Here is a 72,089-nt window from a genome sequence, read left to right as displayed (position 1 = left end):
GCGTCACAAGGGGGGGGGGGGACTGAGTTACTAGGGCTCAAGGTGGAGGGGCCCTTGTAACTTTAGCTATTGAAAAATAGCAGATATACAAGCTCACAGCGCGGCACCGAGTGCCGCGCTGCGAGCTTGTAGATCTGCTATTTTTGAAAATCGTGAAAATGTGTGCAAATCTTTGAATATATGTACTTTCAAAGCAAACATTTGTAACCTCCCTGGAACTAAATATTTTGAGATGGGGGTCCGTGGCCAAATACATATCATCTTGGGGGTCCTTCACATGAAACATTTTTTTCACGTTTTTTCAAAAATAGCAGATCTACGTGCTGTGAGCTTGTATATCTGCTATTTTTCAATAGTTAACATTCATGGGGGGGCCCGCAGTGAATCCTTGTACCCAGTGCCCAGAATTTGGTGTGACGCCTGTGTGTGTGTGTGTGTGTGTGTGTGTGTGTGTGTGTGTGTGTGTGTGTGTGTGTGTGTGTGTGTGTGTGTGTGTGTGTGTGTGTGTGTGTGTGTGTGTGTGTGTGTGTGTGTGTTCACCTCCACATGCGCCACGCAGCGCGAGCGGAAGGTGATATATTTGTAAAGTGCTCGAGGTTGGCCCTGTACCTTTATGTGCGGCGAATTGCAGGAATCTCGTAAAAAAAAGGTCGCACAAGCGTACGCACGTGGTATGTGTGCAGCCGTTCAATCAGAGACTTTGTTGTGTTATGGCTGCTTTTTATGAGTGCAAACGGTGCATGTGTGGGGTCTTGACTGAGGGGAGGGGCCGGGGTGTCAGCGTCTCGAGGCCAGACCCTCGTACGAATGAGGCGCCGTAAATAACCCCCCACCACCACCCACCACACCGATCGTGTCAAACAGATGCTGTCAAAAACGTAGATATGAAACACTAGATATGCCTCATCCGCCTCCGCAGTTCATCGGAGCTACGTGCAAACAACTGTAGTCCGGACTTCCTGGAAAAAAACAAGGGATCGCTGCCAGTCAAGTGACTACTAGGGATGGGACGATATGGAAATGTCATATCGCGATTATTGTGACCAAAGAAATCACGATTTACGATATTATCGCGATAATCAAAATATCCCCAACAATAACATGCATTATCCTGGGGGCGGAACATTTGCGAAAAAAATGGCAGATCTACAGGCTCGCTGTGAGCTTGTAGATCTGCTATTTTTTGCAAACAAACTGATGTCCATTTTAAGATCGTAAACATGCACATGCATGTGGCTTCCGGGGCTCTTCAAAATAAAGTGTAAGTGAACAGCGCATAGAATTTTCAAAACAATGGCAGCCCATGTGTTAATTGAACATAATCGCACATAATTGTGCCGAGGACCACGATGGAAACAAGTCCCCGGGACGTTTTTTGTTGCTATCCTTTTAGCCTAACTTTAATCCATGCTCTTTTTTGACTAATCAATCAATCAATCAATCAACCAATCAGGTCAATCAACAGAATCAAGCAGAAAACTCCCGGTATGTACAGAGTATACGAACCTTAAGAACTAGAACTGAACATTTGAATGTCAATTTCAAAATGGCCACAGGCTATTGAAAGTCACAGAAGTTAAATGATTGTAGAGTTTACCAGTGATTAAATAATTAAATAAATAAATAAGCATCCATAACAGACAATCAACTAACAACGTCTTTGGTCGCCTAAAGCAGTGGTTCTCAACCTGTGGTTGGGGACCCCCAGGGGGGGTCCCCAAATTATTTTGGGGGGTCCTCGGATGATTAACTTAATGTGCGACATTGTTTTCTCACTCAATAATAAACAAACAAACATAAAGTTTAAGTGTATAGTATAGAGGGTCACCATTTCTACAGTGACAATTTGAGGACTTTTTAATGCCACTAAAATGAAGAATTAAACATTGGCCAAATTGTCAAATATAGAGACTGAAATGAGCGTGTTATTTTCACAATCTGTTATTTTCACAATAGAATCGTGTTGTACAAAATGCAATACATCAACTCTTAGTGCTCGTCTGGGTGGGTGGGGGTGGGGGACCCCCCAGTTAAAATATGATTATTTTGGGGGTCGCGGCCTGAAAAGGTTGAGAACCACTGGCCTAAAGGACCAAACCAAGCGATGAATCCATGGACGGAGGCCGGTGCGGGGCAACTGGGAAAGCCCTAGATCAGCATGACATATAAGTGGCGAGCCAGGCTGAATGGGTTCCCGTAAGGTTAGAAGCACCCGCTTCGACTGGTATCTTCGCATTCAACCGGACTTTATCACCCTTTTTCAGACGTTTGAACGCAGATAGTATCCACAGTGTATCCACGGAGGAGTATCTACTTTGAAGTACGCATGCGCCGATATCTCTCGCCTTGAATATTAGTCCCCTCAGGGGAATCGAACCCAAACCGTGGGTTTGTTGCATCCGTGCTCTACTGACTGAGCTAATGAACGGATGAAATGACTCCTTTTTTGTGCATTTATCTATGACGTGGATAGTGGGGTAGATGTTGATAGTGAGGGACTGAATATTTACTATTCTGTCCATAACGGCACATAACTCGGTAACGCGGCTGAGTGGGATTGGGCGCCGTTCGCACCGTTCGTCGCGGCAACTCGGCTCGCTAGCGCTCGCCTCGGTGGCGACTCACGGGGCTCATCGGCGCCCAATACCGCGCCGCTCCGTCGGGGTCAGTGGCGTGGAGCGTTACACTGGGGAACAGAGCACACTTGGCATCTGGTTCGAGGCTGGGAGTCACCTCAGGTTTTATTTTTGCGCTCCTCTGAGGTTGACCACTAGATGTCGTCATTTTACTACTAATATCTCTGCCTTGGTGAGATACTTCTCTGCATTGGTGAGATACTAGTATGCTGTATCTATGGATACCTCTGCATTGAAGAGTCTGAAAGCACGTGAATATTTCGCATTAAGTGCGTTGATATCATTAGAAGCAGGTGTTAGAAGAGGCGAGGCTGCCGGCTGGAGTTTAAGGAAATAATGAAGTTGATAATTGTCCGGATTAATGACGATGTGCGCGGCCCGCCGCGGCCGTAACCTGTAACACGGCCTCCCGTGCCCCAATCATAATTCCGATTCATTCAGAAAGCCGCGTCTTGAAATCGGACGCTGCGACGGAGAGCCAACCGATATTGGAGCATGATTCTCCTCGCGGACGGAGTGTTAAGTGATAAGGGCACTTGGTGCACGTGTGTGTGTGTGTGTGTGTGTGTGTGTGTGTGTGTGTGTGTGTGTGTGTGTGTGTGTGCGTGTGCGTGGGTGCGCGTGCGTGTGTGTGTGTACAGTATGTGCATGCGTGTGTGTTGTGCGTACATCTCCACTATGGCGGCAGGTTTTACCAAGACAACTCACATGACCTCACACACACAAACCATGCGCACGCACGCGCGCCATGCACTCACGCACACACATTTTATTGCACGCATGCAGGCTCTCACTGAGACGAAATAAACCCAGCTATCATTACATGTCTCATCGGCGAGCGCAAAAAAAAAATCTGACAGTTAATCTAACCCGGAACATAGTGTCCATTTTTTTTTTCTCTGGGTAAGTATAACCGTTCAGGCTTTAAAGTGCGTGCTGTAGTCTCCGTGGTGGAGCAGTCCTGGACCAGTTTAAAAGCAGTGGAAAGACCCAATTCTTTCCTTTAGCCACTTGGCGGATAGCCAAAGGAGATAGCTCTTATTAAACATTAAAGAAGAGGGTGCACCTTAATCATTTCTTCACAGGCGCACTCAGCTGGGACGGCCACGCCGCCGCGCTCCACTGCCCCGGCTGCCGTGCACACGCACACACTCACATGCACGCACACAAGCACACACACACAAACGCGCGCGCACGCACACACACACACCACCATTCCCAGAGTTGGACGATGTACTCACTACTCTTTTTTTACATGTTATTTCAAGGACCCGCCATAGCAAAGTGTCACACACCCGTTCCCCTCAAGAAACCCTAAGGGTACATATCGTCGCTGTCGGGTGGAAACCTCCAAGTTTCAAATGTGTATGTTCTTTCGCAAAGTAAAGCCCTGCTTCGTCGTACAAGGCCGTCGCACAAAAGTAGTGAAAACAGCCGATCCACAAGCACACATGTGCTTGTGGATCTGCTGTTTTCACTAGTTTAGTTCATTTTTAAAACGATAAATACAAAACGAACGTCTTGGACATACAAGGTTTTCACCCGACAACGACGATATATCCCTCTTAGACCACACTATGAGAAACCACTGGCTTAGATCAGCATGGTGTTCAAACGCTTTCAAGTCAAGGACCCCCAAGCAGAAGAACAACTTACGAAGTGGATTTTTATATTGGAAATACCAATTCAACTCAGTATACTGACATTTAGAAAAATAATAGTGGTACGTTTTAGGCCGATACCGATGTTTAAAATAAGAATTTGGCGGATGGCCGGATGCCAATAGCAATTTCATGTTCATAATTACTCCCCCTTTTTGCGGCACGGGAAAGAAAATGCACCTTCTTCATAAATAATAACTGCTCCTCATCTGCAGCTTGCAGCTTGCCAGGCTGCCGACGTGATAACCAACATAGGCAGCACAAAACGCATGCATCACAGCAAACGATAAACGTCATTATGCTGATGGCAGTCAACGAGGCAAATATCGTCCGATATCTTTACTTTAGCCAGAGTGAGTACAGATTGCACACGTTGTTTGACACGTTTGTATGGGTCTTGTTTTTAAATTATTACTGTTTTTAAAAATCCCCATAAAAGCTACATGTTTCATGAATTAGAAAACAAATTCAATTATTCAAAAAAAAAATCCAGTAATTTCATGAAGAAATAATAGTAAAATAAAAAAATAAAAAAACACAATCAGAACACCAATGTTTAAAGGGGGACTCTGCCACTTTTAAACCTATCTTCATATAATAGGTCCTCACTAATGTTCATAATAAAATTGCAAAAACAAATCTACTCGGTCCAAGTCTCTTATAGGAGAGCTGCAAGGTAAATAGGAGGTAAAGACATCCACGCCCCTTTCGCTATCTCGCAATTCCAACCGGCAGATTCGTCGCACCATGGGTGCCAAACTGCAGCCGGAAGTTTTGTGGAAGACTGGAGCAGCCTCCCAGCAGTTCATGAATTTCATGAACAAACACTATTTATGAAAAAGTGAGACCTTTATAACATACTCAGCTCAGGAAAATAAATGTATATATAAATACATTTTATAGCAGTATCTAAAGTGCAAAAAGTATGTTTCTAAACGTGCCAATTATCACGAGACAATCCACCGTTTCCTGTCTGGGAACCAACGGGGGGACAGAAACGATTATTATTTACTGTTATTATTATTATTTCATTATGTGCACATCGAAAAGCAAGTGATTGGAAAAATACCTTTTATATGTCTTCTTTTATATTCCTGAACAGATTATATGACAAAGGTCTCAGTTGTTCATAAAATAGTTTTTGTTCCAGGTTTGTTCATGAGCTGATCAAGCCGTCTCCATTCACTGACGCGACCACGGTTTTCCCAACGACCCTGAGCACAACGGTGGGGGCGCAGGAGTGTGGGAAGCCTATTGCCCATCGGCCCCCACTGTTGCGCGCAGGGTCATTGGGAAAACTGCGGTCGCTTCACTGACATGTATTTTATCGCACTTCCGGCGCGTGTGTGCGTGCATGCGTGCGTGCGCACGTGCATGTGCGTGTTCTATGGCGTGTTTATGCGCAGTAATGAAGGCAGTGGCACCAGAGCAATGTGACTCCTCATCATCCTGAGCATTATCAGTGATCAGCAGCTAGATGGACTCACCACCTGTTCCACTCGCTCTCTTATCTGTTAGACCAGGGCGGTTCTCAGCCTGTGGGTCTGGACCCCCAGGGGGGGTCCCCAAATTATTTTGGGAGGGGTCCCCAAATGATCAACTTAATGTGCAACGTTGTTTTCTCTCTCAACAGTAAACAAGCCAACATTAGGTTTAAGTGTATAGATGGTATATGCACCTTTCTAAAGTGACAATTTAAGGACTTTTTAATACCTCTAAAATGACAAATTAAACATATCGTCGTTGTCGGGTGGAAACCTTGTATGTCCAAAACCGTTTGTTTTGTATTTATCATTTAAAAATGATTTAAACTAGTGAGAACAGCCGATCTACAAGCACACAACGCCTCGCACCACGAGGCGTTGTGTGCTTGTAGATCAACTGTTTTCACTACTTTTGTGCGACGGCCTTGCATGATGAAGCAGGGCTTTGCTTTGCGAAAAAAAATTACAAATCTGAAACTTGGAGATAAGAGGTTTCTGCCCGACAATGACGATATTAGAGGCCGAAATTGTAATGGCAGAAACAAAATGTAATGCCTCAACTCTTATAGTGCTCGTCACGGTGGGGGTGGGGGGGGGTCCCCAGTTCAAATATGATTATTTTGGGGGTCACGGCCTGAAGAGGTCGAGAACCACTGAACCACCCGGGGACCACTTAGTCGGCCGTGAGGATACTGCAAGTGGACCCCCAAGATAATTGGACGAAAACACGGAGAAAAATCACACGTCCAACATAACGTCAAAGTACTGCAGACTTCCACAGAAAGTAGCCATGTAATGATGTTGTTGTGATTGTGATGGCACCCAATTTATAGTTGTTTTAATGGTTCCTTTCAAGTGTGCTGCATTTCAAAGTCAAATTCCATCTTCTAGGGCCCTCAATGTTGGCGTGAGTTTGAGCCAAAGCTCACTCAGTTGTTGTTCGGCTCATTTTTGCAGCATTAGTGTCCTTTAACAACATGAACCCTAGCATCCCTATTCTGGGGGGGGGGGGGGGGGGGCAACATTAGCAGAAATAGCCTGCAAGCTCACAGTGCATCGTGAGCTTGTAGGTCAGCTATATGCTGGCAAAGAGATTTGGTGTAAATTTATGAAAGTGCTTGAAGGTGTTACGTTTAAGATGACATAATGTTATGTTAAAGCAACTCCGCACTAATTAACATCTATGCTCATTTTCCTACTTACTGTATATTGATCCCAAATTACTGTCCATGGGGTCTATTAGGCAGAAGTTGTCCAGTTTCCCCAGCAGAACCCAGCAGACCTCATAGCATAGAGTGGAGCCCAGAAGCCTATGGCTTTTACACTATTTGTTGCAGTGAACAGTTTCTTTTTTAATTTATTTTATTTGTATTTATTTTTTCATGAATGTGTTACTAGTTGTCATTACACACAGATCAATGCCTTGGTTGTCCCACACGAGCCACCACATTCTCATAAAGCATGTTTTGTTAGGCATTAGGCACAACTGCCAATCAAAGTGACTGTACTGGCCAATCACTATAAGCACAGTATGATGACGAGGTATAGACCCCCGTGATGTCACAGAACAAGGACATGGACATTCGCGCACAGTCACTATTGGAGCGGCTGGCACCACAAAAAAAAAGTGCATAATTTTGAATGTCTTAACCCATTCAGAACGGGTACATATATATTGTGTATCATTATTTTATGCTTTAACTATTGAAAAATAGCAGATATAAAAGCTCACAGCGCGGCACCAAGTGCCGCGCTGCGAGCTTGTAGATCTGCTATTTTTTTTAAATCGTGAAAATTTGAATTTTGACGAGATTCTATAAGTGTCTTTTGAATCCTTCTAAGATTTTTTGAAAAACCTATGTTTCTATGTCAGCAATCTGGCTATAGCCATCGTCAAAGAAAAGGTCCTTTTCACTTAAATGGAGCTCAGTTAGTCTGTTCTTGAGAGACTACTAATGACGTCCCTGCATAGTAGTCTACTATGTCAGTGCAGGGGTTGACAGTAAGGTCTCAGAGGCACTTGCCCGTCGGGCAAGTACAGGCCATATTCTACTTGCCCTCAGGTCTTGGCCACTTGCCCCCCCGCAGCGATGGAAAGTATATTTACTTACTGTAAGTACTGTACAATACGTTTACTTCTACTCCACATCTTGGATCCTAATATTGTACTTTTACTCCACTACAATTATTTGAAAACTTTAGTTACTAGTTACTTACTGCAGATATAAATTATAATATTATAAGACGTATGTAAACCACTTTAGCACTTTTGCTTTTACTTTAGTACTTTTACTTGTAAAAGAGTTTCTATATTGCAGTATTGATACTTTTACTTAAGTAAAACCTTTGAGTACTTTTTTCTACAACTACACCCCCCCCCCCAACACACACACACACACACACACACACACACACACACACACACACACACACACACACACACACACACACAAAAAGGAAGAAGAAAATAAAATAGTCTTGCTTGTTTCTCTCTCACAAACAAAACCTGGCAACGCTGGACAGCAGACCATCAGAGTCGAAGATGTGTTTATGTTAGTTGTTAGCACAGAACGCTAACAAGCAGGCTGCCCTGCAGTGCACATGCTGCTCATGATTAAATACATTATGTAGCGCAATACAGGGAGGGAAACATCGGGAAAGCACTGTTGATAGCATGGAAAATAGACGCTTCACTCGTAAAATAGACGCTTCGCGCCGTTCGCGGACATGTCAATGTTTTAGCGACTTTTGCGGTAATAGTTCTGTCTTCTTTCACTTTCTCCCCACCGTTTGGTGACCTGTGCTTCAGCACGTAAAGTGCGTGCATTAATCTGGCCATGCTGTAGCATAATGTGAGTGTGTATGCCTTGTAGATTCGCTGTTTTTGACGGAGCTCACATAGCCACTGGCTGGCGGCTGCCTGCACGCGCGTTCGTTCAGTGTGTGTGTGTGTGTGTGTGTGTGTGTGTGTGTGTGTGGAGGGACTTCGGAGGGAGAGAGAGACGGAAAACTAGCCCTGTAGCCCCTGTTCAAGTATAGGCACACATCTCATTCAGGCCCGGGGCTGGGACATCTGACGCTCTGGGCAATGTACCTATGATGCGCCCCCCCCCCCCCCCCCCACGGACCACACGCCTCCCCCCCCCCCCCCACGGACCACACGCCTCCCCAAGTGTTACCGACAAGGGTTTTCAGCTGGTTAATTATCAGTTGCCTTAATGGTCCACGTCACACAGTTAAAAACCAGCATGCGCACGCAGGTAGGCACCGAATGAACCCCACCGCTCATAGGATGCAATGGATGGCACTTGCGTTTAAAAATGCATTCCATCAAACTTTCAGATGCCGTTTTTCTCCCAGTGTGGAGGAAGAATGCTTAGGATTTTTACTGTAAATTCTCACACTTGAAATACATAATCCTTAGTTTCTGTTGATTGTAAACAATAATAGCGATTCAAAACAGTTGTCCTTCAAACCCCACCTCTATTCACCGTCATCAGAACAGAGGGAGCGCTCCTCTTGATCACCCACCCGATCCACTGGATCACCAGAGCGTCTACTGCTCGCCCAGCTGCAGTCCATGAAGCCTAATTATGCTCCGTCCTGCGACGGTGTCGCGCGCAGAGCCGCAGACCTCCAAGCTCAGAAGGGTTGCATTGGTGACGCGATGTGAGTTTGTATATCAGCTACTCTTGACGTGGAACACCGTTGCGCAATGAAGTATATATGTCTCGATAAGGGCGCTCCCATGGGAGCACCTCACTAGCACACAAGAGGAGGTTGAATAACCAGTGCTCCCCAAAACAACAGGTTTGGGGATCTGTTGGGAATTGATTACATGATACAGTCAGCTGTGCATTCAGTCTCAATGTTAGTAAACAAATAATTGGTCTATTATCTTGCATTGCGGCAAGGGGAAGAATGCATGCAGTGCTTCTCTCTCCTCTGGCGCCCCCTGGCGCCCCCTTGTGCCATTGCGCCCCTGGGCACTTGCCCACAATGCCCTGCGTAATCGCCGCTTCTGATCTCATTATTATGTTGCTCAAAATGTGCACTTGCCCGTTCGGGCAACCCAGTAGCACAATTCACCTGCCCGACCTTTTTTTTTACTTGCCCTGGGCAGTCGGGCAACCGTTAGTGTCAATCCCTGTCAGTGGTTCTCAAACCTTTTCATGTGAAGGACCCCCAAACTGAGATGTATTTGGCCAAGGACCCCCATCACAAAATATTTAGTTCCAGGGACCACCCAGAAGCAAAATTTGAGTTACAAACGTTCGCTTTGAAAATACATATAGCCTATATTCAAAGATTTGCACACATTTTTAAGACTTTTTCAAAAATAGCAGATCTACAAGCTTGCAGCGCGGCACTCGGTGCCGCGCTGTGAGCTTGTATATCTGCTATTTTTCACTGGTTAAAGCATTCAATAATTCTAGGCCTAAACAAATGTTCTCTTCTTGCCTGGCTCCAGCCCATAGACCCGCCCACTCTCTGAGCGGACAGCGCAGAGTCTGAAATCAGGCTAGTTCTCTTCTGGGGGTCCCTGGCGCCAGTAGTGCTTTGGGGGCCGGACGGGACCGGACGCCATGTGGCCGGAAATATTTCCCCACATGCACGCGCACGGACGGCACCGAACGGTGCTAAGGAAAGGAGCGCTCGTTTTCAGTTATTGTCCACGACATTGCAAGCGGCGCGAAGGCCAGCGGACCTTGGTCCTGCTCTTCGCCCCCGAGCGCCGCAGGCGCGAGTGGCCGCGAAGAGCGGGCTACAACGGAGCGCTCCCAACCTCCGGTTCAGCCAATCACAAGCTTCAAAAATGAGTGCGGGGCGTGGTTTCCCTTAGCAAGCCTAGAGTTTCTAAACTCGCCCCCGCGAGAGCCGCGACAACCCCCCACCCCGCGAATCCGCGATAACTTCAAGCAATACTTTAATCAGTGGCTACTACTATGCATAACAGGTTTCTATAGTGGTGATGTGTGAGCGTCCTCAAGCCTCTATTCATATGGATATACAGGTATATCCTACTTAGGTTTCCAGCTGTGACTGCCTGTGCATGTGTCGATGTGTGTGTGTCCTCATCCATTACTGTGGTATTTAGTGTTTGAGATTCGTTCAAGGCAAACTTTGTTTCTCTATCCTACTGCAGCGCTGTATTTTCTAAATGAATTTAAAGAAAGTAGAACATAAAATCTTAAGTAACAATGCAAATGTAATTAAGACTAGAAAACTATTGTTTTCCCACCATTAGATCTGCTGACATCCTTTCTATCTAAATAGCCTCTAGAGGCGCGTGCCCGCGCGTGCACGTGACGTCAATAAATGACCGTCCGCCCGGGGAAAAAAATCCCAAAGCACCACTGCCTGGCGCAATTTACATCAATCTGGGGGTCGTTGACTTGAAAATGTTTGAGAAGCGTCACCCTTTCAACTGTGGGTTGGGACCATTTTGTGGGTCGCGGATATATTTATTTGTGATCCCTTTATTTTTTGTTGCCTACATTTTGTTTTTAATTATCATTTCAAACATTTTCAAAACATTCCAAAAAATGTATTTGACAGGAAAAAAAAGAGAAATTTATAAAAGCAAATCCATGAAAAAGAAAACAGGGCTGGGACTTTAACCGATTAATGGCGATTAATTAATTACAGAAAATTTAAGCGATTAAAAAAATTAACGCATTTTAATCGCACTTAGTTTTTGCACCACAGAACCTTCAGTTTCGGGCATACTGATCATAGTGATGCGAAGAGACAAACAAACGCAAAGGGAGAAGTAGCCGATCAGTGCGCTTTGCTTGGCCCAGTGGATACGAAATTTTGATTTAAAAAACTCACTTGTTGATTCACTCGTACAACAAAATGTGTTTTACTTGAAAAAAAATGTGTCTCAGGTCAAATATCGATGTGCGATTAAAATGTGATTAATTACGATTATTTAATCACAGAGCCTGTAATTAATTAGATTCAAAATTGTAATCGCATCCCAGCCCTAAAGAAAACAAATGTTTAAGAAGTAGTGGAAAATAGCCAATCTACAAGCCTACAACGTGGCACGAAGCGACGCGTTGCGAACTTGTAGATCTGCTATTTTTCGCGGGCAAAGACTAATCTCTCTTTTGGGTCTCGAACTGAAAAGTTTGGGAACCACTGATCTATAGATACTTTGACTCAAGTATCTGTGGTCGTCGAGTACTTTGTCCAGCACTGGAGCCGGGTGGCACGGAGGTGGTGTTCAGTGTTAGCGGCACTTGGCATTCTCTTTCGCACGCGTTGCGCTGACAAGCCGCCCTCCAACCCCATTGACACGCTGTAGAGACTCTTGTGACATCCACTTTCCATGCTCCTTCCAGGCCCTTCCTCTGTCACCGGCCACCACCGCTGACAGATGGCCCAGTGGTGGACAGTAGTTACCGTACCTACCTAACATCGCCCACCAGGCTTTCTGAGAGAAAGCCTGGTGTTCGTTCACAACAGGCCGTTTGGTTTCCGCCTAAAGCGCGGAAACAAGAAGCGGCGTCGCTTTGATTTGGTTCCCTCCGTTTGTTTCCCCAATCTAGCTATTAAAATGCTTGAGTAGCCTAATGTAGTCTTTCCAGTCGCTACGAGTTGGACTAAAAGATGCATATACCAAACATATTTTTCAAAAGCAAAACTACTCCGCATCAAGGACTTTATTAGTAGGTCCTAAAAGTATGTCCTTGAGCGCAGGGGAATTATTTTGGGTTAAAACTGTTTCCGTTGGATAGTTCCGGCCAAATTGTAGTCCTTTTATACTACAACATGACGTTTTGTGGTTTCCGCTCCAGACCGGTTACAAGCCCGAAAAGTGAAGTGATCCCAGACTAGTACCTACCTTTTGTCGGGTGCTGCTGTACTTGGGTAAATCTTTTCTGAGTATCTGTCCCTCCAAGCCAAATGATATCTTCTTCTTCTTCCTTCATGATGACGTTATGATAACGTCCTCCGGTGACTCCAGTGACGTTCAGAACTAGGCCATTTGGGGATGATCTTGACGGTGACGCCATTACCAGGACGTCATATGGACTCTTTTGTTTGACAGGATTATTGTTATTGTTTGTAATGTTAGTTGAAATATGAGGATATAAGGTTATATTCTGAGTTGTGATATTTATCTGGCCTCGATCGGACCCTATCTGATTAATCCAGGACGTCCGTTTTCGTGGGCAGGATTTATGTTGGTTGAAATCAGGTGATATTCTAGGCCAGATCTGACTAGTCATGGTTTGACTTGATCTGGCCCCAGTCGAAACGTCACTGATTGGTCCAGGTCCTGACCGTGCTTGCTGGGGTGCTTTACTTAATCGGGAATCAACTTTAATGTCACATTTTTGCAGGTTTAAAACAACGGGGGGAAATTCTCTTTTTTTTCCTATACAAAGAGGAAGGGGAAGAGAGAGAGATAGATAACATCTTTATCTATCTGGCAGGGGCGTCACAAGGGGGGAAAAGTGGGGCTGAGTTACTAGGGCTCATGGTGGAGGGGCCTTAATTATTTAATACGGTACTTTAGCTATTGAAAAATAGCAGATCTACAAGCTCACAGCGCGGCACCGAGTGCCACGCTGTGAGCTTGTAGATCTGCTATTTTTGAGAAGCCGTGAAAATGTGTGGGAATCTTTAAATGTATGTATTTTTTTAAGCGAACATTTGTAACTCAAATTTTGCTTCTGGGGGGGGTGTGTGGGGGGGGGGGGGGGGGCCCTGGAACTAAATATTTTGAGATGGGGATCAAAAACATTTTGGGTGTCCTTCACATGAAAAAGTTTGAGCACCACTGAAATAGAAACATAGGTTTTTTCAAAAAACTGTAAAAGTATTTAAAATATTCAAAGCCAGGGCCCAGAATTAGGTGCGACACTACTGTCATCTGCTGCGGTACCTGAGGTACAGTAAGACATAAGGGGCAATTTACAATTTAGGCATTTAGCAGACGCTCTTAATCCATAGTGATAAGCAAGGTACGGTAATAAGCATCAATACATCAACATCAATAGGCCTAAATCAAGTGCATTATATATCCTCCATATATGGCCATTCCCATATGAAGTCCTGTTAGATATGGGCTTAATATTGATGACATCAGGGATCTCCATATATGGGCATAAAATAGATTCTGTTTGTGTGGTTCCCCTGACATCAAAGTGATGTCAGAGCAGCCAACCCATAGACCGCAAAAAAGCGGAATTAAAGGAATTTCCTTTGCTCTTTTTAGAACTTATAATTTACAATGGAAGCGCACTTTTTCGGCTCCGTATTTGGGTTGAAACTTTACCCAACTATAGAGATTCTAAGATATATTGCTACTGACTTCACAGTAGTGATGTCATAGATGACTGACTTCATAGACTGTATATATAATAGTAGCGCACGCAAAATAAAACTCTACCTTTTACAGAAGTGGGCAGCAAAGTCAATCTTGAAGGCGGTTTGAAGTTTGTTTGGATTGTCGAATGTTGACCTGTACAGTGAATCTCAGAGTAGCCCCATGTAATGGTCCTTTTCATGCTGCTATAGCAGTGGGACACAAAGTGTACTCCTTTGGAGGTTACTTTGGGAAACTTCAAGAAGATCAGCTCAATGTGTACGTCTTCAACACAGTGTCTTTGAGATGGACAAAGTTGCCTCCAGTGATGACTACAGGAGGAGAACGTCCCCTTGAGGTTCCCTGCACGCGCAGGGACCACACTGCTGTGCTGATTGGAGATGTTGTCTACATCTGGGGTGGACTGGGTACGGATAAAGAGCTTTGCAACAACATTCTTTACTCTTTTGATGTCGACGCCCACAGATGGCTCAACGCAGAGGTTTCTGGGACAATTCCAGAGGCGAGGTGGTGCCACTCAGCCTGTGGCTTGGGGAAAGGCATGTACATCTATGGAGGATATAACCAGCTTCTTGCACGCACTAATGACATCTACAAGCTGGACACCACCACAATGGTCTGGTCTTTAGTTGACACCAGAGGCACCCCAACTCCTGCTTCATCAGGTCACTCTGCCACCATCATCGGGACAAGGACGTTTGTATTTGGTGGAGCAGGGGCCCAGGAGGACATCTACAACAATGACATAAGTGTGTTTGACACAGAGACCAACAGCTGGCTCAGCACTCCCTCTGCACAGCTTCTTCCAGAAGGACGTGAGATTCATTCAGCCTTCGCCTACAATGGAGAGCTGTACATATTCGGTGGTTTGAACTGTGAATTCAGGACCATACATGACATGTGGAAGTTCAGTCCAGAGATCTTCTCCTGGAAGGAGGTTAAGCCCAAGGTGAATGACTCATTTTGGATGGCAGCAGGCTGCTGTTGCAGGGTGGGAGATCGTGTCATCATCTATGGAGGTTTCAAAGGAGGCTTCACACCCAATGATGACCTGTACATCTTAGACTTTCGTCCTAGTCTTAAGACACTATGCAAGCTGGCAGTTATTCAGCTTGGTCTGGAGCAGTCAGAACTCCCACACGACATCAGATGGGAACTGGCAGCCATGATCGGCGATGACGTAAGCTTGGGAACTGGCAGCCTTAAAAAGCTACAATAGGTTGTATGTAACCTTTTTCTCTTGTAGACAGGTCTAGTCTCTATGACACCTGCAGGGGCTGCAGTCTGCCTCTAAAACAAGTAGTGATCTGAAAGTGTGTCCATAGTGCACGAAACACGCCCACAATCGCGTGTTTTTGAAAGCTGCAGTAAGTAATCCGTGAGACGTGATAAAGAATGTAAAAAAAAAAATCAAACCCTGGTTCGAAGTGAAGCGGTGGACAGATAAAACCTCTATTCTGAATGTATTTGGAGAGCTGGTATGACAGTTGGTATAATAGGTTTAAAAAATATATAGATTAAAACACATACATTAAAATAAGAATTTGTAATTAAATAAATACATAAATAAATATAAAGTGTTTAAATAAAAAGATGTTTAATTAAAAATGAAAGGAAAAGGTGTTTAAATTAAAGGATATTGTCTGGAGAGCCGGTTGCCTATTCATTCTGGACTGATATTTTACACGTACGGGACAGGAAAAACCTGTTCATTCTGGCCTGGAGTGACCATATATGGACATAAGGTAACATACATTGTGTTTTTGAAAAACCCTGTTCATTCTGGACTGAGATCACCATATATGGTAATTAAACGGACATTCTGTGGGACAGGAAAAGCCTGTTCATTCTGGCCTGGAGTGACCATATATGGACATAAGGTAACATACATTGTGTTTTTGAAAAACCCTGTTCATTCTGGACTGAGATCACCATATATGGTAATTAAACGGACATTCTGTTTTTGAAAAAGCCTGTTCATTCTGGACTGAAATGACCATATATGGGCGTGATACACACAAAGCCATTCATTGCAGTGTTGTTTTTGTTGACGAGACGTTAACGAAAATGATTTCGTTGACGCCCCTTTTTTTCACGACGATGACGTGACGTTAACGTGACGAGCTACACACAAGTCTGACGAAAATATGACGAGACGATTGTGTGTTTTCGTTGACGCAACGAAGACGAGACGAACATCTGGTCTATCGGACGACGTTAAATAAACATGCATGAAAGCCATCAATATTATTGTAGTTGTTTCAATGGAGGAGTAGTGGCCAATCATATGGAACGTTCTAGGACGCATATAGCAACAGGCTCTGTGATTGGCTGGGATGTCGGCAGGAACACACGTGTAGTTTGTTGTTGTGGTCAAGAAGTTGCACACATTACAGCTGGGAATGTTACTAAGTTTCTATTTGCAAATGAAAGCTAATCATCTGATTGAGTAAAGACCCCATATCTGCCTCGCGGCAGCAGCGTCAACATCAATTAATAGATTCGGTCGTCGGAAAATAAGACACGATATGGATTTATTTTACAATCCAGGAAATAATGCAGGCTTACTTACAGTACCACGGACGGAGCACTGCTATTCCAATCCGGTAAGCTGACGGCACAAGCCTTTTAACAAATCATAATCATTTGCTTTGCTGAGAAGAGAAGTTGATTTCCTTTCCCATTGACAACTGGACCTGCCGTGGTCACTTTCTTACTAATCCCTCCTCAACGTTTTCTATAACATCTGGCGCTAAGCATCAGGCTAATGTTGGCTTGTTTAAGCAGACGTAAATTAATTGGATTGTTTGTTTTAAAGCATGCAAACTTTTTTTCCGCTCGATGCGGAGAACGGTAGGCTACGCGATAGCGAACGGTGCTATTCTCAAAGGCTACGTTAGTGACGTAGGGGTTGTTTGTTTCCTGTCAGCGGCGGCCGACGTCGCGTATGACTGACGTCACTTGTAAATCCTTGAAACTCAACAGTACCATGTGTGTGTGTGTGTGTGTGTGTGTGTGTGTGTGTGTGTGTGTGTGTGTGTGTGTGTGTGTGTGTGTGTGTGTGTGTGTGTGTGAGACTACAGTACAGACAGCACAGTGGCCATGGATACTGTATTCTTATATTATATTATTATATTACCTTTATTATCCTTGGGATAATAAAGGTATCTATCTATCTATCTATTATATTACAATTGTCTCCTGTGTGAACTGTGCATATAAATAGGATGGGGCAGGTGTAATATAAACTTGTCATTAGCCTATACATTATGAATTCAATTGCACCTGTCAACTTTGATTCCAATGTCTAATACTTAATTTATTTATTTAAAGACACGTTTTTCTTTTTGACTAAAACTATTGACTAAAACTGGACTAAAACCTTTGTGAGGGTTCGTCGACTAAAACTTGACTAAAACCTTTCGAGTTCTAGTCGACTAAAACTAGACTAAAACTATCAAGGATATAAATGACTAAAATCTGACTAAAACTAATAAGCATTTCGTCAAAAAGACTAAGACTAAGACTAAATCTAAAATGCCTGCCAAAAACAACACTGATTCATTGGAAGCGGTTTTCACCGCTTCAAAAAGAACTGAGCTTCATAGATGCAACCATGCCACAGCTAGAAGCTAACAAGTAGCCTGTGCGCTAATAGTGGACGGACCGAAAGGAGGGACAAAGAGAGATATGGGCTGTTTCCTGCAGGTTTTAGAATGGGAGTCAATGGAGAACTCAGGAGTTCTGCATTGACTCCGTGTTTGGCAGTATGACGGCATCAAAAACAACTCGGGAAACTCATGTTTGGCAACTGGTGTGTTAACTGCAAGTGTGGTTGCTGTGACGCAAGTCACTCTTGCAAATGGCATTCTGTCTTATGTGGTCTATGATGTCAGACATCTATGATGTCTGTCATCTTACCACCTGGGGACCCCCCAAAATAATATTGCGTCGCGACGGGTTCTGAGCTTGCACACATGCTATCTCTACAAATATTTGTTCAACCATCTTTGAAAGATTTTCACCCAGATTTATATATATTGTCAATGTCGGGCCCAAACCTTGTATCTCCAAGTTTCAAATTTGTATGTTTTTTCCGCGAAGTAAAGCCCCGCTTCATCAGACAAGGCCGTTGCACAAAAGTAGTGAAAACAGCCGATCTACAACGGCGGTGCGAGGCGCTGTGTGCTTGTAGATCGGCTGTTTTCATTAGTTTAAATCATTTTAAAATGTATAAATACAAAACAAACGGTTTTGGACATACAAGGTTTTCCCCCGACAACGACGATATATCAGGGGGGCTGTTGTTGCAGCCCCCCTGTTTGCCATGCAGCAATGAAAAATAAGGTGTGTAGATCTCCAGAGAGTTTTACCTGCATGGGGGGGCGTACGTGTTGACTTTCCGTCTGGCAGCGTTGCCATTCATGCTGCTTATAAAGCTTATAGCCAACGCTGATAAGGCTTTTTGTTCACACAATGTCTCCCCTCGTCAGCCCCTCTCTCTTTCTTTTCCTCCCCCACAAAAACTCAGTGTTGTTATGGGCTTTATGGGAGCCCAGGCGAGGCGCCGGGCATCAGGGAGGATCCAGTTGTACCCCCGGTCGGTCTCGTCCATTTTTAGTTTCTTTTCTTTTTTTTCCTCCTCCCCGCGCCGATTGAATGTGGTCCAGGGATGGGACGATAAGCGATATTATCGTTTATCGTGATAAAACAAAAACACTCATGATAATCTTATTGTGGAGATTTCATTTCCTCCGTCATGCACTCGGATCAATTCACCTTTTATTTGCCGAGTTGCATATCTGGTATACCACTTAAACCCTCTGTAATTGGTAAAAGGTACTTATAATACCGGTATACAGTTTACAGTTTACAGTTTACAGTTTACAGTTTAAGCATTTAGCAGACACATTTATACATTAGGCATTTGTACATACTTAATACGTTTTTTATTTTTTTCACTATAAAATTTCTTTGCCAAAAAATTGCCAATCTACAAGCTCACAACGCGTCGCAGCCCCAGGAGAATGGAATTTGATTATTGCGATAATATCGTAAATTTCTTTTGTCACAGTAATCGTGACATGACATTTCCATATCGTCCCATCCCTACCCCGCGCCGATTGAATGTGGTCTCATCCAGGCTGGGGGCCATTGTTTCCCCTCTCGAACCTCCTGCCCAACGGTACAGTGCTGCTTTTGTTCCCCGGGTCTCCCATCGGCCCATGAATGCAGAGCCACCGAGCCCCAGACGACGCAGCACAGAGCACCTGAAGGCTATTTTATCAGGAGCCTTTGTCCCCCCGTGCGCTCTCCCCCTGCGTCGCTCCCCATCCATTGAGCGAGGGTTTGAAAAAGAGAAAAGGCAGGAGGAGGATCTGCCTCGCGGTCCCTCCAGACTCCCGGCCAGCCCAAAAGCCACATTAACCACTTGAACCCTGATAGCTATTCTGCGGGGAACATTTGTCGAAGAAAAATGGCTGATTTACAAGCTCGACAATGAGTCGCAAATGCGCAATGCGTTGCTTTTTTCGGTTCTCTGGAAACCGCATATAGGTCCCCCTCCGGTTGCCTTTGGGCACGTTCCGCCAAGGGGAGTTTTACAATGTGAGTTTGATGTCCACGCTCACATAATGGTTGAATATGGCCCAGGATATCTGTTTTTTTCTGGAGTTTTTTTCTAGAGGCGAGGTTCGATCACTACGGAAGGTCACGTATATCCGCGGAGCTTGATTTGGAATCATACTTGAGTTCTGGGCGGCAGCGCTTTGTTTCCATTGACCATGACGGAGGCGCGCAGTCTCAGGTGACCTTGAACCATGTGAGACACCGCCGAGCGAGCGGTATAGCGAGTCGCAGTGTCGAGCTTTGCGAAGTTCGCATTAGCCGAATCAGCACTGTCCAACTTGCTTTTAGCCCCTTTTCCACTGGCCCAACACCACTCCACACCACACCGCCCACTTGTGTGAGGTTTTCCACTACAAGGTCCTGGGTAGAGTGGTGTGAAAGTGGTACTAAACAGGGTACTAAAAAGTATCCACTCTAGAGTAGGTCTGAGCTAGGCCAAACAGGGCCAAACACTTCATAATGACTGATCACTCACTGGCTTTTCATTTAGACCACCAGGATATAGTTGTAATACATGATAATAGATTCTATTGTGTTATAACCACTATTATAATCTATTATAGTAAATTATAATTATCATAGTAATACATTAATACTTTATAATGTATTATAATCACATTTATAATCCATTATAGTGCATTATAATTAGGATAGTTGTAATACAAATTTATTATGTATTATAATCACAGTTAAAAGGGTCAATTTGTTTCTTACCGATAGGGGTACTTTTGTGTAATGGAAAATGGAGATATTTGTATGTGTGGTGTGGTGTGGTGCTAAAACTGCAGTCGAAAAGGGGCTATACACTGGGGTACGGAATAGTGAATCTTCATCCCCCCGACTTTCGGCACCTCTGCGCGGTCCAAGCGAACAAAAAGGAGCGCTCCCTAGCTCCGGTTCAGCCAATCAGCATCCGTGGGCGATTCCAAATAACACATCTGTGGAGGGTTGGACACACTCATACCTACAGGTTGGACGCTGTCTTGATCAATCATTAATCGATGAGGCAATTAGGAGACCAGACATAGGTGTTTATGCTTCATGTACATGGTATGATGGGGAGAGGGGAGAGGTACAATAACACTATTGTCAGTGGTACAGTAGTTCTGCCAGGAGGCACACGTCAGAGATCACAGTTATACTGTCGCCAGAGTTCTCAACGGGCCCGGCCCTAACTGGGCAGGCCCGAGGCCCTACCCGGCCCTACTAGTTAGCATACGTTTTAGGCCCTACCTGGCCGAAAACGTTGGGTCGGGTATGGTTGGGTCTATCATATAGTAATAGTAATAAAATAATAAAAACAAATATTTTATTTTTTCATTGAGCCGAGGCCCTACCCGACCTGACTAATTAGCATACATTTTAGGCCCTACCCTACCCTAAATGTCGTTCGGGTTCGGGTATGGTCGGGTTCGGGCAGAATTTGAAAACTCTAACTGTCGCTGCTTCAAGGACGTCTGAGATAGTCTGTACCAAAGCAATAGCTACCAGTAAGACTCCCTAAATCGGGAGATAAGCAACCGTCAGGTCGCATACACATAGAAGGCAATGGTAGCCAATCAGGAGGGAATATGGGAAATGGGACAGATCCCTCGCAACACGCTGCTCAGAGCTGACTCATTTCACCCTTCTTATTTAATAAATAATATTCCTTTTGGTCAATTTCAGCGGCTACGCCGCTTATGTGATGAGGAAGATGACTTTAACACACAGGCTACTGATATGGCTGGTCGCTTTGTAAGCAGAGGTTATAAACAAGAGGTGGTCGTACGTGCCCGCAACAAGGCGCATGATATTAATCGTAACGACTTATTAATAAAAAAGAAACGTAGGCCTACCAATTCCTCTCAATCCCGTCCTTATTTTGTTACACAATATAGCACTGCTGCCAACCATATCAGCCGCATCATCAAAAACAACTGGGGCATCATTAACAGTGACCCTACCCTTAGACAGGTCTTCCCTGAACCTCCAATGGTTTCTTTTAAAAGGGCTCCGACTTTAAGGGACAAATTAGTCAATAACTTTTTACCTCCCCCCAAAAGCGATTCTTGGCTTAAAAGACCAATAGGTTGTTATAAATGTATGCATTGTCCACATTGTTCCAACGTTGAACAAACAAAAACTTTTATGGACTTTAAGACTAATAAAACGTATAAGATTAATGACTTCATTAACTGTAGCACTACTCATGTCATCTACAGGTTAACATGCACCTGCCCTGGTGTGTTCTATGTGGGAAGAACCAAACGTCGCCTTAGGGACCGTCTAGCTGAGCATAAGTATGCTATTCGCACAAACAACATGGTATATCCAATAGCAAGACATTTTAAAGAAATGCACAACAGTAATGATGGTTTACTGCGCATCATTGGTCTTGAGCAGATAAAACCGCTAACCAGAGGCGGAGATCGGCTCAGAAAATTAAACCAGAGAGAAACATTTTGGATCCACTCCCTAGACGCATTGTGCCCTCCAGGCCTAAATGAGGATATAGACTTTATGTGTTTTCTTTAAACTTTTTTGCAATTATACTTTTCTTTGCTTTAAGTTTGCTTCTTTGTTATTGGCATTTTGTTATATTATTTTTTTTCGTTCTCTTTATTTAGTCTTTTTGGCTAATTGATTGATTGCTCTATTCATTGTCCCTCCTATGTAATTACCTTTTGTGCTGCTCACACACACACATGTGCAATTCTGAGTGTGTGTCCTTAGTGCTGATTGACTAGGTCTCTGCTACTCAGCAGCCCTCTGTATATATTGACTTGTGTTTGTCTGTTTGCCTCATTTATGCCCTGATGAAGACCCCGAGAGGGTCGAAACATGTCGGCTTTTATTATGTCTTGAAATAAAGTACACTGCTTTTACGTCCGTTCCCCTCCTTTTTATTTTTTGAGTGCTCGGATCCTGCCTTCTCTTTTTTCAAGTTTTATCCCACTGATCCTGGTAGCACCCGCCACACGTTTTTAACTTTGCTGGTACCTCCTGAGCACCTAGTTTTTCTTGTTCTCTGGGACAGATCCATGTTGATGACATGACTTTAGAGATACTGTGTACCGCTTTGCATGATTTTAGGCCAAACTCTGTAGGAGCAGTGTCCAAACATGTGTTTTGCAATAATCGGCCTCATGGTGGCGCTAGATGAAGGCCACGTTTGGCATGGATAGGGGCAACGGTTCCGGAGATATGAGTAGGGCAATAGTGTGACGTGGAATCATTTAGTCTCTTACAAGCTCCCAAATATCATAATGTTTTGTAGAAGTATTATACGTGATGGTAACATAACAACCTTCTTTTTCTCTGTCCGCAGTTTCTCTTGAACCTCCCTGAGGCAGAGGCTGTAGGACTTGGCGCTACCCCATGCGGCCACGCTCTCGCCCAGCACTTCTCTGGAATTCCAACCTGCTGCTTGAAACGTTCACTGTCACAATAACTACATTATCCACTACTTTTAAGATACAATTGCAAGTATTTTGCATAATCATCATAATTGTTTACATGTTGAAAAAGGTCTGTACCTACTAGTCAAAGGTATGCATGCTCCGCATATGGTCTAGTCCAGGGGTCTTCAACGTTTTCAGGCCAAGGACCCCTTAGTTGAGAGAGAGATGAAGCAGGGACCCCCCCCCCCCACAGCCTTTTTGTAGATTCCTACAGGTTCATCGTTTGACAGCACAATCATCATTGTATTTTGGATTCATGTCAATTTGTGTTCTCAGATACTTAACCACTTGAACCGTCAATAATTAATAAACTTGACCTTTCACTCTGTACTTAGTCTGCTCTTTTTCCCCTCTACACCAAAGCTCTTTGGCAAAACTTCTCCGAATATGGACGCTAGGGTTCAAGTGGTTAATATAAAAAAGGAGAAAAAAAGGTTTCTATCACTCAAAGATTTGGAGGACCCCCTGTAGTAACTCATAGGACCCCCTAGGGGTCCCGGACCCCCTGTTGAAGACCCCTGGTCTAGTCTTGTGTAGCCAGACTGATTGATTGATTGATTGATTGATTGAAGTCTTTATTATAGAAGTTTGCAAAGGAAAAGGTACATGACAGTATAGTTCACTGGTACAAGGCCAACTAACGCCACAAGAAAACCTCCAGGCGTGTTTCAGTTGGGGTTTATTCCACAATCTCCGAATGCTATAAAGAGTCTGGAACCACACCTCCTGAAATCCGAGTAACGGAAGCTGGCATTTCCATTGACAAATTGTCACCTCTGCTAAGCAGCAAGCTACATATTGTCACTGTCTGGCCAAACCTCTTAACTCCATTTTTGAGGTTTTAGATTTTTTGGCATAAGCTATTGAACAACCTTTACATCTGAGCGTTGGTTAAAATAATATTGAACCAAGGGAAAGTAGTAAAAGGTGGTTGGGACAAAACCAAACCAGCTAACTCCACCCGATTCGCCCTCTCTTTTTTTCATAAATATGTGCTATTGAACACCCTTTACGTCTGTGTGTTGGTTAAAATAATATTGAACCCATAGACTGTAAAAAAAATATGGACGGTGCGAAGCCATTGGTTTCTATGTGGCAAAAATGACGCTTTTTTGTCCCTTGTATGGGTGTCGCCATCATTGTTTGAATGGTACCCCAGGAATCATAAGGAATGCTATTGGCTGCCAACGGTCAAGTGCAACCGCAGGGATACATGGGAGAATGTGGTCGGAGCCTCCCGAAATACAGCACACGAAGAAGAACACAGCCGGCTGGTATCAGTTTAGTTGGCCACGCCCCCCCGCAATTTTATTATTTATTTTAACATAAATTGGACCATATTTGAACAAAACGCATATCATGGTAATTGAAAGGCAGTTTTTCACTAGCGACAGGAACCATAAAGTATTTATGACGATGTTTATTATGGATAGAAAATCAAAGAGGAAAATTAATGAGGTCCAGTGGAGATCAAATCTTTTTGGTACCTTCGCGGGGGGGAAAACAGCGCAACTAGCGGCCAATCATGGGATCTTTCTCTTCCGGGAAAGCTTCATGAATAATCCAGCCAACAACACCTCTGATTGTACCAAGGAAAAGTAATTAATTCTACTTGAGCTCATTTTCCCGAAAATGAACTTTTTGGAGTTAGGAGGTCTCGGCCCGACAGCAGAGATATGCTTAGATGATCTTGATTTAGTGAGTAAGAAAGCCTTGCCGAGCCATGAGGCCCATAGGGCAGCTAGGAGCCTATCTCCTGATTCTGTAGCTTGAGGCAGCAACGTTCAATAGCCGATCTACAAGTTCACAACATGTCGCAGCCCTCACAGGCTATTTCCAAAGACATTTAGGTGTAGGGAGAAAGAAAACAGTGGACCAAGTATACACACAGAGGCGATACCAGTCCATCAACAAGTATTAGTTTACTAAGTATAGAGGGTTATCAGCTGAATGTTGGCCTGTGTGTGTGTGTGTGTGTGTGTGTGTGTGTGTGTGTGTGTGTGTGTGTGCGTGTGCGTGCGTGCGTGCGTGCGCGCGCGCGCGTGCGTGCGTGCGTGCGTGCGTGCGTGCGTGTGTGTGTGTGTGTGTGTGTGTGTGTGTGTGTGTGTGTGTGCGCGTGTGTGTGTGTGTGGACGAATTGTAAAACAGTTGATAGTGCTGTGATATGGAGTCTGATTACACACTGCACCCACCTCTGTCTGTCTCTGTCTCTGTGTGTGTGTGTGTGTCTCTCTCTCTCTCTCTCTCTCTCTCTCTCTCTCTCTCTCTCTCTCTCTCTCTCTCTCTCTCTCACAGACACTCTCTTTCTCCATGTCTTTTTAATGTGGTATTAAAAAAGGTTGTTAAAAGTATTTTAAATGTGTACGCTTTATGTTTGTCTGTTATCAGTGAGAAAATAAACATCTGACATGATCCTGCATGTCAGATGTAAACTGTAGATTTAGTTGACTAAAATCGTATGATATTTAGTTGACTAAAACTTGAAAACTGAAACATTTCAGATGACTAAAATGTGACTATAATGAAATTGTATTCAAAAGACTACGTCAAAAATGTGCTGTCAAAAGAATCACTGTAACAGACAATGGAGATAACAGCTAGTGCTATTTTTCGGCAAATTGGTTTGGTGTAGAGTGGATAAGAGCAGACTAAGTATTCAAGTAGTTAAACATCTGAAAACACAAATTGACCTGAATCCAAAATACGCTGACGATTGTGCTGTCAAACCATGAAACTATATGGAATCTATGAAAAGGTTGTGGGGAGACCCCTGCTGTACACCATGTTACTCTGGAAGCTCATTGACATACATAAATAACAGTATCAATTATGCATGCATTTACATGGAAGAGGGCACCTACCTGTCACTATTGTGTGGCCCCCGAATGGCTTTGTAAAATGTATAATCTCTGTCTTGGTGTTATTGCTGCTGCATACTTGCATACGTACAGTAAAGGGATATGAATGGCTCAAATAAAGGGCCAATCAAAGAACATATATCATGGAAGATAAAACTGTACTTGGACCTCTTTTTCCCCCACCTAGACCACATCTATTTGCCAAAAATAACGTATTTTTTGGCAAATCAACATATTCAACATATCAACATATTCCAACTCCCAAAGCGCGAAAGGGTGACCGCTAAAAAAACTTCAAAACGACTGGGCCACAGCGCCTAAAGCGGTCTTGAAGTCACACAAGAGCCACCGCCTGGTCGAGTGTCGCAAAGTCCTCTTCAGCCGACTCATGAACAGTATCAACAATTCAACATGTTTGGTTAGGACTCCTGGGCCACAGTAGCCTGTGATTGGGCAACTAGGCCGGTATTTAGATGATAGACAAGCCAGTGGGCCAATCATGTGATGTCTCTTTGCTCTGTGGGCTGGTGCTACTGAAGGATTGGCCCTCTCCACTTGGCCCCAAAATGACCGTAACTATCCTAAAACGGGGGCACTGGGCCCACAGGCCCACTTGTATAGTCAGTCCACCCCTGGGTCCATTTGTACACTCTCAGAGGGCTGTATTTTGATTGTCTTAAGTACCAGCTCTTATGCCTTAACCCAGTGTTTCTCAACCACTGTGCCTGGGGACCTTTGGTGTGCCTCTGAGAAGGGTCAAGTGTGCCCCTTGAAACTGCTTGAAAGAGTATTGTATTTATCATTTTAAAAATGATTTAAACTAGAACAGCCGATCTACAAGCACACAACGCCTCGCGGTGTGAGGCGTTGTGTGCTTGTAGATCTGCTGTTTTCACTACTGTTGTGCGTCAGCCCTGTATGATGAAGCAGGGCTTTACTTTTGCGAAGAAACGTACAAAATTGAAACTTGGAAATTCAAGGTTTCTTCCCAGACAGAGACGATATTTACACCCCCGTATTATGTTCATGTGCCCATGGATTCTTGGGATATGAAAAGTGTGCCCATGCAGAAAAAAGGTTGAGAAACACTGCCTTAACCGACCACCAAACCTTTCGTCGGAGAGTTCAGACTTTCCGACGTGCAGCTTTCCGAACTCTAATTCGGGGTAATGCTTTTCAGAAGATGCGAGTGACGTCATTTTGTAGTTGAACCGGACCTTTCCCGACGAAAGGTTCGGTGGTCGGAGACGGTATGGACAGGCCTTTAAGTTAAGGCATAAGAGCTGGTACAATCAAAATAGAGCCCTCAATGTTACAGACCTATTATGCTATCTCTTTATGTTTTTCTAGTGATATTATCGTCTTCTCGTTTTGTATGTTTGTGGCAAAAATGTAATTCTGACAAAGATTTCCTCACAAGCCAGCATGGCGATGACCCCTGCTTTTAGCCTTAATGTCTTACTGTACCATGTGCTGTTTACATTTATGACTAATAAAGTATTCAATTGATCAAAACACTTGATTCTCAAACTTATCTTTTGCTCAGGCTCACCCCTGATTATTTTCTCCCCTAAAACATGTTGATCAGGTATTATGATTATACTAGGAGGAAGATTGTCTTTCTTTTTTTCCAAAAAAAGTGTACAGAAAGAGTTTAAATTGTGTTTTTATGTGGCCACACCCACCAGTTCATTAAGTATGCCTGGTTGTCAAGGTGGGTGGTGACCCAGCTGGATTTAGCCACACCCACAGTGTTGGGTGTATGGTAAAAATGATTGTATGAAGTCGTTTAATCTGTGTTTTTCAACTGAGCCTTTTGACTTCCGGAAGTAAACACAAATACACGGGGAAGACAAATCTGCACATTATAACCACACCCGGTGACCTATTAGAATAATGTTCAAAGACACATACAAAACAGAAAAAGTACAAAACTATGGCGCCACCTCTCTAAAGAGGCAGGGGCTGAAATAAAGGGGCCTTTCGGTGAAAACACCGAAAATAGCCGATCTCCAAGCTCCGAGCTCCGAGCTTGGAGGTCGGCTACCTTCGGTGCTTGATACCACACTAAGCTGAACATAATCAAGTGAATACTGGAGATATGGCCTAACGGCATGGATATCTACACAGAGAGGCTAATTCTTTCAACATATTATGCTGTATTCCAGTTCAGGAGAGTTTGGACAAGGCAATAGAGGGTATGTGCATGCATGCAAGTGAATGGCAAATCGAGTGAAAAAGTGAGTTTAAAGTTTTTTAATGGAATCAGATAGGACTTTTCTGTTTGGATGTATGGGCTGTCAAGGCCAGAAAGTAGTTTTTTGTGTAGGCGTTCCCGCATAACTTCCTGTTATGATGATGTCACGCGCATACCCTCTATTCTCTTGAATGCGCGTGATTCCTAAACCCACCAGGATTGAGTTAAGACCCGCCTCCTCTCGATAATCTTAAGTATGAAAGTGCCCATGAACGTTAGTGCTGCTCGCTCAAGTGCAAAGTACCTACCTACCTACTGATCCATTACAATAATACACGCAGCATAATAGGCCCAAAGCCATATCCAAACCATAACAATTTAACTGATAATCAGTTTTATTTTGAGCACAGTATAGTGACAAATGAATAGCTTTCTCAGTACGTTTTTCTCTTTAGCAAAGTTAGTGTTCCCTTTATTAAGCACAGTACAATTAGGCCTAAGTCAGTTTCAAGATTTTTTAGCACAGTTTATTTTGAGCACTGTAGTGAGAAATTAATATTGTGCATTTTGCAAATGCAGGCTTTTCTCAAGTACATGAAGTCTTCATGCCTCTGACTTTATCCACCCTCCATGTGTCAGGCAGGGATTTCAGCCACTCCTGGAAGTCCTCACGTTTCCACGAGGCGGGTCTTAACTCAAGCCTGGTGGGTTTAGGAATCACGCCTTGAATGCTGCCTTCAGGTATGGCAAGGAAAGAGGGGCATTTGCATTTCTTTCACCATAGTGAAAAGCTGCATTCATGGTCTGGAGAGGGAACGTTTTACAGACGGATCAAATGGCAGGGGCTCAAGCCCCCTTTGATGTCTATGTGTGCACGTGTCTGCCCCCTCACAACGCGTCACAACGACGCATTGTGAGCTTGTAGATCTGCTAATTTTGCTGAGGAGACTTGTACGGTAGACTGAAAAAGAGAGCACCAAGTATAACGCATCTAAAGGTCTGTTTTACTAAGTGCAGGTCGAAGTGCTTCAACTGAAGTGATATTGATGAATTCCAAATATTTACCCAGGAATTCTGCGGCACCCTTGGACATGCGTCAAGACACCCACTATGGGAAAGCCTGCACAGACCCGAACCCTAGGATATTAACGTCATTAAACCTATATTGTGTTAGGCCTATATGTATTATAATAGTATGTCGTCACTGTCGGGCAGAAACCTTGTATCTCCAAGTTTCAAATTTGTACATTTGTTCTCAAAGCAAAGCCCTGCTTCATCATACAAGGCCGTCGCACAAAAGTAGTGAAAACAGCCGATCTACAAACACACGAGGCGTTGTGTGCTTGTAGATCAGCTGTTTTCACTAGTTTAAATCATTTTTAAAATGATAAATACAAAACAAACTGTTTTGGACATATAAGGTTCCCACTCGACAACAACGATATAATGGTAACCTGAAATCTGGGAACCTCTACGTTTCCCTTTCCAAAATGTAAAAAAAGAAAAAATCAATAAAACAAAATAATAAATGTATGATTTGGACAATAAGTAGGTCGGAAGTGGCTTATTGTCGGTATCAGCCGATAACACGCAGGAGTCTGTCCCCGTTACAATGCACTAGACCCCTGGGAGATGGACTGCTGAGGTGGAGGCCACACCTACCATCAGCTCCCAGTACTTGCTGCATGACTTTGCACACCCAAACTATGCTATACTCATACGTGCCCGGGATCAAACCCATGGTATTGTAGTCCAAAGGCAAGAGCTCTACCGACTGAGCTACCCGGACACAATGGTCTGAGGTAATATAAAGTATAGCCTAGGCCAGGGGGAAACCTTGTATGTCCAAAACCATTCGTTTTGTATTTATCATCTATAGTTAGTGAAAACAGCAGATCTACAAGCACACAACGCCTCGCATCGCGAGGCGTTGTGTGCTTGTAGATCAGCTGTTTTCACTAGTTTTGTGTGACAGTCTTGTATGATGAAGCAGGGCTTTGCTTTACCAAAAGACGTACACATTTGAAACTTGGAGATAGGAGGTTTCTGCCCGACAGTGACGATATTTTAGTGATTATGTTGCGAGGAAAACATTGAGATAACAGCCATTTTGGTTAGAACTGACTGAAAATAACTTTGTACTTCAAGTTTAAAATGATACTAAATAGTTTTTCAAGTGTCCAAATAAATTCCAAATATTATCAAATTATCTCGCGGCACCCCAGGGTGCCCCGTCACCCACTTTGAAAACCCCTGGCCTAGTCTGACAATTCTTGAACATTTGACATTCAAGGCTTTTTGTGTTGTCCTTTCTAGCATTATTGTTTAATATCACACTTTTGTAAGGTCTATGGGTTTGCCGCTCTGACATCATGCTCTGACGTCACTGTGATGTCAGGGGAACCACTCTAACAGAATGGGTTTGCCACTCTGACATCATGCTCTGACTTCCCTTTTATGCCCATATATGGAGTTCCCTGATGTCATCAATATTAAGCCCATATCTAACAAGACTTCATATGGGAATGCCCATATATGGAGGCCACATCGGCCACATACCACACTAACAGAATCCATTTATGGCCAAGTCAGAATACCATTATGTATGATGTCAGATATGTGATAGGTGTCATTGGACTTTCACATAACGAATAAGTGAATATGCATGTTTGGGCTCTCACAGCATCTCCATATACAGTAGGGTCTCCTTACGGGTACCAGGGGTCTCCTCCATATACAGTATGGATAACTGGTCCGATATACCTCACTGGCCAGATGGCCAAGACATGGCGCGACCTGAGGTGTCTTAATAACTGATCTGTTTTGCAAACTGCTAATAAATGCAATCAATCAATCAATCAATCAATCAATCAAAGGCTAATATTACAGGAAGTTATGACATAAACAAGAGGTTGAAGGGTATAAATAGGTATGGTATTCCTAACACTATTTCAGACCATTTTCATAAGCATACTTTTTTCCACATTTTGCAGGAAATAAAATAAGAGATGCCCATCAGACTCTTGTTTGTATCCCTCAATAAATGCCAGTCATGAGTTCTTCCAGTTTAGGCCCAATTTCCTTTGAAAATAGTTGAAATCTCTTTAAGTTCTTTATCTTCTTTTTCTTTTCTTTTTCCCCTCCCCCCATGAATTATGTTTCCATAAGCCTCATCTTGTCATTTGGTCAAACCATACAGCAAAATGCCCAAAACAAATCAAATATCATGGTGGGGAAAGCAGGTGCCTATATGAAGCAGGGACGTGCTGTCCATTGGGAAAAGTGGGACAACTCCCGAACGGCCGGTTCATTAGGAAAAAAATAAAAATAAAATGTCGGCCTTCGTTCCATTTTGGGGGCTGGGCGGCCAACAAAGTAAATTGTCACTGTCGGGCAGAAACCTCGTATCTCCAAGTTTCAAATTTGTACATTTTTTTCTGTCGGCTGTCGCACAAAAGTAGTGAAAACAGCAGATCTACAAGCACACAATGCCTCGCGGTGCGACTAAGTTTTCAGAAAACAGATTTAGAAGACATTTGTATATAGAATCGTCCAAGATATGAGCGGGCCGCGGACCCCCATCTCAAAATATGTCGTTCCGGGGACCCCCAGAAGCAAAGATTTGAGTTGAAAATGTGGGTCTTTCTTTCCTCATGCTAGATGCAGAATAGACACACGCAGGGAGAACGCATCTAGGCCTATGGAGGATTGATCCATCCATTCCGCAAGATGTAGGGCCTATGGGCCTTGTTTATGCTTCGCCACACGTCAGTGTATCTTGCCAAATATAGCAGATCTACAAGCTCACAATGCGTGAAGCATTGTGAGCTTGTAGATCTGCTATATTTGGCAAGAGACGCCGACGTATTTTATCTCATGCGACAGGGCATGAATTACGCATCCTTCTATAGCCTACCAGTCAGCAACAAAAACAAAAGCTAAAATCACGCTGGATATATATAGCAAAGAAGGCATATTATAGGCTATAGGCTACGACAGGGGTCTAGGCCAAGGACCCCTTAGCTGAGAGAGAGATGAAGCAGGGACCCCCCACAACCTTTTCACAGCACAATCATCAGTGTATTTTGGATTCCTCCTTCAATTTGTGTTTTCAGATATTTAACCACACTCATATAGCCTACTTAAAAACCTGACCTTTCACTCTGTAGGCTACTTAATCTGCTCTTTTCCCCCTCTACACCAAACCTCTTTGCCGAAAATAGCCAATATATACAAGCTCATGGTTGTGAGCTTGTAGATCTGCTATTTTTGGCTAAAGTTCTCAGAATATGGAGAGGTTATTATAGCCTACTAAAAACGATATGATTGCAAACTAAATGGGCTATTGGGTGCAGAGACTGATTATGTCTTTATGTGACCTATAGCCTAACCATCTCATCATTAAGAGTTCAGGGCAAAGAAAAATGATTTGACAACAACATGGTACAGTCTCATCGTTTTCTCTTCTTTTTTACTTCAGTAAAGAAAGTTACACAAAAGTGGCATCAGGTCTTTCGACAATAAATAATAAATAATCTTGTTGCACAGGAACAAACGAAACAAACAAACAAAAAAAATCTCAAGAGCTAATGGTCCTTTTTTAACTTAATATTTTTTTTTAGTTTTAGTTTTTTTTTTGTTTTTAGTTTTACACATCTTTGGGAAAGAAAAGAAAAGCATAATTCTCGGACGGACACCTTTTTTTCTTTGTCTTTTTTTGTTTTAACTCACACACACAGAAGTTCCCACGAAGCTTGTGGCAAAAATAGAGGTAACGTGTTGCAATGCTTTAGTACTTTATGGGCCTTTGAAGGATTTTTTATGTAACAAAAATGGAAAAAGCAATGCCGCCCTCCCCTCCCTCCTCCCTCCCCCCACCCCAACCCCCTCTGCCCCCCCTCAAATGTTATATCATAACTAGGGGGGTCAAATCTCAGGTCAAGCTATTATTAAATAATATCATAAAAACAAACACCAGAGTCAGTTTTTCTTCTTTTCTTCTTCTCGTTTCCTTTTTTTCAAACGCGGCGCTGCCTGCAAGTCGGGATTTTTGCCTATAGCGCAACAAAAAGGAGAGCAAAAAAAAGTTGTGTCCGGACTTTTAAAGCGTCGTTTTGTTTAAAGTGTGTCTCTGTTTTTCTGTATCCTTTAGAGAGAGGTCCGTGTCTTGTTTAGTTTTTTGTTTTTCCGTTGAAGAATGGGATGTTGTTGTATAGTTGGTGTTGGTTTCTTTCGTTGTTTCTGTATTTGGCAAAACCACTGTAATAACCAGGCAGTTTGAACGGATGGACGGACGGACAGACAGACCAACGGACACATAGACAGACAGACCGACTGACTGACTGACTGACAGACAGACAGCACCAGGCTTTGGGATCATGATGATGGAGCGATCAATCCGTCCTCTTTTGACGCGCGCGTAATTACGCACGGGCAGGTCTGGAACCGCGCTGCCCCCTCGTTGCAGCGCGAGAGTGCTTGTGTCGTGCGTGTGTGTGTGTGTGTGTGTGCGTGTGTGCGTGTGTGCGTGTGTGTGTGTGTGTGTGTGTGTGTGTGTGTGTGTGTGTGTGTGTGTGTGTGTGTGTGTGTGTGTGTCGCGCGCGCGCGCGCGCGTGTTGTGTCGTTTTGCAGCCAGCCCGGGGTAAAGGATGCAACGTGTGTGTGTAGCCTATATTATGTATATACAGTATACAACATCCATCCCATAATGATTGTCTTCACAGTGTATAACAAACCAGCAGCGATCCCGTTATTAAAGAGGCTTCGTGCAAGTCGGAGAGAGAGGAGAGACTTAGTAGTGTATAGAGAGAGAGAGGAGAGACGATTGATCTCTTCTCATATTCTTCAGATGGAATGAGAGCAGAGTTGACATTTGGGTGTCCCAGAGGGGTTTTCTTCTTTCTTTGTTTCTTTTTTTCTTTCCTTCCCCCCTTCCTCCTCCTCCTCGTCATCATCATAATATAAACCTCTTATCTGTTTCCTTTTCTTTTTTTCTTCTTTTTGCTCAGAAACTTGAGTCGTTGGGAGCTGTGTTCGTATATATTGGTCTTTTTGTTGTTGTTGTTGTTGTTGTTGTTGTTGTTTACGCCTCGATGGGGCTGGAGACCATGCTGTTGGGTGTGTCTGGAAGCTGGGACGACATGGACGCCACCTCGCTGCCCGTCGAGTTGGAGCCGGGGCCTCCCTCCGAGAAGTTCACCTGTGGAGAAGGAAAAAATGGAACGAAAGCGCGTTAAGGCAGGCCTGAGAACGAAAGTGCATGGCAGAATGTTAATCCACAGTGTTTTGGAGGATGGATAAGGCTGCTAATCCATAGACATATCGCCGCATGGCCTATATCGTCATGCACTCTCGGGCAGAAACCTCTTATCTCCAAGTTTCAAGTTTGTATGTTTTTTTTACCAAGTAAAGCCCTGCTTCATCATACAAGGCTGTCGCACAAAAGTAGTGAAAACAGCCGATCTACAAGCACACAGACGCCTGGCACCGCGAGCAGACGCCTGGCACCGCGAGGTGCTTGTAGATCTGCTATTTTCACTAGTTTAGTTCATTTTTAAAACGATAAATAGCCTACAAAACGAACTGTCTTGGACATACAAGTTTTCCACCCGACAACGACGATATATTACGTGTATTTTAGACACTTCTTTTGCCATGTTAAACGTATATGTTTTCCTCATACGAATGAAACCATATAAAACTAAAACAAAGCTGCTCACTAAATGGGGGGTTTATTGCTCATCCGTCTGTCACAGTTGGAGTCACAACCTTAGGCCTACCATGCATTTAACCTCACATTCATTCAGGTCCCCTTTTCGTAAATCCACGAAATACATTTTTCAATGTCAATCAGTCAATCAATCAATCAATCAATCAATCAATCAATCGCAGTGCATCCACTCTGCACATCTCGGAGTTAAATGACACGGCGAAATAGCAACAAAATAGCCGTTTCTACAAGCTTCAAGAGGCATTTTTTCTCCATTTTATTTGTTTATGGCTTTGGAGTGGTCACTTTTCTCCCCTTCTCTCCTCCCTGCCATAACACAGTCCCCTGGGAGCCCTATCTATCTATCTATCTATCTATCTATCTATCTATCTATCTATCCCTCTTTGCCTCCCTCCCTCCGTGGCCATGCCCAGTGTATACTCAGTCTCCTCACCAGCTGTTGGAAGGCAGGCTGGTCTATGTCGCTCTGCAGTGCGAAGTCACTGAGCACCTTCCACGGAGGCTGGTAGCTCTGCACCTCCACCGGGTTGGCCTGCAGCCCGCCGTCATGGCGCTCCGGACTGGCTGCCACCATGGGCGTGCCCGTCATTCCCTGGATGTTCTGTTACAGAGAGGAGAGAGAGAGAACCATCACGATTGCATTCACTAAAACGAAAAACTAATAATATTGATAAATTATACATTATGTGTTGTTTGTCGGGTGGAAACCTTGTCCTATATGTCCAAAACCGTTCGTTTATCATCTTTTACTTTACGAAAATCTCAAAGATAGAATGTAGGCCTATAGGATTGCTCCGGGCGTGTGCGTGCGTGTGCGTGTGCGCGTGCGCGTGTGCGTGTGTGTGTGTGTGTGTGTGTGTGTGTGTGTGTGTGTGTGTGTGTGTGTGTGTGTGTGTGTAATAGAAGCACATAGCCTATAGGAGCAATGGAAGTCTTTGTGTTATGCGTTTAGCCTATAAATATCTCACATATGCACGTGCTGTTTTTACATTTCTAATGAATAATAAAGTAGTATTCAATCAATCAATTAAGCCGGTTGCACGCGCCTCTATAGCCTATATATGTGTGTGTATATACTATATATGTTTTATATAATTAAACAGCATCACAGACGTTATGCATGTATACATTAGCAGACCTACAAGCTGCTATTTTTCTTTTAAAAGACAAAAAGTGGGACATCCTCATGAAGCAGCTGCGGCAGCAGCAGCCCAGCGACAAAAACGGTACCTTTTTTTTGCAAGCTTTTCTGTAACTTTCTGAGTTAAATCGACTTTCTGCTTTCTGAGTTACATTGACATTGATTTTATAATATAACGTGGGGCTTCGGGGATAGAAATGCCATTACATGGGGGTCCATAGCCTAATGCATGTCAAACAAACTGGGGCCCTTGAAATTAAAATTGCTGAAAATCTTCTCGTTATACGGGGGCATATATTTTTCAAACGGGAGTCCGCGGGCATGAAGGGTCAATTTGGGGGGTCCTTGACATGAAAAGGTTTGAGAACCAACCACTGCTTTAGAGGGGACAGTATACTGTCTTATTCAGTCGTTCTCAAATAAGTCAATTCCATGGGGGTCTAAATTGACCCTTTACAAGTCTGAAACATTGACAGCATACCCATGGAACCAAATGGACCCTAACCCTCCATTTGGTTCCATTTCTACACTGTCAAAGTTAAGGGGAGACCTTCAAATTTGAGAACCTCTCACTGCCTTTTTAGTTGATATGGTAGGCCTATGTAACTTTGACAGCATACAAATGGAACCAAATTGGTTCCATTTGTACACTGTCAACGTTATAAGGGGACTAGGGGAGACCACCTCATTTGAGAACCTGCCTTTTAGTTGACATGGTAAAAAAAAAAGAAAAAAGAACGAAAAAAGGTTGGAAGTCACTGCCTTTTTTTAGTTGACATGGTTTAAAACAAAAAACCCCAAAAAGGTGTCACCAGTACCGTCTTGTCGTTGGGCTGCTGCTGCTGAAGCTGCTTCATGAGGATACTCCTCTTCTTGTCCTTGCAGCGCTTGTTCTGGAACCACACGCGGATGACGCGCGGCGACAGGCCCGTCATCTCCACCAGCTGCTCCTTCATGAGCGCGTCGGGCCGCGGGTTGGCGTTGTAGCACGTCCGCAGCGTGTGCAGCTGCTTCTCGTTGAGCACGGTGCGGACGCGCGTCGTCTTCTCCGGCTGCTTGTGCACGTGGTGCGGCCGCAGCGCCGACGGCTGGCGGTGCGCCGAGATTGGCTCTGCTGGGATGTGCATCAATGCGCGCACGGACGGTTTGGTGGAGTGGAGTGGAGTGGGGTTGGGGGAGAGAGAGGAGAAGAGGGGGACATATTGTTTATCGATTCGATTCAAAAAGGGAGATTTATTTTGGCATGAGAAAACGTAAGTTTACATTGCCGAAGCAAGTTTCAAAACATCATAGAAACAGTTGAAAATGGGGAACATACATAGGCCTGTCTTCGTTGTCGAGTGGAAACCTTGTGTGTCCAATTGTCCAAAACCGTTCGTTTTGTATTTATCATTTAAAAAAATGATCTAAACTAGTGAAAACAGCCGATCTGCTGTTTTCACTACTTTTGAGCGACGGCCTTGTATGATGAAGCAGGGCTTTGCTTTGCAGAAAAAATGTACAAATTTGAAACTTGGAGATACGAGGTTTCTGCCCTACAATGACGATATGTAGGCCTACAGTGGAGGGGGTAGGCCTACAGCATTGTGTAAACAGAGCCATGTCACACGTCGGTATAGCCTATACAGGGTATGAAGCTTCAACGCTTCATCAGCTTTATCATGAGTTTATACAGCTGATCATGGCATAATAGCATATTGCTCCATTTTGTTACCGGGAAATGATTGCATGCATTTCTTTAGCTACAGACCAATAGTCCATTTGACATTCTCATCAGCGCACGCTAGCCTATAGACCTATACCTAGACCTATATCACAGTTGTGAAGACAATTAGGTAGGCAAATACAAATAATAGCCTATTACGATGGGTGTGACATTAGTCCTAAAACATCCAGCTTAATATGCATTTATGGCATCTTAAATATAAAGTAGTAGTATAGTCTCTGTTGAATGGGGTATCTAGGTCGCAAGGCCTTCCCCTTCCAACCACCGTCCACAAACAATGCTATAAGTCCAAGACAAGAGATGAACGTCATGATTCAGATTCCCATTAAAAGTACAATATAATTCATATATAACAAGAATTCCACCCGGACAAGTTTAATCGTGGATGTCAGAAACGGCGCGTGTCTCCAATGTAGGCTATTATATATACAGCAGTATAATATTTGCATTTGATATAGACAGTGCGGGGGACTTTCCTTTTACGCGTATATGGCCAAATTCAACAGTGACAATCACCACAAGAAGAAGAAGAAGAAAACCACGGTCTTTCTTCTAAACTATCTGCATTTGTTAACAACCAACAATTACGGCGTGCTTCTCTTTATCGCCGACAATGGAGACATGAGAGCCGAGCGCTGGAGGCCGTAAACTCTCATATTTAGGCCTCAGAACTTAAACTGTAACCTAACTGTGACAACACCTCCCACTTGTCTATTCAACACGACCGCAGCCCCTTCATTCATTCTACGTCAAAACACACTTTAGAGCGAACAAAACAAGGAGGCCTTCGAGCAGCGACCGAAGAAACAAGCCCAATGTTTTCAGGCCTAAACAGAAGGCCTGGAAAATGTAGACTAAAAACTGGGTTAAAATGAAAGCATGGCGGCTAGCCTAGGCCCTAGATATAGGCTATAAGTACGCCGTTGGTGGCTGAAATTAATTGTTGCCGACACCGGCGACACGAAATAAGCAGCAATATCTGTCGTGTTTCTCTTCGTGCTCAAAGAATCACCCTCTTTAATGATAAACATCTCCGCGTGTCTGACGCAAAAACAGCCAGCATGACGCAAACTGCAAATACGTGTCATCCACATCTTTCTGCAGTATATGATAGGTTTAGATTTATGTATGCATGTGTAGCCATATTTAACATTAAAATAGTCTGTAGATTTACTTATACACAAATGTAGTTAACTCCGAGACCAAATGGACCCTTTGGTTATGTATTAAGTTGTATTGTGCAGCACATATAGGCCCATAACACGCATTCCTTCAAAAGCATTAAGTAACTGGTCTAAATATCCTGTACAACGAAAAATATAGACCTAATAATAGTCTATATAATTAGAAAAAAAAATAATCTCTAGTCAGCATGATCGGCTATGCTATTTGCAAAAGAAATAAGAAAAAAGGCAGAAAGAAAGAAAGAAAGAAAGAAAGAAAGAAAGAAAGAAAGAAAGAAAGAAAGAAAGAAAAAGACTACATCTCACAACAGTGTTATAAAGCATTCATAAGCCTATATAATGAATCGCAGATATGCTTATACGCTTATCTGATCATCACCGTGTCATTGTCATCATTGCCATCATCACTGACACAATATTGTCATTTGTACTTCCAAACAAGTCACCAAAACATGAAAAAAGTCAGCATCGCCCCCCTTCCTGCAGTGGACAAAGACAAACGAGCCCACTCATAGTTCAGTGGGAAAACAACACGCACGCGCACGCACACACGCACAGACAGAGAGAGAGAGAGAGAGAGAGAGAGAGAGAGAGAGAGAGAGAGAGAGAGAGAGAGAGAGAGAGAGAGAGAGAGAGAGAGATGTGACATAGCCTGCATGTTAGCAGCATCGCCTTGTAATAAGACAGTTATACAATTCTCAGTGTTAATTCATGCACCCACTTTATATAACTCCTGAAATGTGTGTGTGTGTGTGTGTGTGTGTGTGTGTGTGTGTGTGTGTGTGTGTGTGTGTGTGTGTGTGTGTGTGTGTGTGTGTGTGTGTGTGTGTGTGTGTGTGTTTGTGTGAAATAATCAATTTCCCCCCCATCAACCTGACAAGCATTTGGAATTGAGTAGCAGTAACTCCTTCTGTTCTTGCATGTAGATCTGCTATTTTCACAATGTTCGCATTTTTTGACCAGAGGTAGGCCTATACAAAAAAGGTCTTAATCTGGGGACCACCATGGGGGTCCTGACCCACAGGTTGAGAACCACTGAATATTCCATCCATCCATCCATCCATCCATCCATCCATCCATCCATGATCCATCCATCCAGGGATGTCACAAGGGGGGGGGGGGGGGGGGGGGGGGGGGTAGTTACTAGGGCCGAAGGTGGAGGGGCCTTAATTATCTTATACTCTAGCTATTGAAAAATAGCAGATCTACAAGCTCGCTGTGAGCTTGTAAATCTGCCATTTTCAATAGTTAAAGCACAAAATGTGAGCGAGTCCTTGTACCCAGGGCCCAGAATTTGGTGCGACACCCCTGCATCCATCCATCCATCCATCCATCCATCCACTGACTGGTAGTGGTGCATGATGACCTTACCTGCCATCTGTAGCGGCCTAGCGGTGGGGTGCAGCGGGCTGAGCGCGTCCCCCTGGCCTTGCTGTGCCTGCATGGAGGCCCGCTCCACCACGTCGTGGTCCGCCCGGCAGAAGAGGCCGTCCTCCCGCAGCGCGAACTCGTCGCCCGGGATGAGCTGGCGGCTGCACGCCACGCAGCGGAAGCACTCGATGTGGTACACCTTGCTCCGGGCGCGCATCACGAAGTCGTTCTTGCTGAAGCCGATGTTGCATTTTGCGCACTTGATGCCGTATAGCCTGCATGGGACATAAAGGTGGGGGACATTTAGATATAATTTCGTCGTTGTCGGGTGGAAACCTTGTATGTCCAAAACCGTTTGTTTTTATCATTTTTTTTAAATGATTTAAACTCGTGAAAACGGCGTTGTTTGCTTGTAGATCTGCTGTTTTCACTACTTTTGTGCATTTTGCGCATTTGATGCCATATAGCCTGTATATTGGGGACATAACATAAGGGGGACATTTATTTAGATATCTTGATCTCTGTAACTGTAACCTGTATTGGGGACATACATGGGGACATTTAGATTAGATATTTTGATCTCTGTAACCTGTATTGGGGACTTTAAGGGGGGGGGACATTTATTTATAGATATCTATAGGCCTACTGTATATTGGGGACTTTATAAGGGGCCGGGGGTGGATTGCTTCCCAAACCGTTTAGCTTGTGACCCAAAAGAGAAATTGCCCTGCCTTTGACCCAAACTAGGCCTATAGTGGAAATAGCACGCTCAAAGAACAAGCACACACAACGTGAGCTTGTAGATCTGCTATTTTCCCCTTCTTCATTATTCTTATTAGATTTTAATCGTGAACATTTTTTTTTTGCCTTTTTGGTATTGTTTTTGAGGGAAATGTTTTGAAATCATCATATAGGTCTAATAATTGAAACAAAATATGGGGAAAATGAAGGGACCTTTAAAAAAAATGTGTCTGCGACCCACAAATGGCCCCCGAACCAACCAGTGATGTGGAGCCTTTTATACCGTATACAGCCTGTAACAGGGAGGGGGACATTTATAGTGTTTTATTTTTAATCCCGTACGGGGGGGGGGACACAGGATTCGTCCGGGAAAGGGACAGTGTTTTCCCAAGCATCGTAAAGCCGTTTTTATGGGTCACGAGTTAATAGGCCTATCCCTTAAACGTTCCTATACAAGGATTTTTTTTTGTAACACATTTCAGGTATTTCGTATTTTATTTTTTTTTCAGGAGAAATAAATAAAATAAATAGAAAAATAACGCCATGCGTCTGTAGATGTGTTTGTTTAATTTACATTTTTTAAATATAGTCCTTTTAGTGAAAAATCCATGGTGTTTTTGTGTTGAAGTCTTGCGGGTCTTTTGGGGCCTCGGGGACAAGGGGACAAGCTAGGGGACAAGACCGGGTACAGGAGGACAAGGGGAGAATTAAGGGGACACACAGGACGGGACACACACGGATAGGATTGGGTGTCGGGACAGGACTATAGGGTGTCTCACGGGCACGCGGCCATCTGGGATTGAAGCGTTTTATTTTGTCGCTGGAGGCGAAGCAAGAGCTTGACACACTTTCTATACTATAGGAGGCTTCCTTCACACACACCGCGGTGTCGCCTCGACGCCGCTCACTCGAAGAAGCTCTGCTTTTTTTGTTGGGTTTAAATTGCTTTCTTTTTTCTCTGGCAAGCGACAACATCGTTGTGGTGGTTATATGAATGAACTTTGAAGTTGCCCGCGTGGCAGATATGACGCATAACCTAAATAGGCTACACGACAAAGAAATGACTGACATATTTGACAACTCTATAGCCTACTTTAAAAAGAATGTATAGTGGAAATAGCTGATCTAAAAGCTCACAGTAAGCTTGTAGATCTGCTATGTACACTGTTTTTTTTTTGAACATGGAAACGATTATGATGATAAAATAATTGCCATTATGTCAAATAATTGCGATTAGTTCATTCATTCATACTATACAATAAAACCAAGCCGAGCCAACATGATAGAAACCACAGAGCAGGTGACAAGCATGACGATAATGATGGCATAATAATAATAATAATAGGCCTGTTATAATAAGACATCATTAGGATGACAGTAGGCTAATAGTCGGATAGAAATAACACCACTGTTACTGGAATAGCGATTTATGTGGGGTATGTTATTGCGATAATTATTATCACAGTCCAAATTAGTCTAATCATTAGACTATTAGCCCCAAATCGTCATCTGTTATTATCTATGATTATTATTGTTATTATTTGTATTTCTATTGTCTAATTACAAGTTTTGAGATCCATATAACATGCACATTTTTCAGCGATCAGTTAAAAAGTGAAAACAAAAACTATACGCAATATGGCGGTGCATCGTGCATGTCCCCCTGCAATAATAACATGCTTTATTATTACAACAGTGTGTTTGTTATGGCTGGTTTATGGGTTAATCTGTAACCGAGCGCATCATCATCACCATGGCTTATATACTTTCTGATAATAGAAGATTATAGATTTAAAAAAGAAAACAGACCATTGTTCAATATACTGTTGCAGTGAAAGTCACGGCCATTCAGAGTCAATTCATATATGTGTGTGAATATATATATATATATATATATATATATATATATATATATATATATATATATATATATATATATATATATATATAATCCTATTGTCAGAAGAAAATTAGGTAAGGCAAATAAAATAATAGCCTATTATGATGATGGGTGTGACATTATTCCTAAACAGCTATTTGATGATAACATTGTTTGGAAAAAAAGAAATATCAAATGACTGACTGAGGCATATCGTGCCGCACAGAAAGACTTTCTGATAAGACCGCAGCCACAATGTTATCAGCGCCTTATCGTGTTTATTTATGAAAAAGAAAAAAAGAAAAAAGAATAAAGAGAATGCCCTCCATTCCGCTATACAGTATATGGCCAGCGTGGTGCCGCCTAGCCCTACAGATAGGCTGGATAAAAACAATTAACGATTTGCTCTCTTAATTCGCTAAACGTCACTTGCTCGTAATATTTGTCATCAGATTTGTACATTGATAAGAAGACCACCCCCCACGCACACAAAACAACACGCACGCGCACGCGCGCGCGCACGCACGCACACACACACACACACACACACACACACACACACACACACACACACACACACACACACACACACACACACACACACACACACACACACACACACAATCTCATGTTGTGACTTTCTTTCATAAGGCCAGCTAAATAATAATCTATAATCTATATCCATTCCATCGCGTGATCCTTTGTGCCTATATCTATCGATTGTCATCGTGGTAGTGGACAGTATATTGCCTATAGCCTACCTTTACTTATTAGGCTACTTGCTTTTTACCTTTCAAATAGAAATAATATAATAATACATTTGGAATCGGAACGGGCTCTTGGGGACCCCAAAAAAAACCGCACAAAAATATGAATAAATAATGTATCATATTATGAATTAACCGTTAAATGCATGTAAAGTGCCCCATATTTCAAATACTTTTAACTCAAACGCGTTGCTCCGCGAGGCGTGAGTGAGCTTAGGACGGCTATTTTCACCATTTTTCGAAGATTCATGAAAATAATTGTTTTCTTCTTCTTATATAAAAAAAAAAAAGCTCTAAAAGGGAATGCAGCAACCATATTGCTTACATATAGGCCTACATAATTTCACAAAGAAACACGTAGACTACATTGCAATTTGCGCTTTAGAACGCTTGAATATTGTCCACCAACCAACGCCTATAGTTGCAGTGTTTCTCAAACTGATACATTTTGAAGGACCTGACTTAACTCTGACAGGGTATAAAATTTGTACCCTCTCAGAGTTACAGGCTTTCAAGGGGGCCCATTTAGACCCACAGTCAAGGGAACCCTGACCGTCCCATGGACAGCACGTCTTTGAGGACCACCATCCCAACAACAACAGCTTTGACTATATTACACCCCGTGCACCAACCTGATGTAGTCCCGCTTGCAGTAGGTCTTGCCGTCGCGCACGAAGCAGGTGCACGACTCGTCCAGATACTGGCTGCACTCGGCGCACTTGAGGCAGGCCGCGTGCCACTCCAGGTCTGGGCTGACCCGCAGGATGTACTGGTCGTGGATCTGATTCCCGCAGCCCACGCACAGCGACATCAGGCGCTTTTCTGCACGAGCACAACACGCACACACACACACACACACACACACCTTGGATTAGAATGGAAACACTTCTAACATATATACATGTATGGAATGGCTGGATGGATGTGTGTCTGTTCTGCATCTAGCTTGAGGCATGAAGACCTAAATTCAGAGATAACATTTTTAACTGAAATGTTTGCTTCTGGTGGGGGTCCCTGGAAGCTGGAACAAGATATTTTGAGATGGGGGTCCGTGGTCAAATAGCCTATATAATTTTGGGAGTCCTTGACAACGTTTGAGAATAGGCCGATTATACAAATGTCTTCTAAATACTATCAGTTTTCATGTTGCTATATCAGTGGTTATCGAACTTTGTCATGTCAAGGACCCCCACAATGAAATGTATTTGGCCACCGCGACGGTGCGACCCCCATCTCAAAATATATATTATTTTTCCAGGGATCCCTATAAGCAACGATTTTAGTAAATTTGGGTCTTGCCTTAAGCTAGATGCAAAACATATACACGATAGATAGATAGATAGATAGATAGATAGATAGATAGATAGATAGATAGATAGATAGATAGATAATTGACTGCATGGCATTTTGCGACGTGCCGAATTTTCCCAATCACACGCAGCTCGGCATTGTGTGCACGAAAGAATATATGAAGTCATTTAAAATAAAATAAATTAATACAAAAAAAACATAATTACTTGACTTAAAGTGTTGATCAATATTAGTGTGGATAAATTATAGCCACAATGTAGGCTGTTTCTTTTTTCTTTTTTTGCTGCTTGTTTAGTTCTCCTGACAGGCACCTGTTTAAGGCGTGTCAACTCTATTTACCATGCGTCTATAAGGCATTGTTCTGTTATTGTTATTGTTATTATTATGATTATTATTATTAGCCTATTATTATTATTAGCCCATTATTATTAGCCAAACAGCAGCAGCAGTAGTAGTAGTAGTAACTATTGTTGTTGTTGTTGTTGTTGTTAAATTAATAGCAATATTAGTATTGCCACAATATTATTACCACTAATAATACTAATTATAATCACAATTAAATCTAAAATTATAATATTAATAACAACAACAAATAATAATAATTAGATGATAATAACTAATTTACCTGGATTAATATAACGGCGACGGCAGGAAAACGATTATATGAAACGTACCTTTCCTGGACAAAATCCCCATAGAAAACAGAAGTCTGCCTCTAATCAGCATAGATAGTAGGGACCAACTGGCTGTGTGTTTAGCCTTGCCAAATAACGTAGTTATGCAGGGCAATAAGCCGCTCTTCCCTCTGTGTGTGTGTGTGTGTGTGTGTGTGTGTGTGTGTGTGTGTGTGTGTGTGTGTGTGTGTGTGTGTGTGTGTGTGTGTGTGTGTGTGTGTGTGTGTGTGTGTGTGTGTGTGTGTGTGTGTGTGTGTGTGTGAGAGAGAAGGTAGAATATAGCTTACTTTTCGGCGGGTCGCCCATATCTCCCATGTCCAAAAAGTAAGGCGGCGTTAGGTCCACTTTAGAATCGTTTCACACACACCTTGGGAGAATTGTTTTTAAAAAGGGATTCTCCTCCGTCCCCCTCCTGTCCTGTCCCCCCTCTGCCCCGTCCTGTGCTGTCCTATGATGTCCAGTGGTGTCCTATAATGTCCAGAAATGGTCCCACACTGTCCCTCGACCCGCGCGCTCCGTGCGTCCTGCGCCGGACACCAAAAAAAAAAAAGAAAAAAAAGCCCGAAGCCGAAGTGAGTGCGAGGATGCGGGGGGATCGAGCCTCCACCACCGCTGCTGCTGTTGCTTGCTCGGCCCGGGGAATAGACCGCTTTGGGGGCCGGTGTGTGTGTGTGCGTGTGTTTGTGTGAGTGTGTGTGCGTGCACTGGCGTGTGTGTGTGTGTGTGAGTGTCTGTCTGTGTGTGTATGTGTATGTGTGTGTGTGCGCAGTGTATGTGTGAGTGCAGTGAGTTGACTGAGTGAGTGTGTGAATGTGTGTGTGTGTGTGAGAGAGTGTGTGTCCGTTCTCCCGGTGGGGGGTGTGTGTGTGTGACTGGTCCCAACGCTGATGGGACTTTCTCTCTCTCTCTCTCTCTCTCTCTCTCTCTCTCTCTCTCTCTCTCTCTCTCTCTCTCTCTCTCTCATTGGGTGACGTAGGCGGTCGAGAGAGACGTCATCTTCGCGAGATGCTGATTGGTTATGAAGGGGACAGCAGCTGTTCCACTGTAAGGACCGCGCGCGCGCACACACACACACACACACACACACACACACACACACACACACACACACACACACACACACACACACACACACACACACACACACACACACACACACACACACACACACAGAGAGAGAGAGAGAGAAGAGAGAGAGAGAGAGAGAGAGAGTAAAAACAGTAAAGTCGATCTACAAGCCCACAATGGGAGCAATTTTCGGGTATAAATTAGGCTTTAATTTGACTCTGAGTGTAGCCTACTGTAGCATGATATAGTCTACATGGATGGATCCAATGTACTCTGAAACTATAGGATACTACTGTAACAGGCCCGAATTAATGTATATACATTCACCGACTTTCATTTTATTTTATTTTATTTTATTTTATTTTATTTTATTTTATTTCATTTTATTTCATTTTATTTCATTTTATTTCATTTTATTTCATTTTATTTTATTTCGTGCGGGTTTATTTTATGCTGTTGTATTTTATTTCATAGGCTATATTTCGGGCTGTCTAATGTTATATGTGAAGTCCTTTTCTTCAACGGTTCCAAGAGTTTAAGCATCAACAACAAAACGTGTGTGGTTACAGAGATAAAGTGAATGTGAATAATTATAAACAATTGTTGGATCCATATACAATATCAGTGTTGAGAGAACACTAAGGATTTTACAATGCATCTGTGGCCTTAATGAATATTAACATTAAAACAGTATCTGTCTGAGAAAAAAGAAAAAAGAAAAGTCTGAGATAAAGAAGCAGTGGAAAATTTAGCAGGCCTGTTTGTTAGTTACTTGCACCAGCTATATTTCCCTTTGTTTAGAGTAGACCATTTGAACGTGTGTGTCTCTCTGCTGTGAGTGAGGTGACCGTTAGAATGGGATGCTGTCATTTTATTCTAAATAATTAAGCGTGTTTGTTCAATCTATATAGCCTGTAGTGTGGTGTGAGTGTGAACAATAAATCAGTGTGCTAACGAGGCTCGTCCGTGCGGCACAAAGGCGCCCTCTGGCGGCGGTACAACACAGTTTTCAACTCTTTCCATCAAGGTTGTCTATTATTTATTCAGCATTTGAGCCACGGACCACCAATTGATGACATTATAGCCTCTCAGACCCAAAACTGGAAAATAGACTCATAAATATTTTTGTTATCAGTTGGATAAGATTTTGTCCACAATTCCATGCTGTATTGATGTTGGTATAGAGCATCGCAGCGGAAGTGGATTCCTGGGGTCACTTAATATTCCCCATTCATTTTCGCCATAGACTTTTACAAAAATAATTATAACAATTATGTTAAGCCTCGAACCAAGCCATCCAGGATGGAGGTGAATCATTACCATATAACCTTTTTTTCTATGAAAAGAACATTTTGAAAGGGTAGTTATTAAATGTAGTATATCAAATAATGAAATATTAAAATATGTTTTCACATAGGATCAAATGTTATATGATCATGATTCACCTCCATCCTGGATGGCTTGGTTCGAGGCTTAACATAATTGTTATAAATATATTTGTAAAAGTCTATGGCCAAAATGAATGGGGAATATTAAGTGACCCCAGGAATCCACTTCCGCTGCGATCATTGATCAAAATATCATCTTCTACATTCTCTGGTTGTGTAGATTTCTTTGCAGGTGTTTAACAATAATTTAACTCTTGAGAACGCAAAATGAAAATCTATAAGGGTCCACTTGGTTACCAACTCTCCATTATTTAGCTGGAACCCTCTCAAGGACCACTGGTGGTCCCTGGACCACTGGTTGAAAACCACTGACCTATATAAGCCATTAAATGGTTCTCAAAATGTTACATTTCAACGTCTTCTCCTTAACTGACAGTAAACGAATGGAACCAAATAGACCTGGGAATTTGTACACTGTCAGACACACACACACACACACACGCACACGCACACGCACACGCACGCACGCACGCACGCACGCACGCACGCACGCACACACACACACACACACACACACACACACACACACACACACACACACAAAGGACCACCATTTACCAGATCGCATCAATTACAATTCATATTTATGAATACGAAAATGTAATTACACATGTTCAAATTAATCAGACTATACTATGCGCCTAGACATTGAGAGAGAGAGAGAGAGAGAGAGAGAGAGAGAGAGAGAGAGAGAGAGAGAGAGCTGCTTAAAATGTACACAATCGTTTTTGAATTCCGATTATTAATCAATCATTGATATTAGACAATAATTGTCAATAAATATACCCAATAGTCTACTAGTAATAATAGCTTAAAAATAATGATAACAATACAAACAATAATACAACAATATTACAAATAACATTATCAAAATCATCATAACAGTGGACATTGTGTGGTAACCGGTCTTCTCGCCAAAAATCCAACTCGCCAAATTGTCCACACTCATTGGGCAGGCTTGTCAATGCTCCTGGATTTCCCAGGATGATTGGCAATTACATCTACTATGTTAAATATTTTCTGGGGGAGGACCCCCAGATGAGAAGTCATTATTAAGGATGTCTTACTTTGCTTCAGTCATCAAATCTGTACACCTACATTTGGCATTTTAAGGCTGAAATTGTACCCATGCTAGTAAAGCAAGCCTGATAAAAGTATCAAACATGCACAAAATTCAACAGAACACAGGAAAATATATCTGTTAAGAAGTTTTGGGGGAAGGACCACCAGACCCCTGTTGGGGAGTTCCGTGCACCCCCTAAAAAATAAATCTCCTGGATTCTCCTGGACTGACAGTCCAATGTTGACAACCCTGTTCATTGGAGAGGTGTCCTAGCAAGTTGATTTGGCGAGTTGGAAATTTGGCGAGTGGACCTGTATTCCATTGTGTAGCCTATAGCTAACCTTTTGTATTCAATTATAATTACATTGAACCAAATAATGGTTTATTAAACATGGTTTAACTTCAGGCTATGGGCATATCTCTCGTGTGTGTGTGTGTGTGTGTGTGTGTGTGTGTGTGTGTGTGTGTGTGTGTGTGTGTGTGTGTGTGTGTGTGTGTGTGTGTGTCACTGCAGTGTGACCAGGGGTGTCACACCAAATTCTGGGCCCTGGATACAAGGATTCACTGCGGGCCCCATGAATGTTCTTCATAGGGGGTGGGGGTTTAATCCATTTAGACTGGGAACACATTATTACATATTATTTGATGCTTTAACTATTGGAAAAATAGCAGATATACAAGCTCACAGCGAGCTTGTAGATCTGCTATTTTTGAAAAATCGTGGAAAAAAAAGTCTTTGAATATTTCAAATCCTTCTACGGATTTTTTTGAAAAACCCATGTTTCTATGTCAGTGGTGCTCAAACCTTTTCCCGTGAACGACCCACAAAATTATATGTATTTGGCCACGGACCCCCATCTCAAAATATTTAGTTCCAGGGACCCCCCAGAAGCAAAATATTAGTTACAAACTAATACATACATTCATAAAATAATATAATAATAATACATAAAAAATACATACATTCAAAGATTTGAACTCATTTTCACGAAAATAGCAGATCTGCAAGCTCGCAGCGCGGCACTCGGTGCCGCGCTGTGAGCTTGTAGATCTGCTATTTTTCAATAGCTAAAGTATAAAACAAATAAGGCCCCTCCACCTAGTAACTCAGTCCCAGGGACGTGCTGGCCATTGTAAAAAAGAAAAAAATGTCAGCCTTCGTTTCATTCTGGGGGCTGGGCGGCCAACAAAGTAAATCATCACTGTCGGGCAGAAAAACTCGCATCTCCAAGTTTCAAATTTGTAATTTTTTTCGCAAAGCAAAGCCCTGCTTCATCATACAAGGCCGTCACACAAAAGTAGTGAAAACAGCAGATCTACAAGCACACAACGCCACGCGGTGCGAGGCGTGCAATAGTCTACTAGTAATAATAGCTTAAAAATAATGATAACAATACAAACAAGAATACAACAATATTACAAATAATAATCATTATCATCATCATCATAACAGTGGACATTGTGTAGCCTATAGCTAACCTTTTGTATTAAATTATAATTACATTGAACCAAATAATGGCTGGGCGGCCAACAAAGTAAAACATCACTGTCGGGCAGAAAAACTCGCATCTCCAAGTTTCAAATTTGTAAATCTTTTCGCAAAGCAAAGCCCTGCTTCATCATACAAGGCCGTCACACAAAAGTAGTGAAAACAGCAGATCTACAAGCACACAACGCCACGCGGTGCGAGGCGTTGTGTGCTTGTAGATCGGCTGTTTTCACTAGTTTAAATCGTTTTTTAAATGGTTTTGGACATACAATGTTTCCACCCGACAATGACGAAATATAACTCATGTAATTGGCCCACTGGCTTATCACTTGTCATGATCTGAAATGGCAAATCTTTGAGTAGCAGCAGCGCTATAGAGAGAGATCTCTCTCTATAGCGCGCAATGAGGGCCTCTGCAACTCTTTTTCCCGGGCTGAATCAGGGGCCCAGCATGTCCCTGCTCAGTCCCACTCCCCCCCCCCCCCCTCCCTCCCTTGTGACGCCCCTGAGTGACATATGGGTGCATTTGCGACGGAGGCCTGTTCTGGAGAGAGCAGTCTGCTGCTGCCTGCCTGCCTAACTCCCCTGGAACTTCCACTGCTGCAAGAAAGGCCCTTTTATGAGTGATTTATTGACCCATATGGTTATTGTACCTGCACCTTTGTACTGCACTGTGAGCCCACCATAACTCATATTATAGCCCCCCCCACATCCCCCCTACCCACCCACCCCCCACCCCACCCCTGTTATAATAAGATATATGGCTACAACCTAGGCTATATAGCGAGCATGTCAATGCACTTTCGCTGTCTGCAGCCCCGCTGTGAAAACACAATGCCCCCTTTTTTTATTTGTTCATTTCATACAGTATGTTTGTTTCCACTGTGTGGACTGAATACTCACCTCTTCAGACCCCACCTAAATAATCCATAGCACTCAGTGGCGTCAGTTCAGAAAAAGCTAAGGTATGGCAACATGACTGGTGTCTTGCACGCGCCTAGGGGTCCTAGGTCTGAAAATGTTGAAGACCCCTGGTTTAGAATGATTGTGACGCTATTTTGTAATCTTTCTTTCTTTCTTTCTTTCTTTCTTTCTTTCTTTCTTTCTTTCTTTCTTTCTTCCATATCAAATGTTATGTTTTTGTACTTTCTTTTCTTTTTTACAACCATGGCTGTGACAATGGACCACAATGGAAACTAGCCCCTGGGGCTTTGTTTACGTTCTCCTTTTAGCATAACCTTTGACTGTATGTTAATACTCACGTTAATAAAGTCCATCATCAAACAATCAATCAATCAATCAATCAAAACTTTATTTATATAGCACATTTAAAAACGACAATGCCGACCAAAGTGCTTTACAACAGTGGAATCGAAAAACAATACAACCAAAGTACAGACAAATTATCAAACAAGCAAGAAGAAAAATAACAAAGTTAAAAATTTAAAAGCTGCAGTTAAAAGCCAGATTAAAAAAGTGAGTCTTAAGAAGGGACTTAAAAGCCTCAATAGACTGGGCAGACCTGACACGAAGAGGAAGGTCGTTCCACAGCCTAGGGGCGGCCACGGCAAAAGCGCGGTCGCCCCTAGTTATGAGTCTGGCAGTAGCAGTGGGGTTCAATAACGAAAGGTCGGCTGACCGTAAGGCTCTAACTGGGATCCATCAATCCATCCCTCAATCAAATCAACCAATCAATATTAGGCCTGTAATCTAGGCAGTGGGTGGGTTCGTGTGGTGGGTGTCGCGCACTGACAATAGCCGATCTACAAGCCCACAGACAGTTCTAGATGTGCTAGTATATTATAGTATATTTGTATTTTGTGTGTGTGTGTGTGTGTGTGTGTGTGTGTGTGTGTGTGCGTGCGTGCGTACGTGCGTGTGTGTGTGTGTAGAAACCTCTTGCTCCTAAAAGCAGAATGCAACAGCAAGGAGGAGTCAAGGCTTTTACAACCACCCATCATCACCTCTGATTCATTGCTTTAAAAAAACTAGATCGGTGCGAGGGTCCCAGAGGTAAAGATCGTATCAAACTGGGGGTAATCCCTCGGGGGGGAACAAAAAGTAGAATCACTGATCTAGAAATTGTCTCCCCAAGCCTTCATCTCTTCTCTCCCTCCACCAACTCCCTTTGGTGTTCTCAGGTTAGTCAACATGAACTTGCTTCAGCCTGCCATATGTTTTATATGTAAATGCTTGTTTTTTAGTTTTAGTTTTTTTCTGGCATTTTATGCCGTTATTTCATTTGATAGTTGGTGTAGAGATGGGAATCTGGGAGAGCACCAGGGGCATAGTTCTGCCGATTTAAAATGACTCCAATACGGAACTAAAACTTCCTATGATTGGCCGCTAGTTGCGCTGTTTTCCCCCCCGGCCGATCGCAAAAAGAATTGCCCACCATTGGATCCTATTCATTTCCCCCTTTCGTTTTCTAACCTTAATTAACATTTTCATGAATACTGTATGGTTCCTATCGCTAGTTAAAAATTGCCTTTCAATCACCATCATATTCGTTTTGTTGAAATGTGGTCCAATGTATTTTAAAATAAATGATAAAGTTGCGGGGCGGGGGGGGGGGGGGGGGGCGTGGCCAACTAAACTAACACCAGCCGGCTGTGTTCTTCTTCGTGTGCTGTATTTCGGGAGGCTCCGACCACATTCTCCCATGTATCCTTGCGTTGCACGTGACTGTTGGCAGCCAATAGCATCTCTGATGCCTTTACAATTCTATGATGGCGACACCCATTCCAAGGGGTAGAAAGGGCCATTTGCGCTGCATAGAAACCAATGGCTTCGCTTCGTCCATATTTTTCTACAGTCTATGGAGAGCACAGAACAGCATGCAGCAAATGGTCTGGCCAGCCACGAATCGAACCGAGGACTCTCTCTTTTTGTTTTGTCTTTTTCTTCTCTTTAGTGTATCCGTCCTAACAATCCAAGAAGTTGGAAGCCATGAGCAGATCTATTGCGACCTCCTTGGCGATATCAAACTCAGGAGCATCCGGGGCGTCCCCGACCTGGTTGCTGTAGCGCTCCTTGTAGGCGAAGAAGTTGCAGATCAGGACCAGGATGTGGGAGGAGATCTCCTTGAGGGACACCTCGTTGACCTCGTCGTCCCCCAACTCGCCTGGCCCGCTCATCATGGCCAGGATGGTCTTGGAGTATTTCAGGGCGAGCGCCTTCTTCACGATGCACACGTGGCCATCGGCAGAGATCAACCTCACGTACATGGCTTCCGGGCCCTCACAGCCGCTGTTGGGATTCAGATTCTCTGCTACTGCAACTTCCATTTTATTTGAGATGGTTCTTCCGTTGATGTCAACTAGGCAAGAAAGAGAATACGTTGTTCTTCTTATCACAGTGAAAGCTGTGAGGTTGGGCGTCTGTTATATACCGAATATTTGTGATGTGTCGTGATGTCACATGATTACATCACAGCTTCATGTGTCATCGATGATGAATTTATGATGTATGGCTCCTTATAAAGGCAAGGTTTTAGCACGATCAAACCTTTGACTTTCCGTGGACGTCACAAACGCAACATGCCCATATATGGAGACTCGCGATGCGCCAAGTGGTCAGCAGCAGATCCCCCTGCAGATGGCAATGCATTGTGAGCTAGCAGATGGGCTTTTTTCAAATAGCTTAATAAATAGAATCGGAAAGTCCCCACTCCTTGGGGTCTTTATTGTCACCTTATATGTAACCTTGTGTAACCTCGTGTCAGACTTTCCACTTGGAAAGTGTACAGAAAGTTATCTATCTATAAATGCGAGAAGTCTCTGCGTGTCTGCGTGTCTGTCTGTCTGTCTGTCTGTCTGTATGTCTGTAATCCGCGTATCTCGAGAACCTCTCGTCCCACCGGCTTCAGATTCGGCACGCGCGTTCCCCGCCGCGGCGCGGAGTGCAGTGCCGGGCCTCGACCCGACCCGACGCGCGGTTTTCCCGAACAGCCGCGAAACGTTCGGAATCTCCTTATGCTGGGCTGATTGTTGACATCAGGCTGTTCCGGAGGAAATCGGCGCAAGCGCTGACTCATTGTGACATCACATCATAAAAGGCTCTGAGATCACGTACGCCACATGAGTCAACAAAAAATGCCATGGTTACGTATTCTGATGTTCCTATATGGGCATAAAAGGACACAGGCAAACATATGGTAAAAAAAACAAAAAAACGGTTCTTATGACAACAGGTATAATGGGGTTTGCATTAAAGGGTGGGGCATTCATTCCCTATTTCAAATTCGGCACGCGCGTTCCCCGCCGCAGCAGGTAGTGCAGTGCCCGGCCTCGACCCGATCCGATACGCGATTTTCTGGAACCAGCACGAAAGGTTCGGATTCTGATGTCTGACATCAGGGTTTTCCGGAACCGGCACTGTGTCTGCATAGATCTCCATTTATGGGCATAAAATGGATGCAGACAGACAGATACGGATATCTCCATATATGAGCATAAATGGACACAGGCAAACAGATGGTCAAATATCTCCATATATGGGCATAAAATGGACGCAAAAAGACAGATACAGATATCTCCATATATGGGCATGAATGGACACAGGCAAACAGATGGTCAAAACGGGTCCTATGACAACAGGTATAATGGGGTTTGCATTAAAGGTAGTCTCGCGTAGCCAGACAACTATTCCACAATCTCTGAATGCTATATAGAGTCTGGAACACCAGCTCCCGAACGGCGAGTATCAGAAACGGGCATTACCGTTCAAAAAATATATATTTTAAAATGTCATTTCTGCTAAGCATCAAGCTAAACATGCTTATATGATTTTTATTTATATAATGATAAATATGTGTGATGTGAGACTGAAACGGAAGTGACGTGGGGGCTTCACTTCCGCTTCATCTCGCACTCATCGTTTCTTCCCCGGTTTGCCAGACTGTATGCCGGGAGCATTTGACCAAATCGCGGAGGCAACAGTCTGGCCATGCGAGACTACATTAAAGGGGGAACCAGCACTCTGTCAACACAGTCAGAGGCACAGACAGATACAGAGATCTCCATAATGGGCATAAAGGGACACAGACAAACAGATACAGAGACCTCCATATATTTGCATGAAATGGATGCAGACAGACAGATACAGATATCTCCATATGAGCATAAATGGACACAGGCAAACAGATGGTCAATACAGGTCCTACAGAGATCTCCATATATGGGCATAAAATGGACGCAGACAGACAGATAACTCCATATATGGGCATAAATGGACACAGGCAAACAGATGGTCAAAACGGGTCCTACAGAGATCTCCATATGGACATAAAATGGACGTAGACAGATAGATATCCCCATATATGGGCATAAATGGACACACACAAACAGATGGTCAAAACAGATCCTATGACAACAGGTATAATGGGGTTTACATTAAAGGGCGGGGCATTCATCCCCTATTTACATTGTTCCCGAGTTGGCCAGGGCGCCGACTAGACGCTCGGCCGCCGGCCGAGCTTCTAGTAATGTTAAAATGGTGTTTTATTGTGGACACACCCACTTGTTCATTAAATATGCCTGGTTGCCAGGTGGGTGGTGACCCAGCTGAAGTGGACACCCATATAGATGTTGTTGGATGGTGAAAAGGAGAGGGGATGATCACGTTGTGACGCGTTGTGAGCTTGTAGATCGGCTATTTTTGGTGAAGACAGTTGGGGTAGATGGAACAATAACTCCTCAAGTACAGTGCAAATCAGGTCTGTTTTACTAAGCATAGAGGGACTAAGTGGTTAAACGAACCGAGGACTCTCTCTTTTTGTTTTGTCTTTTTCTTCTCTTTAGTGTATCCGTCCTAACAATCCAAGAAGTTGGAAGCCATGAGCAGATCTATTGCGACCTCCTTGGCGATATTAAACTCAGGAGCGTCCGGGGCGTCCCCGACCTGGTTGCTGTAGCGCTCCTTGTAGGCGAAGAAGTTGCAGATCAGGACCAGGATGTGGGAGGTGATCTCCTTGAGGGACACCTCGTTGACCTCGTCGTCCCCCAACTCGCCTGGCCCGCTCATCATGGCCAGGATGGTCTTGGAGTATTTCAGGGCGAGCGCCTTCTTCACGATGAACACGTGGCCATCGGCAGAGATCAACCTCACGTACATGGCTTCCGGGCCCTCACAGCCGCTTTTGGGATTCAGATTCTCTGCTACTGCAACTTCCATTTTATTTGAGATGGTTCTTCCGTTGATGTCAACTAGGCAAGAAAGAGAATACGTTGTTCTTCTTATCACAGTGAAAGCTGTGAGGTTGGGCGTCTGTTATATACCGAATATTTGTGATGTGTCGTGATGTCACATGATTACATCACAGCTTCATGTGTCATCGATGATGAATTTATGATGTATGGCTCCTTATTTAGGCAAGGTTTTAGCACAATCCCACAGCCTTTGACTTTCAGAGGACATCACAAACATAACATGCCCATATATGGAGACTCGCGATGCGCCAAGTGGTCAGCAGCAGATCCCCCTGCAGATGGCAATGCATTGTGAGCTAGCAGATGGGCTTTTTTCAAATAGCTTAATAAATAGAATCGGAAAGTCCCCACTCCTTGGGGTCTTAATTGTCACCTTATATGTAACCTTGTGTAACCTCGTGTCAGACTTTCCACTTGGAAAGTGTACAGAAAGTTATCTATCTATAAATGCGAGAAGTCTCTGCGTGTCTGTCTGTCTGTCTGTCTGTCTGTATGTCTGTAATCCGCGTATCTCGAGAACCGTTCGTCCCACCGTCTTCAGATTCGGCATGCGCGTTCCCCGCCGCGGCGCGGAGTGCAGTGCTGGGCCTCGACCCGACCCGACGCGCGGTTTTCCCGAACCGCCGCGAAACGTTCGGAATCTCCTTATGCGGGGCTGATTGTTGACATCAGGCTGTTCCGGAGGAAATCGGCGCAAGCGCTGACTCATTTTGACATCACATCATAAAAGGCTCTGAGATCACGTACGCCACATGAGTCAACAAAAAATGCCATGGTTACGTATTCTGATGTTCCTATATGGGCATAAAAGGACACAGGCAAACATATGGTTAAAAAAAAACGGTTCTTATGACAACAGGTATAATGGGGTTTGCATTAAAGGGTGGGGCATTCATTCCCTATTTCAAATTCGGCACGCGCGTTCCCCGCCGCAGCAGGTAGTGCAGTGCCCGGCCTCGACCCGATCCGATACGCGATTTTCTGGAACCAGCACGAAAGGTTCGGATTCTGATGTCTGACATCAGGGTTTTCCGGAACCGGCACTGTGTCTGCATAGATCTCCATTTATGGGCATAAAATGGATGCAGACAGACAGATACGGATATCTCCATATATGAGCATAAATGGACACAGGCAAACAGATGGTCAAAGATCTCCATATATGGGCATAAAATGGACGCAAAAAGACAGATACAGATATCTCCATATATGGGCATGAATGGACACAGGCAAACAGATGGTCAAAACTGGTCCTATGACAACAGGTATAATGGGGTTTGCATTTAAGGTAGTCTCGCGTAGCCAGACAACTATTCCACAATCTCTGAATGCTATATAGAGTCTGGAACACCAGCTCCCGAACGGCGAGTATCGGAAACGGGCATTATTTACCGTTCAAAAAATATATATTTTAAAATGTCATTTCTGCTAAGCATCAAGCTAAACATGCTGATATGATTTTTATTTATATAATGATAAATATGTGTGATGTGAGACTGAAACGGAAGTGACGTGGGGGCTTCACTTCCGCTTCATCTCGCACTCATCGTTTCTTCCCCGGTTTGCCAGACTGTATGCCAGGAGCATTTGACCAAATCGCGGAGGCAACAGTCTGGCCATGCGAGACTACATTAAAGGGGGAACCAGCACTCTGTCAACACAGTCAGAGGCACAGACATATACAGAGATCTCCATAATGGGCATAAAGGGACACAGACAAACAGATACAGAGATCTCCATATATTTGCATGAAATGGATGCAGACAGACAGATACAGATATCTCCATATATGAGCATAAATGGACACAGGCAAACAGATGGTCAATACAGGTCCTACAGAGATCTCCATATATGGGCATAAAATGGACGCAGACAGACAGATAACTCCATATATGGGCATAAATGGACACAGGCAAACAGATGGTCAAAACGGGTCCTACAGAGATCTCCATATATGGACATAAAATGGACGTAGACAGATAGATATCCCCATATATGGGCATAAATGGACACACGCAAACAGATGGTCAAAACAGATCCTATGACAACAGGTATAATGGGGTTTGCATAAAGGGCGGGGCATTCATCCCCTATTTACATTGTTCCCGAGTTGGCCAGGGCGCCGACTAGACGCTCGGCCGCCGGCCGAGCTTCTAGTAATATTAAAATGGTGTTTTAATACACCATATATATATGGTGTGGACACCCATATAGATGTTGTTGGATGGTGAAAAGGAGAGGGGATGATCACGTTGTGACGCGTTGTGAGCTTGTAGATCGGCTATTTTTGGTGAAGACAGTTGGGGTAGATGGAACAATAACTCCTCAAGTACAGTGCAAATCAGGTCTGTTTTACTAAGCATAGAGGGACTAAGTGGTTAAACGAACCGAGGACTCTCTCTTTTTGTTTTGTCTTTTTCTTCTTTTTAGTGTATCCGTCCTAACAATCCAAGAAGTTGGAAGCCATGAGCAGATCTATTGCGACCTCCTTGGCGATATTAAACTCAGGAGCGTCGGGGGCGTCCCCGACCTGGTTGCTGTAGCGCTCCTTGTAGGCGAAGAAGTTGCAGATCAGGACCAGGATGTGGGAGGTGATCTCCTTGAGGGACACCTCGTTGACCTCGTCGTCCCCCAACTCGCCTGGCCCGCTCATCATGGCCAGGATGGTCTTGGAGTATTTCAGGGCGAGCGCCTTCTTCACGATGCACACGTGGCCATCGGCAGAGATCAACCTCACGTACATGGCTTCCGGGCCCTCACAGCCGCTGTTGGGATTCAGATTCTCTGCTACTGCAACTTCCATTTTATTTGAGATGGTTCTTCCGTTGATGTCAACTAGGCAAGAAAGAGAATACGTTGTTCCTCTTATCACAGTGAAAGCTGTGAGGTTGGGCGTCTGTTATATACCGAATATTTGTGATGTGTCGTGATGTCACATGATTACATCACAGCTTCATGTGTCATCGATGATGAATTTATGATGTATGGCTCCTTATAAAGGCAAGGTTTTAGCACGATCCCACAGCCTTTGACTTTCAGAGGACATCACAAACATAACATGCCCATATATGGAGACTCGCGATGCGCCAAGTGGTCAGCAGCAGATCCCCCTGCAGATGGCAACGCATTGTGAGCTTGCAGAAGGGCTTTTTTCAAATAGCTTAATAAATAGAATCGGAAAGTCCCCACTCCTTGGGGTCTTTTTTGTCACCTTATATGTAGTCTTGCGTAGCCAGACAACTATTCCACAATCTCTGAATGCTATATAGAGTCTGGAACAGCAGCTCCCTAACGGCGAGTAATGGAAACGGGCATTACCGCTCAAGAAAATATATTTTAAAATGTCATTTCTGCTAAGCAGCAAGCTAAACATGCTTATATGATTTTTATTTATATAATGATAAATCTGTGCGATGTGAGACGGAAACGGAAGTGACAAGGAGGCTTCACTTCCGCTTCATCTCGCACTCATCATTTCTCTTTCGGTTTGCCAGATTGTATGCCGGGAGCATTTGACCAAATCGCGGAGGCAACAGTCTGGCCACGCGAGACTACTGGTGTCCAAAGGAAATGAAACGATTATACCAATTCAATTTCATTTTAAACGTTGTGGTGTACTGTAGCTCCAGTGGTGGAAAAAGTCCTCAATGCTTTTACTAAGTAAAAGTATCAATACTGCAATATAGACAATTAGACAAGACATACCTTACTTTGTTACATGGAGAAGTCCAGAATTCTAAATTTACTTGAGTACAAAAGTATTGGCTTCAAAATGTACTTAAAGTACCTAAAGTAAAAGTACTCTGTATGCAGAGAATCTTTATTTAAAAATCTTTTGAAAATAGCAAATCTACAAGCTGACAATGCGACGCATTGTGTGCTTGTAGATCGGTAGAATAGGGCTGAAGTGGTTAATGATGTTTTGTAATAACTAGAAGCTCGGCCGCCCGAAGGCGTCTAGTCGGCGCCCTGGCCAACTCGGGAACAATGTAAATAGGGGATGAATGCCCCGCCCTTTAATGCAAACCCCATTATACCTGTTGTCATAGGATCTGTTTTGACCATCTGTTTGCGTGTGTCCATTTATGCCCATATATGGGGATATCTGACTGTCTACGTCCATTTTATGTCCATATATGGAGATCTCTGTAGGACCCGTTTTGACCATCTGTTTGCCTGTGTCCATTTATGCTCATATATGGAGTTATCTGTCTATCTGCGTCCATTTTATGCCCATATATGGAGATCTCTGTAGGACCTGTATTGACCATCTGTTTGCCTGTGTCCATTTATGCTCATATATGGAGGTATCTGTATCTGTCTGTCTGCATCCATTTCATGCCCATAAATGGAGATCTCTGTATCTGTTTGTCTGTGTCCCTTTATGCCCATTATGGAGATCTCTGTATCTGTCTGTGCCTCCGACTGTGTTGCAGACACAGTGCTGGTTCCCCCTTTAATGCAAAGCCCATTATACCTGTTGTCATAGGACCCGTTTTGACCATCTGTTTGCCTGTGTCCATTTATGCCCATATACGGAGATATCTGTATCTGTGTTTTGCATCCATTTTATGCCCATATATGGAGATCTTTGACCATCTGTTTGCCTGTGTCCATTTATGCTCATATATGGAGATATCCGTATCTGTCTGTCTGCATCCATTTTATGCCCATAAATGGAGATCTATGTAGACTAGGGATGGAGCCCGAAAACCGGGTCCATTACAAACCCGGTTCTGAATTTATCGAGACCCGAGTATCAATAAGCTTTTGGCTTGTCGAGCCTGTTATCGGGTAAGCGTCACGTCATGGGCCGCTAGCGGCCGGGCCGGGAGGTGCATTGCGTCATTGTCATTGATAGTTATGTGCTTTGGAAGTGCATGCGTGCCGCAGAACAACGGTGGAATGTGTGAAACACTAAAAAGTTTGGTTACCTTTTTGAAAAGACAAGGGGATATATATGCTATATGTTATATGCAGCACGGTTGTTACATCATGCTCGGGAGGGAACACTTCGACAAGGCAGACGGAGCCAGGCACTTGTCCACAGTGCATCACATAAGAAGACCCAAGTGCAATCAATAACTTTGCATGTCTGCGACGAGTTGAAACAACTCCTACGTGACGTCGGCTGTTGCAGCAGCGCGACAACCGTTCTCTTCCACCCAAAGTATGTGGTGCTTGAAAATATGAATGATTCCATCGATAATAATCCGTTTGGGATACTCAAAATCACTGCCATAGAGTTATAATGTATCGCTCCGTGCGAATGAATCCGTAGCGTTGCCAGCGCGACTTCTTCTCAGTACCGAAAATAGCGGATCTACAAGATCACAACGCGGTGCGAGCAGACGCGGTGTGAGCTTGTTGATTGGGTATTTTTTTTTTGTTGCGTGACACCGTCGTACTATGCGTTATAAATTACACTTTTAAACAGTGGTGCTTTGGGATTTTCTTTTCCGGGCGGACGGTCATTTATTGACGTCACGTGCATTCGCCTCTAGAGGCTATTTAGATAGAAAGGATGTCAGCAGATCTAATGGTGGGAAAACAATAGTTTTCTAGTCTTAATTACATTTGCATTGTTACTTAAGATTTTATGTTCTACTTTCTTTTGCTGCCTGACACATGGAGGGTGGATAAAGTCAGAGGCATGAAGACTTGTACTTGAGAAAAGCCTGCATTTGCACAATGCACAACTATTAATTTCTCACTACAGTGCTCAAAATAAACTGTGCTAAAAAAAACTTGAAACTGACGTAATTGTACTGTGCTTAATAAAGGGAAAACTTTGTAACTTTGCTAAAGAGAAAAACGTACTGAGAAAGCTATTAATTTGTCACTACTGTGCTCAAAATAAAAACTCTTACTGATTATCAGTTAAATTGTTATGGTTTGGATATGGCTTTGGGCCTATTATGCTGCATGTATTATTGTAATGGATCAGTAGGTAGTAGGTACTTTGCACTTGAGCGAGCAGCACTAACGTTCATGGGCACTTTCATACTTAAGATTATCGAGAGGAGGCGAGTCTTAACTCAATCCTGGTGGGTTTAGGTGCCGTCCGTGCGTCTGTAAAACTATATATATAGTCTATATATAGTCTATATATATATATATATATATATATATATATATATATATATATATATATATATATATATTTTTTTTTTTAAGCTTCAGAATTGATAGTGTCTCATCATGTCTTTTCACAAAATAACAGAACAAGCTCAATAGTGGGCTCGATAAAAGCCCGGCTCGATAAGCATGATCGATAAGGTGCTCATTATCAATAAAAATTAACGAGCTCCATCCCTAATGCAGACACAGTACCCTGATGTCAGACATCAGAATCCGAAAAATCGCATATCGGATCGGGTGGAGGCCGGGCTGCTGCAGCGGGGAACGCGCGTGCCGAATTTGAAATAGGGAATGAATGCCCCACCCTTTAATGCAAACCCCATTATACCTGTTGTCATAAGAGCCGTTTTATCAGAATATGTAACCATGGCATTTTTTGCTGACTCATGTGGCGTACGTGATCTCAGAGCCTTTTATGATGTGATGTCACAATGAGTCAGCGCTTGCGCCGATTTCCTCTGGAACAGCCTGATGTCAACAATCAGCCCCGCATAAGGAGATTCCGAACGTTTGGTGTAGAGACGGGAATCTGGGTGAGCACAGCAGCAAATGGTAGCAGCAAATGGTCTGGCCAGCCACGAATCGAACCGAGGACTCTCTCTTTTTGTTTTGTCTTTTTCTTCTCTTTAGTGTATCCGTCCTAACAATCCAAGAAGTTGGAAGCCATGAGCAGATCTATTGCGACTTTCTTGGCGATATTAAACTCAGGAGCGTCCGGGGCGTCCCCGACCTGGTTGCTGTAGCGCTCCTTGTAGGCGAAGAAGTTGCAGATCAGCACCAGGATGTGGGAGGAGATCTCCTTGAGGGACACCTCGTTGACCTCGTCGTCCCCCAACTCGCCTGGCCCGCTCATCATGGCCAGGATGGTCTTGGAGTATTTCAGGGCGAGCGCCTTCTTCACGATGAACACGTGGCCATCGGCAGAGATCAACCGCACGTACATGGCTTCCGGGCCCTCACAGCCGCTGTTGGGATTCAGATTCTCTGCTACTGCAACTTCCATTTTATTTGAGATGGTTCTTCCGTTGATGTCAACTAGGCAAGAAAGAGAATACGTTGTTCTTCTTATCACAGTGATAGCTGTGAGGTTGGGCGTCTGTTATATACCGAATATTTGTGATGTGTCGTGATGTCACATGATTACATCACAGCTTCATGTGTCATCGATGATGAATTTATGATGTATGGCTCCTTATTTAGGCAAGGTTTTAGCACGATCCCACAGCCTTTGACTTTCAGAGGACATCACAAACATAACATGCCCATATATGGAGACTCACGATGCGCCAAGTGGTCAGCAGCAGATCTCCGCAGATGGCAACGCGATGTGAGCTTGCAGATGGGCTTTTTTCAAATAGTTGTGGGCTTGTAGATCAGATTTTATTTATTTATTTATTTTTGGCAAAGAGACTTTGGTGTAGATCGAACAATAACGCACCAATACAGTCTAACTCATGTCCGTTTTATTAAGTATAGAGGGTCTAAGGGGTTAAACTGATTAATTCCAAATTATCAAAGTATTCTGGCAGCACCCACTTTGAGAAACCCAGGCCTACACTGAGTAAGACACTCTCAGTTTACATTCGGGCGGCCGAGCGTCTAGTCGGCAACCTGGCCAACTCGGGAACGATGTAAATTGGGAATTAATGCCCCGCCCTTTAATGCAAACTCCATTATACCTGTTGTCATACGACCTGTTTTGACCATCTGTTTGCCTGTGTCCATTTATGCTCATATATGGAGATATCTGTCTGTTTGCGTCCATGTTGTGCCCATATATGGAGATCTCTGTATCTGTCTGTCTGTGTCCCTTTTATGCCCATATATGGAATCTCTGCACTTTGGGCGGCCAAGCGTCTAGTCGGGTGCCGGCCTACTCGGGAACGATGTACATAGGGAATGAATGCCCCACCCTTTAATGCAAACCCCATTATAACTGTTGTCATAGGACCCGTTTTGACCATCTGTTTGCCTGTGTCCATTTATGCCCATATATGGAGATATCATGCCCATATATGGAGATATCTGTCTGTCTGCATCCATTTTATGCCCATATTTGAAGATCTCTGTATCTGTCTCTCTGTGTCCCTTTTATGCCCATATATGGAGATCTCTTCCCTTCGGGCGACCAATCGTCTAGTCGTGGACCGGCCTACTCGGGAACGATGTGCCCCTTTTATGCCCATATATGGAATATCTGCCCTTTGGGCGACCAGCGGCTAGTCGGGTGCCGGCCTACTCGGGAACGATGTACATAGGGAATGAATGCCCCACCCTTTAATGCAAACCCCATTATAACTGTTGTCATAGGACCCGTTTTGACCATCTGTTTGCCTGTGTCCATTTATGCGCATATATGGAGATATCTGTCTGTTTGCGTCCATGTTGTGCCCATATATGGAGATCTCTGTATCTGTCTGTCTGTGTCCCTTTTATGCCCATATATGGAATCTCTGCACTTTGGGCGGCCAAGCGTCTAGTCGGGTGCCGGCCTACTCGGGAACGATGTACATAGGGAATGAATGCCCCACCCTTTAATGCAAACCCCATTATAACTGTTGTCATAGGACCCGTTTTGACCATCTGTTTGCCTGTGTCCATTTATGCCCATATGGAGATATCATGCCCATATATGGAGATATCTGTCTGTCTGCATCCATTTTATGCCCATATTTGGAGATCTCTGTATCTGTCTGTCTGTGTCCCTTTTATGCCCATATATGGAGATCTCTTCCCTTCGGGCGGCCAATCGTCTAGTCGGGGACCGGCCTACTCGGGAACGATGTGTCCCTTTTATGCCCATATATGGAATATCTGCCCTTTGGGCGGCCAAGCGTCTAGTCGGGTGCCGGCCTACTCAGGAACGATGTACATAGGGAATGAATGCCCCACCCTTTAATGCAAACCCCATTATAACTGTTGTCATAGGACCCGTTTTGACCATCTGTTTGCCTGGGTCCATTTATGCCCATATATGGAGATATCATGCCCATATATGGAGATATCTGTATGTCTGCGTCCATTTTATGCCCATATTTGGAGATCTCTGTATCTGTCTGTCTGTGTCCCTTGTATGCCCATATATGGAGATCTCTTCCCTTCGGGCAGCCAATCGCCTAGTCGGGGACCGGCATACTCGGGACGATGTAAATAGGGAATGAATGCAATGCAAACCCCATTTATCTGTGTGTCTGCGTCCATTTTATCATTCCCCACGGGTGGAATGATGCCCCTCCGGTTGTTAGGCAATACCCATCATACCCGTTGTTAGGTTACGTAATACTGATGACATTCAATACGTAACCATGGCATTTTGTGTTGACTCATGTAGCGTACGTGATGTCAGAGCCTTTTATGAAGTCACAATGAGTCAGCGCTTGCGCCGATTTCCTCCAGAACAGCCTGATGTCAACAATCAGCTCCGCATAAGGAGATTCCGAACGTTTTGCGCCAGTTTCGGAAAACCGCGCGTCGGGTCGGGTCGACCCCCGGCACTGCACTGGGACGAACGGTTCTCGAGATACGTGGATTACATACAGACACGCACGCAGACACGCACGCAGAGACTTTTATTGTAAGATGAGGGCACAATCGTCAACCTAAGACATCCCTTAATACTCCCCTGAATACACAATTTTGCTTATCAAAATCAAAAGTCCAAAATAAAACAGCATAATGGCAAATAAACATTGTTTTCTATTCAATAATGCAGTTGTACTAGTCAAGATATTGTTGTACAGATGAGCAGGTTCACACAAAGACTGTCAATGTTTTGTCATTACCCATAACAGTAAAATACATATTCCCATTTTCTCCTGTACCTCCCATTAAGGCCACTTTTAACCGCACAGATTCGTCGACGATTCGGCGGCGGAAGGCGGTGGATAGCGTCGGTTGCCGAACGGGAGCTCATCGTCAGGTTTTCGGCAGCGGGTCGGGAACCTTATCGACCGAAAACTGGGAAACTGGACTTGCCCGGTTTTGTTGAGTCGGTCCCTTGACGGTCGGCAGTGAAATGAGCCAACGAGAGCGGATAAAAGACAACACACAATCCGCTGGTAGCTATCTGTTTGGCATACTGTTTCCACACAGTCACAGAGGACACCGAGACAACACACTACACATAACTGAATAAAGTGGGCGCGAGTGAACTGCCTAGCGCGATGTAGAAGTTGCCCAATTGCTACGCTTAGAAAGGTGCTTGATTGTATAATATCCACGTTTCAACTGGGTCCAGTTTGGTTATCTAGATTACCTCCTCTTTCAGCTGTGAAAAGCTGGATGTGTGCTTCAGCGTATGACGGTGCGTGTCGAGCATAGCAGACATACAAGCTCACAACGCTTCAAGTTCCGACATGTTGTGAGCTTGTAGCTCTGATATTTTCAATGCGCGACGTCACACGGAGGCAGAACGCTGAAGCAGCAACAAGATGTTGTGAAAGTGTCAGATCATGATACAATTTTAAATGATTATGATTGGTTTTAAAGGTTGTTCTACACTTCTACTTTATCCAAATAATAATATAAATAATAGGCTTAATAACAGCATTTTCCGACAGCGACGGCATGCAGGGACGATCAAGTATGGAGTGAAAATAGCCTTTCAGACTACTGCCACCTCCTGGTTTGGAATGGTATTTCATGCTATATCTCCCCGCATGCGCACAACTGCATACAGTAAGTACAGTCGGCATACAGTCGGCAGACAAAGTTCTGTGCAGTTCTTTGCAAGTTCTTTGCAGTTCTTTGCAGTCCTTTGCAAGTTCTTTGCAGTCCTTTGCAGACTTTTTGGTGTGGAGAGGCCTTTAGAAACACTGATATACAGTAGGTCATATACCTTGATTGATTGAATACTGTATTAGACAGAAATGTAAATGCGTGGTACAGATTAACACAAGCACCCGTGTAAACAACCTTTTCATCCACGGCACCCCTGAATTACACTGTTAATTATTAGAATCTTATTTCATATTACGCTATGTGAAGATACAGTATGTCACTATATGAAATATCTGTTTCCATCAGAACTGACTGAAAATAACTTTTGACAACTTCGACCCCAGCATCCCTATTCTGGGGGGAAGGTTCACCAAAAATAGCCGATCTACAAGCTCACAACGCGTCTGCTATTTTTGGTGAAGACAGTTGGGGTAGATGGAACAATAACTCCTCAAGTACAGTGCAAATCAGGTCTGTTTTACTAAGCATAGAGGGACTAAGTGGTTAAACGTAGTGATATTGATGCATTCCAAATATTATCAGATTATTCTGAGGCACCCCTGGACCGGCACCACGGCACCCTAGGGTGCCACGGCACCCACTTTGGGGAACCCTGCCCTATACATTGGCTAGTTTCGGCTAGCGACACCGTCTCATCATGAACTAGATGCAACACAGGCCATTAACGCAATCATGCATGCAAGGCTCGACTATAAGTTAGTGACAAATACAACCGTCTCGATTCTCCGATCGGGAGCAGGTAGAGGAGTTCAGCGTCTTGCTCAAGGGCACTTCCACCATCAGCCGGGCTGGGAGTAGCGGACCGCGGGAACCTTTCTGATTCCAAGATGGCCGCTCTGTCTTCCTGATCCATTGTTGCACCCCGCCCTGGAAGGAATCTTATAGTTATTATAGTGCACTGACAAGGAGACAAAAAGACGAACTGTGGAGCAAAGATGCAGATCTGTGGTTTCTCGGCCCACCCATCGGCCCACTTAACACAAATGGGTGGGCCCATTCAGATCATGTTTAACGGCTTTATCTCGGAATCTTTTTTCCAAAAACGCTTCGATCGCAGAGAAACTTTTTTTTTTTTAATTCATGGAGACACTGGGCCGCCACGGTCGGCCGGGCCCACACTGCATTGCCCTCGCAGCCCACCGGTGGGCCCCCGGCCCGCAGGTTGACAACGGCCATGGTTCTACAGCATCTTTTGTACAATGTCAGAAAGACTGGAATGGCGAGACGTGCCGTTGTCGTGTCTAACACACGCACACACACGCATACACACGCACACGCACGCACGCACACACACACACACACACACACACACACACACACACACACACACACACACACACACACACACACACACACACACACACACACACACACACACACACACTGTTTTATAGCATCTGAAAGGACAGCAGAGAGAAGGAAGTTGCATCCACAGCTGTCACTTCCCCTGCCAGACTCCATGACTTATTCTGCTGAGTCATCATCACTAGTATCACAGTCCTCTGCTCTCTCTCTCTCTCTCTCTCTCTCTCTCTCTCTCTCTCTCTCTCTCTCTCTCTCTCTCTCTCTCTCTCCCTCTAGTATGTTTTTTGTTTTTGTTTCTGAAGGTCCTTGCACATGAAAATAGACGTATTTTTAGAACGGTTGTGTCATGAAAGGTCACACAAGATGTGAATCCATGAGGAGGAGAGGAGAGGAGAGGAGTACAAAACATTCATTACTTGCGCCTGCAGAGAGTGCAAGTATTGTGTACAGTGTTTATGTATGTGGCGTTGTCTGTCTGCATGTCAAGAGTAGTGTATCACGCAGAATTGTGACCATGTGTAGGCTATAACAGCTCCTCCTGGGGTAACACTATTCCATAGGTCACCTTTTTTCAGTATAACGCTACATTAGCTAAAGCCTGCATGTTTAGTTTCCCTGAGATGGATTTACATTTTCTAATCCTGGAATGCCGTGGAGACAACGATATGATGGTGAGTTCCTCCTTCCTTCATTGCAAGGGAAAGATGGCAAATTAGCAGAAAGATATCTTTTCTGCAACAGTTTGTTACTCACAGACAGTCACAGAGACAGAGGGTGAAGCTCTCATGCTAACAGTGTCACACTCACAGCTTTGTGTATCCTCCAAATTCTGGGCCCTGGGTACATGGATTCACTCTGGGCCCCCCATGAATGTTCTTCATAGGGGGAGGGGGTTTAACCCATTTATTTAGACTGGAATGCATTATTATGTGATTTAAATATTGAAAAATAGCATATATACAAGCTCACAGCTGTGAGGCTTTATGTTTTCCTGTGCATCCAGCACATGCTCTGACAGTGGAGATTAAAAAACTAGACCAGGTCACCTGGTTGTGCCAGACCCGCAATGAAAACTAGTATGGCACTGAACTAACACATGAACACACAGGATTTTATAGTCTCAGCAACAAAGCGTAGTGAGCTTGTAGATCGGCTGTTTTCACTAGTATGGCACTGAACTAACACATGAACACACAGGATTTTATAGTCTCAGCAACAAAGCGTAGTGAGCTTGTAGATCGGCTGTTTTGACTAGTATGGCACTGAACTAACACATGAACACACAGGATTTTATAGGCTGAGCAGCTGGAAATGTTTGTGAGCTTGTAGATGGGCTGTTTTCACTAGTATGGCTGTGGGGCAAATGTTTTGCAGCACTGAACTAACACATGAACACACAGGAATTTATAGTCTCAGCAGCTCGTCAGCCAACTCAACTCAGCTGGTCCCGTACAGGTGACGGCACTCAAGGCAATCAGCCGAGCAAGGGCAGGGAGGGGCAGATGAGCAGTCAGAGGCAAACACAGGCACACTGAGGAAAAGAGGGACACTGAGGAAAAGAGGGACCGACCGACAGACCGACAGACCGACAAAGCCTTATGTAGGCCGACCCCCTGGGTCTGGCAAAAAGAGATACACACTGTGTGCACAGACCGCAGACTGAGGAGTTGACTCACAGAAAGAGGGAGTAACAGAAGAGTCTTCTTAAAGAAGAATCTGAAAATGTCAGTTGTTAGGGCATAGCCTATATTGTTTGTTATTCTCATTCTCATTTCTTATTATTCAAATAAAAGTGACTTATTGACTAGCGTTAATGAATAGTTCTCAGTGCTGAAAAAAGGAGGTTTTAAAAATTGTATATTTTATCGAAAATCTAAACGGATCGAATCGTGACCTTAGAATCGAAAGTTGAATCGAATCGTGGATTAAGATTAAGCATATCGTGGCAGCCCTATCAGATACTGTATACAGCATATAAAGGAAGAAAGTCCCACATGACCTTAATTTGTGCTTCAAACAAACATGTGTATTGCCCGCCGGTGTCCATTTTTTATTCAGTGTGTGTACTGTGAGTTTCACAGTGGTGTGAGTGGAGGGAACCCCCACGGGGTGTACTCATTATTATTTCACCACTTAAACCCTATATACTCTGACCGGGGTCCCCCAGGGCTCTGTTACCGGCCCTTTCCTCTTTGCCCTCTCTATATAACAAATAATCTCCTGCTCAAATGTCAATGTGACGCTTATGCAGATCTGCTATTTTCACCGAATGTTTGTCTATGATTGATAATGCCCAGAATATGAACTCTATATCGTCGTTGTCGAGTGGAAACCTTGTATTTATCATTTTAAAAATGATTTAAACTAGTGAAAACACCCGATCTACAAGCACACAACGCCTCGCGGTGCGAGGCGTTGTATGCTTGTAGATCTGCTGTTTTCACTACTTTTGTGCGACAGCCTTGTATGATGAAGCAGGGCTTTGCTTTGCGAAAAAATGCACAAATTTGAAACTTGGAGATACAAGGTTTCTTCCCGACAGTGACGTTATGTGGTTTAAACTATTTGTGTTGTGTTTTGGCTATTCAAACAGTTAGCCGATCTACAAGCTCAAAATAATGTGTGTTGTCAGCTGGATATGGGCGTGACCTATAGGGCTGTTCGATTTGGCCTAAAAATAAAATCCTGATAGACATAGAAAGATCAATTTGGGGATTAATAAAGTGACAACGTCAGAGAGAAATGAATGAATTTGGTGTGGGACTGGGCTTATTATATTGCAGAACCTTGTGTTTTAGGAGGACCGGACTGTGAACATTTTGCCCCATGCAGGGCTCTAATGAGCGAGATC

At 43.7% G+C, this 72,089-nt stretch overlaps 4 protein-coding genes across 5 annotated transcripts; all 4 read right to left on the bottom strand.

The window, feature by feature from the left end:
• Window positions 1–34,333: 34,333 nt before the first annotated feature.
• Window positions 34,334–46,117, bottom strand: isl1a (ISL LIM homeobox 1a; the record flags this gene model as incomplete). Of its 2 annotated transcripts, none has more annotated exons than XM_080738928.1 (6): window positions 34,334–34,450; window positions 35,415–35,582; window positions 36,941–37,236; window positions 40,404–40,678; window positions 44,423–44,612; window positions 46,063–46,117. In XM_080738928.1, the coding sequence occupies 6 exons, from the start codon at window positions 46,088–46,090 to the stop codon at window positions 34,334–34,336; spliced, it is 1,074 nt and encodes a 357-aa protein (XP_080595054.1). The 2 variants fall into 2 exon arrangements, with proteins under 2 accessions (XP_080595054.1, XP_080595053.1); XM_080738927.1 differs by having other exon boundaries at window positions 36,941–37,233; window positions 46,063–46,090.
• Window positions 46,118–53,767: 7,650 nt separating this feature from the next.
• On the bottom strand, window positions 53,768–54,130 carry LOC308295404 (elongin-C-like; the record flags this gene model as incomplete). Its single annotated transcript, XM_080738459.1, has 1 exon — window positions 53,768–54,130. One exon carries the CDS (start codon window positions 54,128–54,130, stop codon window positions 53,768–53,770), a length of 363 nt encoding a protein of 120 aa, XP_080594585.1.
• A 2,524-nt stretch (window positions 54,131–56,654) lies between these two features.
• LOC308295403 (elongin-C-like) lies at window positions 56,655–57,017 on the bottom strand (the record flags this gene model as incomplete). Its single annotated transcript, XM_080738458.1, has 1 exon — window positions 56,655–57,017. The coding sequence occupies one exon, from the start codon at window positions 57,015–57,017 to the stop codon at window positions 56,655–56,657; it is 363 nt and encodes a 120-aa protein (XP_080594584.1).
• A 2,475-nt stretch (window positions 57,018–59,492) lies between these two features.
• On the bottom strand, window positions 59,493–59,855 carry LOC308295402 (elongin-C-like; the record flags this gene model as incomplete). The annotated part of the gene is made up of 1 exon (XM_080738457.1): window positions 59,493–59,855. One exon carries the CDS (start codon window positions 59,853–59,855, stop codon window positions 59,493–59,495), a length of 363 nt encoding a protein of 120 aa, XP_080594583.1.
• Window positions 59,856–72,089: the final 12,234 nt, after the last annotated feature.

This window comes from Nannobrachium achirus (genome assembly GCF_963921795.1).
Source record: "Nannobrachium achirus genome assembly, chromosome: 12".
In the NCBI taxonomy this organism is placed as follows: domain Eukaryota; kingdom Metazoa; phylum Chordata; class Actinopteri; order Myctophiformes; family Myctophidae; genus Nannobrachium; species Nannobrachium achirus.
This window is presented reverse-complemented; position numbering and strand designations above follow the sequence as displayed.